The 72089-nt window shown below is 43.5% G+C and overlaps 1 protein-coding gene across 2 annotated transcripts; it reads left to right on the top strand.

Annotated features, from left to right (window-relative positions):
- The first annotated feature begins 32737 nt into the window (after positions 1 to 32737).
- LOC142109198 (acyl-coenzyme A thioesterase THEM4-like) lies at positions 32738 to 65563 on the top strand. 2 transcript variants are annotated; one of them, XM_075193290.1, is made up of 7 exons: positions 32738 to 32815; positions 44510 to 44620; positions 44720 to 44876; positions 52327 to 52480; positions 62957 to 63067; positions 63970 to 64094; positions 64910 to 65563. In XM_075193290.1, exons 2-7 carry the CDS (start codon positions 44516 to 44518, stop codon positions 64933 to 64935), a joined length of 678 nt encoding a protein of 225 aa, XP_075049391.1. In that variant the 5' UTR covers positions 32738 to 32815; positions 44510 to 44515; the 3' UTR covers positions 64936 to 65563. The 2 variants fall into 2 exon arrangements, with proteins under 2 accessions (XP_075049391.1, XP_075049392.1); XM_075193291.1 differs by lacking the exon at positions 52327 to 52480 and adding an exon at positions 50365 to 50518.
- The last annotated feature ends 6526 nt before the right edge of the window (positions 65564 to 72089 follow it).

Below are 72089 nucleotides of genomic sequence, written 5' to 3'. Positions count from 1 at the left end.
ATGGAAGAGTATGCTATGCACTTTCCTAACAACCCAGATGGATTTATAGTACAACATACATTTTCATCAATTCTTTATTCATGTGCTTTTAATATATCCATGTACATGCATTTTGCGTTATATATATGGCGACTTGAAGTCCAAAACACACAAAGCCCCTCAGCAATGTGTCTTTTAGGTAAAAGTGTGTATTGCGCTAATGAATAGCAAACGAGAAACATCGTTCACAGTCTACCACAACATTATTAATTGAGAATGATTAATTAGTGAAGAGCTATCCCGTGAAAATAACCCACAGGCATTGTGTTGTGTTATGTGTAAACAAACTGGTTGGGCCTCCCACATTGGGCGTGACGTATACATTTCTTAGCTTCACGTCAATTGCTTGAGATCAGTCGCTTGTGCTTCTACCTTGTTTAAAGATCCGCAGGTGGGTGTGTTTTTTGAGTTTGCGATTCTTATTTCCATCACTTAAGTGTAGAAGACCGCAAGTTTATCCCTTGGGAGCCTTAGGGGTCTCCCATTTAATCCCAGGTTCCTTTTCGGCTGCTCAACATATGTGGCGGAAGCGCATCCTATTCCCCACTTTTACTCTACTGGTTTATATAGTGTCTGTGATGTCAAATCTCCTGACAGAGAAAATAGCCAATAAGAAAAAGCCAGGAAAAAGGTGGCCATTTAAAAATCCCGCCAGTAAACGAAACCGCCGGGTTTAAAAGCAAAACCGCCATGTTTCTATCAAAACACCAGCGGGTTTGAGGCTTAAATACCACCATACATTGACGGCGGTTTCACATTTAACCTTAAAACCGCCGAATAGTAAATGCCGCTGTTTGCCCACCAAAACTGCTGAAATACGTGGAGAAGCACGGCGGTTCAAAACCGCCGCCAAACATGAGTCTTAGTAAGTCTAGCCCCTTGAATAGAAAAGCAAGGAGACAGGAGAGAATCCAGATAAGTCTCTCCTTTATAACATAATACTCCAATTCAGTCCCAGCTTTAAGAAAGATTTATAATAAACACTGGCACTTGTTATTAAAAGACGACACTTTATCTAAAATCCTCCCTAAACGTCCACAGATTGTCTTCAGGAGAGCTCCTAATCTCAGACAAAAACTGGTGCAGAGTCATTTACCTCGGAACCAGGTGGAAAATCAGAATTGGTTAACAAAAGCAACAAAAAGGAAATGTTATTACTGTAACAGCTGTCAACCATGTAGAACTGCTAAAATGACAAGCACAAGACCAATACATGATTTTACATCAAATGTAATGCAAGAGGTTTTCCAAATGAAAGCCAAAATGTCATGTGAATCAGTAGGGGTGATTTACTTGATTACTTGTCCGTGTGGCCTCCAGTATATTGGATGGACCACTAGGAAGTTAAGAGTCAGAGTGTCAGAACATATACGGAACATAAACCTAGGTGTGGAGACAGCCTGTCCAACCATTTCAAAGATGCGCATAAACAAGACCCTTCTGGCATCAGTTTCATGGCCATCAAGCAAGTAAAGAAAGACTGGAGAGGAGGAGATTTTAATAAAAAAACTGAATTGTGGAGAATCCAAATGGTTTTATAAAATTATATATATATATATATATATATATATATATATGACTTTAGCACCATTAGGGTTTAATATAGATTTTGAACTCATCTCCTTTCTGTAGAAGGCCGTGTGTCGTTAACATTATTGTTAAAAAAAATTGCATCTTAAAATCAATGACCATTTATCCCATATAATTCAGTTAATGAGAAAAATGACACTCACAAATATTGGAGGAAATAGCCTTGAATGGGCTTTAAAAAAATGTTGTCATATTTAATATTAACATATTTATGTTTTGGATATATGAGTACAATAGGTTCTTCTATATCTCACCTGAGTGTTTACAGCCCTTTATGTTATAAAATTTTGGATAGACCATTATAAATCAATCAAACCAATCATAAATTAAGCATGGTATAGAGCATAAGCGAATAAGGAACACTAAGAATAGACACACTTGTAAAAAAGTGTATGTCACGAACAGCACTCACCTGAGCCTGCGTGATGCGTGTGTGACACAGGGTTAACCAAAAAACAACCACCTGGACTGTCTAAAATGACTAAATCCTTCTCTATCTATGCCACACACTAGCTTTGTGATACTAACTATGCCACCATCAAGGTTTTTCCTTACAAAAGCTGACACTCTTATTTAGGAAGCCTTCGGTTCTCCCTAGCATTAATCTAACACAATTTACTTTAATCGGAGTTCACATAAACCACAATGTTCTCCCCATTTCAATTATGTGCGTCTTGACCAAACGCGTGAATTCGTAAGAACACAGAGACTTGAGCTTATTAAGTGTAGTTTAATATGGAAAATATATCCACAATGCTAAAGATAAAACAGTTAATAAAAAGGCACACAAATATAACGCAATTGTTTCTTGTAAAATAAAAAGGATAAAACACAGAGTTCATACCTTACTTATAATCAAGTTTCTGTTGCTGGGAGAAGCAGGAAAAAATGGAACCCTCTTCAGTCAAATTGACTCCCTCCAGGGGTGGGCTGGCAACATGCAGCCCGGGGGGCGAACAGGCGGCCGCATCACATGACACGCGATGCGGTCGCGTCACATGGGGGGCCCCGGCCCAAACAGGGGTTAGACTGATGCCCCTCTGCCCCCCGGCCCAGCCCGCCCCTGACTCCCTCAGAGTGAACACCCACTTACATTTTCACTACAGTTTTAAATCCAAGATGCAGGGCCCACAGTCCCCCTTCCTGTAATGTCAGAACCAACAGGACTGTAGAATGCAAATTAGGGTTTTATGATTCTGCTGTAGAGACAGGTTTTTGTCACTCTGTCCTAACTTTTAACCAGTATGACTTACAAACATGATTTTACCTCCACACAACAGGTCATAAGTTTCCCTTCATCTCCATACCACACATGCCTCTGGTAAGAATGATATTGGAGAAAATGATATGATATTTTCCTGTGACCCTATTCAGCTTGAATCTGTCATTAACATACAACCCTGTCTCTGCAGTCGGCCTGTCTGGGGCCTCCCAAACATGTGTTAGATTTCATTGTCTTGAAAGAGAGATTTTCAAAGGCTTTCACATTTGCGACCTGCCATAAATGGTACAAGGTGCTACCATTATCTACCAGCCACCTCTGGGTAGTTTAACATAAACAAAACCCATTGATCTAAACAGCTTCTCTGAGAGCCATGTCACACTATTTGTAGGAATTTATTCACAAACACATATTTGCAGATTTATGTCTAAAAATTAGCTTGCACATGACAGTGTATTTTATCACTTCTTAAGCACAGTTTTTAACAGTATGTGATCGATTTGATTTATTATTTATAATGTGTTACTGTCACATGTATGTATAATGTTAACTAAATGTTTGATGAGAATTTTGAATTTTTACGAAAAATGTAGATTTTAGCCTTCTAATCTTACTCTATGGAGAATAGTGTCTCTGTTTCAAAATGATTCAGCTGTATTTTGCAGCATTTCATTGGACCTTGCTAGTATTTAAATCACTTGTCCTATAACTGACGCACCCCCTGATGAAGTCATAATCTATGACGAAACGCGTTGGACAATAACAGCAAGGCACTGTCATTTGGCAACAAAAGATATCAAAGATACCTTTTAAGGACTCATCAGGTTTTTACAATGTGAGTGTGATTGTTTTTATGTTTAATCTAATCAATGTATTTAGCAGAATTTCACTATTTCTGCCTATCCCTTCTCTTTATATATCTGCAAGCACTGTGCTTAACGGAGGGAGTAAGGAAGATCACTATAGGATTGAGTATTGGCCTTCAATGGATTGTTTTTTACCAAGACAGAACAAACATCCTAAAGAAATTGTGACACTTAGGTACAAGAACTGTTATCCATTCTATGGACATCTGATTGTCATGTGATTGTGTTGGACACTTGCTATTACCACTTCCCTGCATTTCCCCTATTACATCTCTCTTGGGCCTAATCCTATTCCATTTTTTGGCTATTTGCATTTAGGGGGATTCAGGCTCCACCCCCCATTAGGATATATCTTGAATATACAAAAAAATGCTGCTTTCAGTATGTTTTGTTCACATCACGTTATGTATTCCTTACAAAATATGCAGCATATTACAAAATTCAGCTGTCTGTAGTATGTAACAGCACAAACAAATGTCTGATAACGTCCTTATCAGGTAATATATTCCACTTGCTGATCCTCATCATAACAAGCCACAACATAACTATCACTCTTCGCATTAAATTCATCAGGCATTGTCAGGTGGGATAATAACATGACATTCGGGAGTAGAAATAAAATAATTAATAAGCTGTCTATATCATTATGTTTCTTGTGTTCTACATCATTAATATCACTTGATGAATGGACAATATAAAGAAGAAAACACATACTAGTCCTCCAACACGTGTCCTTTTACGCAGTGCCGTAACTAGCCATTTTAGTGCCCTGGGCGAGATAGGGAAGCGGCGCCCCCATCTAAGTGGGAGTGTCAATTGTCGAGTGGGCGTGGTCAACCTACTGTGGGGGGGGGCGTAGCTAGCTCTTTACAAGTTCTAGACCGCACTGAAACCACCTCCCTCTCCATTCTTCTCGGTCTGGCTTTGTAAGGATCTTTATGTAATAAGCCTCCATAGATCAAAGTACTTTAAATGCAGCTATTACATGCTAGCTGTATAAAAAATGAATTGGTTATTGAAATAAAACTCACTGAAACAAATTAAAACAAATGTAACAGTACCATCTGTATCACACTGCCCCTTCATCACACTGTGCCCTCCATCACAGTTTCTTCTTTATTACACCGTGCCATGGAGCCATCTTTATCCCATCGTACCCCTTATCACCATCACACGAAATGAATATATATATATATATATATATATATATACACACATACACACATACAATATAAAAAGCCTCCTAGTGTCCGCCATACCTTACAGAGAGCATTCCTGTGACCACCATACAATACAGAGAGCATTCCTGTGACCGCCATGCTATACAGAGAGCATTCCTATGACCGCCATACTATACAGAGAGCATTCCTATGACCGCTATACTATACAGAGAGCATTCCTATGACCGCCATACAATACAGAGAGCATTCCTATGACCGCTATACTATACAGAGAGCATTCCTATGACAGCCATACAATACAGAGAGCATTCCTATGACCGCCATACTATACAGAGAGCATTCCTATGACCGCCATACTATACAGAGAGCATTCCTATGACTGCCATACTATACAGAGAGCATTCCTATGACCACCATACAATACAGAGGGCATTCTTGTGACTGCAAAACAGATAAATACCTCACCTGAAATTAATAGACCCTACCATTAAATTAAAAAGCCCCAACAATAAATTTAATTGACCCACCAGCACCCCACAAATAAAATAGTACCCATTAAATAATTAGCCCCCACCTAAACGTCACCATTAAATTAATAGCCTACCTCCCACCCATGTACTAAGACACCTAACCTCCCTACCCTCATATCACACATTAATACATCCCCCCCTTCCCTCACACATTATGGCAGCATCCCCCCTCCATAATAGCAAGATGCAGCACACATTCCTCCCCTCCATAATAGCAGCACACCCCCCCTCCCTAATAGCAGCTCACATCCCCCCTCCTTAATAGCAGCTCACATCCCCTCCCTCCATAATAACAGCTTACATGCCCCTCTCCCCTCCCCTCCCTCCATAATAGCAGCTTACATGCCCCCCTCCCTCCATAATAGCAACTCACATGCCCACCTCCCTCCATAATAGCAGCTCACATCCCCCCCTTCCCTCCCCTCCCTCCATAATAGCAGCTCACATCCCCCCCCTCCATAATAGCAGCTTACATACACCCCTCCCTCCATAATAGCAACACACATCCCCTTTCCCCTGCTTTGAAACTTACCTTTTTCCTCTTTCTTCCTGTCCAGCCGTCGCTGCCTGGCTCCTCTCTGGTTCTCTGCTCCTCTGCTGCCTAGCAACGTCATGACATCAGACGCTGAGGCAGAGGGCAGAGTTCAGAAGGGGGTGGAGCCGGGTGCCGGCCGCCATTTTGGATGCGCCGGGCGGCCGGCAGTCTGAATCTGAGGTCTGTTTAATTTTTATTTTTTTTCACTCCTCACACAGAGGCAGGTGCGGGCGGCCATTGCGCCCCCTTGGGACTGCGCCCGGGGCGGCGGCACCGCCCGCACCGGCCTCGTTACGGCTCTGCTTTTACTCTCCGGAGTGCAGCTTTGCGAGAAGCAAAGTCACAAGCACTATTTGAACTGTTCGCTAAACAAGTGAGCTTTCAGCAAGAACCTGCAGTTAGAGACGATACTTGACAGACAGACATTCTGTTGAAGATTTCCAGGGGCAGCATTCAAGAAGGGTCGTAGTCCTTAGAGCGGAGGTAAATTGGAAAAAAAAAAAGCATCAGCGTATGCAGAGGGTTGGAATGTACACGATTGTGATAATAGATATAACAAGTGGAAATGGATTGGACAGCAGTAAATACTTTTGTAGTAAAAACATAATTAAAATGGAAGACAAGATCATCATCATCACCATTTATTTATATAGCGCCACTGATTCCGCAGCGCTGTACATAGAACTAATTCACATCAGTCCCTGCCCCATTGGAGCTTACAATCTAAATCCCCTAACATACACACACACAGACTGAGAGAGACTATGGGCAATTTAATGACAGCCACCTAATCTACAAATATGTTTTTAAAGTGTGGGAGGAAACTGGAGCACCCGGAGGAAACCCACGGAAACACAGGGAGAGCAAACAAACTTCACGCAGATAGGGCTATGGTCGGGAATCAGTCATGACCCCAGTGCTGTGAGGCAGAAGTGCTAACCACTAAGCCACCGTGCTGCACACCCTACTGATTTCAGTAGGAGAATAGTAATTAATGATGGAGAGTAGAAAGGTTATTCCTGCAGCGGCTATTTGAATGGATTGCAGGGGACCAAGACATCATTGCAGAAGATGGAGGTTGCAGCAGTCTGGACAGTATGTAACAAAAATTGCTTTGTAGTACAAGAAAAACTGTTTTATTTCTGAAGGAGTAATCAGGAAAAGAAAACACAGATGAAATAATAGGATTTTTATACATCTGATAAATCCTTTTATCCTTTTATCTTAGTCCACACTGGGAAACATTGGGGAATAGTGTAGGGACCAGTCATGTGGGCACTTTAATACATCCTAGAAGTTCACCGCGCTCCACCCCCTCTACACCACTCTCCTGATATGCCTTCAATTTATGTTTCACCCTAAGAAGGAGTAGACGGGCTCAAACCTCAGAGATTGTGGGTAGGCAGAGCACCATCATGCCAATTTCTTATCAGCAGACTTGGCGAAACTGGGCAACTAGCAGATCAGGCTTGCAGTCCACGCTACAAACCACACCTGGGTGCAGACGGGAGAAACAAAAGGAGAGAAACCTGGGCACCTTAGCTTTTGGTACATTAACAAGAAGGAAAGCACTTTTTCCTCCTGTTGCCTAACTAATAATATTGTCTAGCTACGTCCCAAACAGGACAGCCACAGGAAGTGACTCAAGAGCCTCCAAGGACTAAAGCCAGGGAGTCCAACAAGTCAAAATCACAGAGGCAGATAACCATGCCCAATCAATCCATTGTCCAGGACCACCTCTCCCAGATACTCAGTAGCTCTCTGAATCTGCTCCACCAATAGGAGCAATTCAGATCACAGATTCCCAGCTAAAAAGCCCTCAGTAAGCTGTTCGGACCAACATTTTCACAACCTTGGTCACCCAAGCAGAGGCCAATGTGAACCTGCTGTTCCAAAAAAGGACTTAAGGGCACCCTGGACCCTATGGTTCACACCACACGTAAGCGTAACTACATTAGGACTTGGGATTACAGTTGTCTTGGACAACTGCGCTACAGATTTGCCCACCTTAGGAGGTGTTTTCTATTTACCAATATCCTCAGAGGGAAGATAACAGAACTGTAACCTATGGGGAAACCTGTAACTTCCGGTCCGGTCACCCAACAAATCATCCTGGTGAAGAAAAAGGAAAAAAAACTGTGCTTTTCAACCTCCACTTAAACAGAGAAGGCTTTGTAGTTTCAGGGACTGCTATCTCTGGGATGTCTAACACCTGGCGCATAACATGTATCCACCCCTTCACCCACTGACGGTAAGTGGTGACTTGCTGCCCAAAGCAGGAGTCCTCCATATCTAGCACTTTGCCCTCCTCCTGGGAAGAACAGTCAGAGTTTGACTCATTTTCAGGTTGGAGTGTCACCACCCTCCTGCACTTACACTTAGCAGATTCTAACATCCTCTCCAAAAAAGGGGGAAACCAAAGGACTCGCAGGACCTTGACACAGCAATACAGGCACCGAACAAGCCAGACTTTCTGAAGAGTCAAAGGGAACTGACTAGCTGAGCAATCTAAGCCAGAGAGTTGGGTAGTGACCTAGTCTAAATATTTAGAATTTGAGCTGGGACAGGAATTCTTCGTCATATAATATCACTTTTCTGCGCTGCGATTTCCTAAACACAACTAATAGAGTAAATCTTATAAATACAAGAAACAAAAAATAATACTTATATCGACTGGTAATATGATGTTTAAGTCCTTTAAAACGGTTATGAGAATTTTCTGATGACAATCAGTCCATGTAAAGAAAAAATAATATTAATAGTGTAATACTGTATAACTCAACTGTATATACTCCTAAAAAAATTAATTGTTTCTACAATTCCAGTAGTTATAACCATATAATCAATGCAACTAGATGAATATTCCACCATAAATAACAGATAGATTCCAAATTGTTAATTGGTATGTGGTGTGGGATCCCCCACAGTTCAATCTACTTACACCGTAGATTCTTCAAAGTAGACATAAACTTTCCGCTCCTCCCTTTTTTCTTCAAAACCTCTCGATAGATGTGAAAAAACAGAGAGGTATATCTTTTAGATAATAATAAAAACATTTATTAAATAAAAACATAGATGTTCCTACCGCGGAGTAAATGATAGTCAGTACATCACATGTGAGCCATTCCAAAGAATAAGTCGTACACAGATAGTTGTATTCAGAGAATCAGTTATGTCCTGATGTTTAGCTGATATGAGCAACACTCTCCATCCATGCATTTTAAAGATCATCATAAATGCAACATTAGTGATATAAGGAATTTCATCGGTATAGATCTAGTACAAGGAGATTGGAAGTGTAGAGACACGATTAGCCCCGCCCCCGCCATCTTCATCAACAGGGAGATGCCGGATCCGGGATTTTTTGCCTGCTCTCTCGGGAGTCCGGGAAAACTCCCAAAAATTCGGGAGTCTCCCGGATATTCCGGGAGAGTAGGCAACTATGATGTTGGTGAACTTCTAGAATGTCTTCAATTGCCCTTTCGCCTGGTCCCTACACTATCCTCCAATGGTTCCTGGTGTCCCACAATGAATCCCTGAAATATAACAACATTTGAAGTTATAAGTGAAGATAAGTGAGAAGGCTGAAGTATGCCATCTAAAACAAGGGCATAGAAAACTGGATATACTGTTATTTTTGTGATATAATTGAGATAAGCCTTTTATGTATGGTATTGTGACAAAAGGAATCTTACTCATGGCTTGTAATGATAATATCATCTCACTAAAATGTGACTAAATACAGTATTTTTAAAAAAGAAAACCACAACATCTATGGCAATAATGGTCTCTGTATTATTATCTCATTTGCTGGTAAGACTCTACTACTCTTTCAAATAAAATATGCCTCTTTTCATTTTAAAGTAAGAGAGGTGTCGGGATTGAGATGGCGGGGCATGTGAGGGAAAAGCTGGTGGGCAGCAGTGAAACACTATTGTGTGCAGGGGGCCTGTAAGGGAAAAGTTAATGAGCATGTGTCATGGGGAATATCAGAGAAAAGCTGGTGAGTGTTGTCAGGGTATTGTTGGTTGAGGAGGGGCCATGTGGGGAAGAGGCTTCTCCCTCACATGCTCCTCCCTCTGCCCACATGCTTTACTCACACATAACCCCCCTCTGCCCACATGCTTTACTCGCACATGCCCCTCTCTGCCCACCAGCTTTAATAACACATGTCCCCTTCTGCCCAGCAGCTTTAGTCACACATGCTCCCCCTCTGCCCACATTCTTTACTCACACATGCTCTCCCTCTGCCCAGCAGCTTTAAAAACACATGCCCTCAATCTGTCCAGAAGCTTTAAAAATGCATGCCCCCTCTCTGCCCAGCACCTATAGTCACATATGGGCCTTCTCTGCCCAACACCTTTAGTCACACATGCCCTATCTCTGCCCAGCACCTTTAGTCACACATGCCCCTTCTCTGCCCAGCACCTTTAGCCACACATGCTCCTGTGACTGGATCACTGATAAACTTAATTGTGTTTGGATCATGTGGAAATAATTTATTGTAGAAATGTATTTCAATCAGAGGTGCAGGCACCAATGTCTAATTTGAAATGCACTTATCGTGTTACATTTGGATGTGTTTTGTATGGAAGTGTCATTGTTTGGGTTTGTAAGGTAGCTAGAGGAAATCTCCACTGAGGCATATGTGGGGAGGGAGTCTGATAGCAGGAAATGCTAACTAAGGGCCCGATTCATCAAGGTACGGAAACGCAACCGTAAATGCGGTGCATACTTTGAGTGATGTAGACACTTACGCTAGTGAAATAAGTACCTTAAACTGCAAAAACACACCTGTGGTCCTCTACACTTAAGGGACGGAAATAAGCAGCGCAAACGCTATAAAACACACCCACCTGCAGATCTTTAAACATGGTACAAGCACAAGCAACGGATCTCAAGCGATTGACGGGAAGCTAAGCAATGTATACGTCACGGCCAATGTGGGAGGGCCGAATAGTTTGTTAACACGTAACAAAACATAATACATGTGGCTTATTTTCACGGGATAGCTCTGTGTTGATTAATCAGTGGCAAATAACAATGATGTGGTACACTCTGAACGAGGTTTCTTGTTTGCTATTAATTAGTGTAATACACACTTTTAACTAAAACACACATGGCCTTTCTGTGTTTTGGTTTTCAAATCGCTGTATAGTACGCAAAATGTATGGATATGGCTACATTAAAAGCACATACATAATGAGTTGCTACAAATGTATGTTGTACTATTAATACATCTGGGTTTTCAGGAAAATGCATAGCATACTCTTCCATAAAGGATACACACACACGCGTGTATTCAACCTCCACACAGATAAAGGGTCTCTGTCTGGATTAGAACTCATGAATGACTTTATGGAAAGTGGGACTGCTACCCACTAGCCCAACCTGAGATTTGAAAAACCATAAAGTACACCAACAATACAGCATGTGTGCTACACAGGCAACTGACACTTAATAGTACTCTTCATTATTCACACAAATTACTGACAAAATATCAATCTCTCAGTGGTTAGCACTTTGGACTCATAACACAGCAGCCATGTGTTCAAATACAAAGCATAACCACAACCTATTGTGTGGACTGGAATCATTATGCTAACAAGAAACACAGGAACTTGACACAATGGTTTCATTTTTTAATGTGGATTTGTTCTACAAGCTCAACCACATTGTAAAATATGCCCTCATATTTATCCTGCAAGAAAATCATTTTTTGGGGGTACTTTCGAAAAGCCTCAGGGCCTCCAAACTCTGCAATACATTGATCCTGCTCTTTTTGCAGGTCCTTGATTTTTTTTAATAAATGCTGACATTTCTGCCCTCATTTCAGACAATGTTGGTGGGGGGAGGGGGGGGGGGATGGGGGAGAACTGTCAGCTTCCTCTATGTGTGCTGAAAGAAACCAGAAAAAAAACAGTGACGCCGCTGGTCCAATGATATCTGAAATACTGTTACTGGCATTATTAGTACTATTAACTATACCTTTATCAATAACTACATCTGTAACATCTGCAATGCCTCCTGAGGAAGTACCGCTCAACAAGCTCCCTGGGGCTGCAAGGTCCAGGACCACACATGTATTAGCAGCCTTCTCGGACCTATCACCTACTAGCACACCGGGAGCTCCAGCAGTGACACCTTCATTCACCGGCACAGATTTCATTGAAAGGCCTGCCCCTATAGACATATCATCAGAAATTATATCAGACATTTTAAGCATTGGTGTCACGGGCACTAGGAGTCTTTACCCAGGGATCACCAGGTGGTAGGCTTACCAGAGCAATGTAGATGGTAATAGAGTACTCTGGTAGCAGGGTGATCACGGAACAGGCAATGGTAGATGATGAGATGCTCAGGAAAGTCTATGACTAGCAGCACTGGTAATATGGAGGTATTAATACCCGAGGAACTGTATGGACAAGGACACGTGAAGGTAGTCAGTGGTCTTCGATAGCAAGTTGTACCACTGCTATAGTGAGGAGGAATGTCCAACAGCAACGAGGAGGTGATGAGAGTCAGCGGTCTGCAGATAGCAAGTTGTACCGCTGTCAGAGTGAAGGAATGGAATCCAAGTGGAGGTATCCGGGTAGTCAGTGGTCTGCGATAGCAAGTTGTACCACTGCTATGTGAGAGGATACTGGAACAGGTGATACAGGGAACAGGGATCAGTGGTCTGCCTTCAGCAAGTTGTACCACTGAATATATATGTGAGGAGGTGTACGGGGAGAGACTGCAACACAGGATGTACACGGGCACCTTAAACACGATCCACAATAATATGCACAATATATATAAATGACTGAACAGGTCTGCAAATATAGAAAGTCTCTTGAAGTAATCCAGCACAAGATAACACAGTCAATGATGGCAATAGACTCAGCGGATAGCAGACTCCAGAGGAGAACCACACAGTCCAGCAAGGTATGCAATACACCAGCACAGTCAATGAGAAGTATGCATACCGTGGTTCAGAAGTAGGCAGTCAGATAGGAGTGCAGCGATACCTGAGCGGCAGGAGGCCGGCAGGATGAGAAGTCCCTGGATGGATGAGGAAGAGTCTAGTAGGTGCAGCGCACAGGTAAGTAGACCAACAGGGACACGAATCCACAGGAATCAGTAGAACGTGGAACTGGACTCATGGAGGACCCAGGAGAATGGAGATGATCTAGCAGAGGAGTAGCTGATGAGATACGAATCCAATGCTGACAGGAGGGTAGAGACCAGCGGGACCCAGGAAGGCGTGGAGAGCGGATCAGCAGCGGATGGACGATAGCGCTGACAGCAGCAGCAGGGCTCTGCGGACACACGGAGGTAACCAGTAGCAACCAACAGGTACCAATAGCGAAGGAACACGGGAGAGCAGAGTAGACCAGGAGCTGTTGATCACGAAGAGAAGCAGATGGTAATAATAGCAGCAGTCTCGAGGAAACACGAGAGAGATGAGATGAGGCTGAGGTGCACAGGAGCAGCGGATAGGAATCAGCTAACAGTCACGATGGTGAACACAGGCGAGTTGCAAGCTGGAGACTGTAGTGCACGGAAGCAGCGGATAGGAATCAGCTAACAGTCACGATGATGAACACAGACGAGTTGCAAGCTGGAGACTGTAGTGCACGGAGGCAGCGGATAGGAATCAGCTCACAGACTTGATGATGAACAGGTGAGTGGATGTGGAGAGAAGGCTGTAGTGCACGGAGGCAGCGGATAGCAATCAGCAAACATTCACAATGGAATATGATAGCGTTGAAGTGGTATAGAAGACTGTAGTGCACGGAGGCAGCGGATAGGAATCAGCAAACAGTCACAATGGAATATGATAGCGTTGAAGTGGTATAGAAGACTGTAGTGCACGGAGGCAGCGGATAGGAATCAGCCAACAGTCACGATGATACAGTTGATGGTAGAAGTGGTATGGGAACCACAGTAGTAGAAGTGGTTTGGAAACCACAGAGGTAGAAGTGGTTTGGAAACCACAGGAATCAGCAGCGCTGAATACACGAGGAAACATAGGAACACCTTCAGAGACTCATGGGGAATGAGACTCCAAGATCAGGCAACGTGGTGTTGACCACAGGTGCTTAATATAGGGAGTGTTGCCTGATCTGCCAATTGAGTTAAAGGGACATACACTGAAGTATAGGAAAGGGCTGCGCATGCGCAGACCCTCAGAATGGAGGACGGCCACGGTTCCTAAATGTCCGGGAAGAAGCACTCACAGTCCGGTGAGTGACAGTACCCCCCCTTTTAAAGGTGGGCACAGAACGCCTGGAACCGGGCTTGTCCGGATTTTTGGAATAAAACTTCTTCAAAAGGGCAGGAGCATTAAGATCTTCAGCTTTGATCCAAGAGCGCTCCTCAGGACCAAAGCCCTTCCAATGAACGAGGAAACGGAGGACTCCTCGCGAAATTTTTGCGTCTAGTACCTCAGTAATTTCGAAATCCTCCTCCTGATGAACTTGAACTGGCTGCGGAGCTGAGGGAGGATTTGAGAAACGGTTGATAATAAGAGGTTTGAGTAAAGACACATGGAAGGCATTAGAAATCCGAAGATTCTTAGGAAGAAGAAGTTTCACACATACTGGATTGATTACTTGAATGATCCTATATGGACCAATAAAACGAGGGGCGAATTTCATAGATGGAACCTTCAAACGAATGTTTTTAGTAGATAACCAGACACGATCTCCAATTTTTAGTGGTGGAATAGCCCGCCTCTTCTTATCTGCGAAAGATTTATATTTGATAGATGTCTTCTTTAAACAGGTTTTGACCTGAGACCAGATATTTTTAAAGGTCTGACAAGCAGTCTCCACCGCAGGGACTTGGGTGGGCGGGAGGGCAGGAAATTCCGGAAAAGACGGATGGTGACCGTAAACCACAAAAAATGGAGTTTTGGATGATGACTCATGGTACATGTTGTTATGGGCGAATTCAGCCCAAGGGAGCAACTCTACCCAGTTGTCTTGATTGGCTGAAGAGAACATCCTTATAAAAGTCTCAAGATCTTGATTGACACGTTCAGTTTGTCCGTTAGATTGCGGATGGTAAGACGATGAGAGTGCTAATCGTATGCCCAAGGTTTTACAAAGGGCTCGCCAGAATCTGGAAACGAATTGTACTCCTCTATCTGACACAATCTCAGACGGACATCCATGGATGCGGAAGATCTCTTTAATGAAATGTTCAGCCAGGATAGACGAAGAAGGCAAACCAGACAGAGGGACGAAATGAGCCATCTTCGAAAATCGGTCCACCACCACCCAAATAGTGTTATGATTCTTACTAGGTGGTAAATCAGTAACGAAATCCATACTAATATGGGTCCACGGTTTGGACGGAATGGGTAGTGGTCGCAGCAACCCTGCTGGAGTTCTGCGGGAGGATTTGAATTGGGAACATAATTCACAGGAAGCAATGAACTCTTTGACGTCTCTCCTCATTGAAGGCCACCAGTAACTTCGAGAGAGAATCTCAAAGGTCTTGTGTTCACCGGCGTGTCCAGAAAAGCGAGAGGCATGGAACCACGAAAGGATTTTCCTCCTTAGAGTAGGAGGCACGAGGGTCTTCCCAAATGGTAGCGTTTTGGTGGATGAAGCAGCCAGTGAGATACATTTGGGGTCTAGAATGGTATGGTTGGAAACCTCTTCTATATCAGAGGACGTCACAAAAGCTCTAGATAAAGCATCAGCTTTTTTGTTCTTGGCAGCTGGTTTGAAGGTTATTATTAATTCAAAACGGGAAAAGAAAAGAGACCATCTTGCTTGACGAGGGTTCAAGCATTGGGCAGACTGAAGATATGACAAGTTCTTATGATCCGTGAAGATCGTCACCGGATGGCGAGCTCCTTCCAATAAGTATCTCCATTCCTCTAATGCCGCTTTGATAGCCAGTAACTCCTTGTCCCCGATAGTATAATTATTCTCTGCGGGCAGAAGACCCCGAGAATAGAAGGCACAAGGATGGAATTTTTGCTGTTCAGAGCGTTGGGAGAGAATGGCTCCCAAGCCCACATTAGAGGCATCTACTTCTAGAAAGAAGGGGAGTGTCACATCAGGCTGTCGAAGGATTGGAGCCGAAGAGAAGGACTCTTTGAGTGTTTGAAAGGCTTGAAGAGCCTCAGGCGACCATTGCTTAGGATTAGCCCCTTTCCGAGTCAGGGCCACAATAGGAGATGCAATGGACGAAAAGTCTTGAATGAAGCGTCTATAGTAATTGGCAAAACCTAAAAAACGCTGGATAGCACGAAGAGTAGTTGGCTGGGGCCAATGTAGTACAGCATTCACCTTGTCTGGATCCATCTTCAGGCCAACTCCGGAAACTATATACCCCAAGAATGGAATCTGGGGCAATTCGAATGAACATTTTTCTAATTTACAGAACAATGAATTTTTTCGTAGCCTGGAGAGGACTTCTGCCACATGTTGGTGGTGAGAAGGCAGGTCCTGAGAAAAGATCAATATGTCGTCCAGATAGACGACGACACATACATATAATAAGTCCCGAAAGATCTCATTGATGAAGCCTTGAAAAACAGCGGGGGCATTACACAGCCCGAAAGGCATTACCAGATATTCGTAATGCCCGTCTCTGGTGTTAAACGCTGTCTTCCATTCGTCACCGGAACGGATTCTGATTAAATTGTAGGCACCACGAAGATCCAACTTAGTAAAAATACGGGCTCCCTTGATGCGATCGAATAGCTCAGTGATCAGCGGAATGGGATACCGATTCTTGATAGTAATGGCATTGAGTCCACGAAAATCTATGCAAGGGCGTAATGATCCATCCTTCTTTTTGACGAAGAAGAACCCAGCCCCAGCGGGAGAGGTGGAAGGTCGAATAAACCCACGCTGGAGGTTCTCCTGTATGTACTCAGATGTGGCTTGAGTTTCAGGTAACGAAAGTGGATAGACCCGGCCCCTGGGGGGAGTCTTGCCAGGTAGAAGGTCGATCGGACAATCCCAAGAACGATGAGGAGGAAGACGTTCAGACTGAGCTTTATCAAACACATCAGTAAATGAAGCATATTGAGGAGGGAGTCCCGGTGAGGTAGATGAGATGGAAGATTGCTGTACTTTGAGAGGAATAACTTGGGAAAGGCAACGATGGTGACATTCAGGCCCCCAAGACGTGACTTGAGGGGTGCGCCAGTCAATCTGGGGAGAGTGACACTGAAGCCATGGAAGGCCTAAGACAATCGGACTTGTAACAGGAAGGATTAAAAACGATATTTCTTCATGATGCAGGGCACCAATCTGAAGTGTTACTGGAGACGTACTCTGGGTGATGAGACCATTGATGAGACGTGATCCATCTATAGCCGTCACAGTAATGGGTGTTTTTAAGGTGATCACTGGTAGAGACCATTGATTTACTAACGATTTGGAAATAAAATTTCCTGCTGCTCCGGAATCAATCAATGCCTGTGACTCAAAGGTTTTGGTAGCACAGGAAATCGTAACATCAAAAGCGCAGACTTTAGATTTCATGGAAGATGGAGAGGACTCCAGGGACCCTAACTTCACCTCTCCAGAACTAGTTAGGGCCTGGCATTTCCCGATCTCTTAGGGCAAGAGCTGAGAATATGAGTGGAATCAGCACAATAGATACAGAGTCTATTCTTTACTCTTAGTTTTCTCTCCTCGGAAGATAATTTGGAACGTCCTATCTCCATGGGAATCACAGAGGGTGAAACTGGACGAAATTGAGGGTTAGAACGAAGAGGTGCTTTAGCAGAAGTTGTTTTCTCAGCCTCTCTTTCACGAAATCTCATATCAACACGATGGCATAGAGAGATCAAATCTTCAAGTGATGAAGGAAGCTCTTGAGTAGTCAGTGCATCCTTAATTTTATCGGAGAGCCCCTGCCAGAAGGCGGCAACTAGGGCTTCAGTGTTCCACTGAAGTTCAGAGGCTAAGATCCTAAATTGAATGACGTACTGGCCTACTGTATGAGATCCTTGTCGTAGGCGGAGGATGCTGGAAGCAGCGGAGGTCACACGACCTGGTTCATCGAACACACTTCGGAATGTAGAAATGAATTTGGCACTATCTTGTAATATTGGATCATTTCTTTCCCACAGAGGGGAGGCCCAAGCCAGGGCTTGTCCTGAAAACAAAGAGATAAGATAGGCCACTCTGGAACGATGGGTAGAAAAATTTTGAGGTTGGAGCTCAAAATGGACTGAACATTGGTTCAGGAAACCCCTACAAGTTTTGGGGTCTCCATCGTACTTTGACGGAGTAGGCAGGTGAAGCGTAGAAGCTGTAGACACCTGGGATGGCACTGGGGAAACGGAGGAAAGCACAGGAGCCTCGGGAGTAGCTGTCACAGTCTGTCCAGATGTTCCTTGGGAGGTTAATGACTGATAACACTGAAGTAACAGCTGTTGGCGGGCATCCTGTTGCTCCACACGGCTGACCAGATGCTGCAGCATCTCCTTGGCTGTAGGTTCCGTATCTGGGTCTGTCATGGCCTGATCTTACTGTCACGGGCACTAGGAGTCTTTACCCAGGGATCACCAGGTGGTAGGCTTACCAGAGCAATGTAGATGGTAATAGAGTACTCTGGTAGCAGGGTGATCACGGAACAGGCAATGGTAGATGATGAGATGCTCAGGAAAGTCTATGACTAGCAGCACTGGTAATATGGAGGTATTAATACCCGAGGAACTGTATGGACAAGGACACGTGAAGGTAGTCAGTGGTCTGCGATAGCAAGTTGTACCACTGCTATAGTGAGGAGGAATGTCCAACAGCAACGAGGAGGTGATGAGAGTCAGCGGTCTGCGGATAGCAAGTTGTACCGCTGTCAGAGTGAAGGAATGGAATCCAAGTGGAGGTATCCGGGTAGTCAGTGGTCTGCGATAGCAAGTTGTACCACTGCTATGTGAGAGGATACTGGAACAGGTGATACAGGGAACAGGGATCAGTGGTCTGCCTTCAGCAAGTTGTACCACTGAATATATATGTGAGGAGGTGTACGGGGAGAGACTGCAACACAGGATGTACACGGGCACCTTAAACACGATCCACAATAATATGCACAATATATATAAATGACTGAACAGGTCTGCAAATATAGAAAGTCTCTTGAAGTAATCCAGCACAAGATAACACAGTCAATGATGGCAATAGACTCAGCGGATAGCAGACTCCAGAGGCGAACCACACAGTCCAGCAAGGTATGCAATACACCAGCACAGTCAATGAGAAGTATGCATACCGTGGTTCAGAAGTAGGCAGTCAGATAGGAGTGCAGCGATACCTGAGCGGCAGGAGGCCGGCAGGATGAGAAGTCCCTGGATGGATGAGGAAGAGTCTAGTAGGTGCAGCGCACAGGTAAGTAGACCAACAGGGACACGAATCCACAGGAATCAGTAGAACGTGGAACTGGACTCATGGAGGACCCAGGAGAATGGAGATGATCTAGCAGAGGAGTAGCTGATGAGATACGAATCCAATGCTGACAGGAGGGTAGAGACCAGCGGGACCCAGGAAGGCGTGGAGAGCGGATCAGCAGCGGATGGACGATAGCGCTGACAGCAGCAGCAGGGCTCTGCGGACACACGGAGGTAACCAGTAGCAACCAACAGGTACCAATAGCGAAGGAACACGGGAGAGCAGAGTAGACCAGGAGCTGTTGATCACGAAGAGAAGCAGATGGTAATAATAGCAGCAGTCTCGAGGAAACACGAGAGAGATGAGATGAGGCTGAGGTGCACAGGAGCAGCGGATAGGAATCAGCTAACAGTCACGATGGTGAACACAGGCGAGTTGCAAGCTGGAGACTGTAGTGCACGGAAGCAGCGGATAGGAATCAGCTAACAGTCACGATGATGAACACAGACGAGTTGCAAGCTGGAGACTGTAGTGCACGGAGGCAGCGGATAGGAATCAGCTCACAGACTTGATGATGAACAGGTGAGTGGATCTGGAGAGAAGGCTGTAGTGCACGGAGGCAGCGGATAGCAATCAGCAAACATTCACAATGGAATATGATAGCGTTGAAGTGGTATAGAAGACTGTAGTGCACGGAGGCAGCGGATAGGAATCAGCAAACAGTCACAATGGAATATGATAGCGTTGAAGTGGTATAGAAGACTGTAGTGCACGGAGGCAGCGGATAGGAATCAGCCAACAGTCACGATGATACAGTTGATGGTAGAAGTGGTATGGGAACCACAGTAGTAGAAGTGGTTTGGAAACCACAGAGGTAGAAGTGGTTTGGAAACCACAGGAATCAGCAGCGCTGAATACACGAGGAAACATAGGAACACCTTCAGAGACTCATGGGGAATGAGACTCCAAGATCAGGCAACGTGGTGTTGACCACAGGTGCTTAATATAGGGAGTGTTGCCTGATCTGCCAATTGAGTTAAAGGGACATACACTGAAGTATAGGAAAGGGCTGCGCATGCGCAGACCCTCAGAATGGAGGACGGCCACGGTTCCTAAATATCCGGGAAGAAGCACTCACAGTCCGGTGAGTGACAATTGGGCCGTGAACAGCGGGTGTGCTGGCCGGGACCGCCGGGTCCGCCCGGCAGAGAGACTGCACCACAGAGGACGGCGCAGCTCCTGCCCTGTGGGCTAACACACTGGTAGCCTCAGGCTCAGCCCCAGTATCAGCCATAATATTACCAACATTAAGTCTTTCATTCACAATATTAATTTTAACATAATTCGACTTAGAGGATTCTTCCAGGCTTACCGGTTTCCGGGCCGACGCTCCACTTCCGGTGTCCACCGGAAATGCCGCAGATGACTGGGCGCATAGGCTAGCCACCACGACATCAGCCTGTACCTCGCACCCACCGGGAACACCTTCAGCTTCCGCCTGGCCCATCACTGACCGCTCGCCCTCCAGCACCCGGATTGAATTGTATAGGCAACCGGTCACGACCTCTTCCTCCGATTCGCCCGCCATATTGGGAGGCAGCGGCTCCGAAGACACCAGGTTCGTTATTTGCACAATTGTTTTTAACCTCGTTAGCAATTCCTGCTTCTCTTTTAGGACAGCATCTAGCTCCTCAATCTCGGCTGAGATAATTACCCGGTGACGGCTGTAGGCCTGGTTTCTCTTTTTCCTTTTCCTACTTATTTTTTTGTCTAGGGCCGTGATCTCGAGTTCCAGTGCCCCTATCTTCGACCCAATCTCTAGGTCCTCCTCCTCGCTCTCCTCCGTATCCGGGAGGCAGACTGATGCAGGATCCACTGCAAATCTGGGAACCTTCTCCGTTCGAACTTCAGCACCCGATACAGCCCCTAGTTCCTTCACTACGGCCGATGCTTGGTTCTCCTGAGGCCCCTCTGCTCCCGTATTAATCATTATACAGGGATCCTCACTCACAACCTGTTGTGGTAGCACAGGCTGCAGGGTTCCAATAACCACATGAGGCTGCCTGTTAAACTTCACAGGCAGCCTTACTTTGGCCCCCAGTTTCTTCACTGGGGCCTGGACAAAATCCTCCTTCTCGTGACCCCCTATATTGGACATCATGGACAGGGTGACACCGGCCCAGTAGTTTTAGAAGGCCCAGGGACTTCATCCAAGGAGGGTATATTCATAGACCCAGAAGGGACACACACTACTACGGGGTTCAGGTGCACCGCCAAACTGGTAACTGGCCGGTAGGAGACATTGCTGCTCATGCAGGACATAGTAGGCCCAAGAGCCTGGGGGCTCTCCTCCTCTCCTTCCCCAGGTCCCTCCATCACTGGCTTTGCTGCAGGTTTTTTTCCTTCCACAGGCTGCACCGAGCCAGGAGCTTTAAATTCAGCTTTATCCTGATCACGGTCTGTTTTTTCACCCGGAGATGTTGAAGCCGGGGCCTTTCCTGCATTTTCATTAGCAGTAGCATCACTCAACCTGGGAAGCTGATTAACATGGATCCTGGATGAAACTGGGCCTAGGCCTGGGCCAGGCCCGGTAGGCAGGGGACTCTCCTGGAATGCTGCCCCAGGAGGCTCCATCAAGGCTGGGCTAGGCAAAAAAACTCTACCCTGCAGGCTTCTGGAAGTCAGAGCTAAAACAAACACCTCCTCTCTCTGTCCTGCTGATTCCAGTGGTGCTTTGGCCAGTGTCTCTGCTGCTGAGTCCAGTGGTGCTGTCCTGTGCTCTGTCCTGCTCAGTCTAGTGGTGGTGTCCTGTGCTCTGTTCTGCTCAGTCCAGTGGTGGTGCTGCCATAATTCCAGTGGTGCTGTCCTGTGTCCAGTCCAGTGGTACTGCTATATAAGTTCACTGATCCTGCAGTATAAGTCCATTGGTACTGCTATATAACTAAGTTCACTGATCCTGCAGTATAAGTCCATTGGTACTGCTATATAACTAAGTTCACTGATCCTGCAGTATAAGTCCATTGGTACTGCTATATAACAAAGTTCATTGATCCTGCAGTATAAGTCCATTGGTACTGCTATATAACAAAGTTCATTGATCCTGCAGTATAAGTCCATTGGTACTGCTATATAACAAAGTTCACTGATCCTGCAGTATAAGTCCAGTGGTACTGCTATATAACAAAGTTCACTGATCCTGCAGTTTAAGTCCATTGGTACTGCTATATAACAAAGTTCACTGATCCTGCAGTATAAGTCCATTGGTACTGCCAGGGCCGGACTGGCCATCTGGCACTTCTGGCATTTGCCAGAAGGGCCGATGCCTAGATGGGCCGGTCCGACTCCCAGCTGTAACCGATCCGGCTTCTCCTTCTTCTTTATCCCAACGCCGGCGCTCGCTGTGCCCTTCAAGCCTACCTGCGCTCCCGATGTAACCTCATGACGCAGACGTCATGACGTCATGCGCAGAACGTAGGAGCGAGGTCTGGAATCTGGAGCCGCCGAGTGAATGCCGGCAGCGTAAGGGAATACAAGGTAGGCCAATAACTGCGGGGGGGGGGGAAGAATAAGTAAAAAATACTGCAGGCGAGGCAACAGCTGTAGGAGGGGGAGGGGGGTGCTAAGGAAATACCTGCAGTGGGGGAATTAGTAAAAATGACTTGGGGGAGGCAGTGGCTGTAGAAGGGGCGGTAAGTAAAAATGACTTAGGAGGGAGACAGTGGCTGTAGAAATGGGGGTAAGTAAAAATGACTTAGGGGGGAGGCAGTGGCTGTAGAAGGGGGTGGGGTAAGTAAAAATGACTTAGGGGGGAGGCAGTGGCTGTAGAAGGGGGTGGGATAAGTAAAAATGACTTAGGGGGAGACAGTGGCTGTAGAAGTGGGGGTAAGTAAAAATGACTTAGGGGGGAGACAGTGGCTGTAGAAGGGGGTAAGTAAAAATGACTTAGGGGGGAGGCAGTGGCTGTAGAAGTGGGGGTAAGTAAAAATGACTTACTGGGGAGACAGTGGCTGTAGAAGGGGGTAAGTAAAAATGACTTAGGGGGAGGCAGTGGCTGTAGAAGGGGGGATAAATAAAAATGACTTAGGGGGGAGACAGAGGCTGTAGAAGTGGGGTAAGTAAAAATGACTTAGGGAGCAGGCAGTGGCTGTAGAAGGGGGAGGTAAGTAAAATTGACTTAGGGGGGCGACAGTGGCTGTAGAAGGGGGGGTAAGTAGAAATGACTGAGGGGTGCCAATGGCTGTAGGAGGGGATGCTAAGGAAATACCTGCAGCGGAGGAGTTAGTAAAAATGACTGAGGGAGTTGCAATGGCTGTAGTAGGGGAGGTAAGAAAATACCTGCATGGGGGGACAATGACTGTTGAAGGGGGTATTGAAAATATCTGCAGGGGGGAGTAAGGGCAATGGCTGCAGGAGGTAATAAAAATGGCCGAAGGTGGGTAATGAAATGGATTTTTCTATTAATCAAGAATTTTTATATTATATATATATATATATATATATATATATGTACATAATTGAATATATATATATATATATATATATATATATATATATATATATTCAATTATGTACATCTCTATACACTTTACTGCCTACAGCGCTGTTCTTGTGTTTTGTGTTTAGATGTGTGGTTTTGTTAGAAGAAGAGCAATAGTCCCTTTTAACAGCTGCAGCGGGAAGTATTAACTTGTTTGGAAGTACACAATTTATTTCTGTGTATAGATGAGTTTATTAAATACATTTTTTATTACTTTTTTACGCTGGTTTACTCTTTTAATAGCACTGGAGATTATTTGTGCAGGGGTAATAAAATATCTTGGGGGTATTTAATAAATAGAGCAGCTTTAGGGGGCATGATCTCTTTATTGTGTGGTGGGTACATGAAAGCTCGCTGTGGTCTTAGCGATCACTAGAATACTAAATACTTCTGAGATGGGGCTGGTAGAGGTTAATATTTGACAGCAAATGTTCAGTTATTGCCTTTATATGCCTGTACAATGGGGTAGTTTTATTTGGCCATAATGGAGTGTTTTGTTTGAACTAAATGGCCTAATCATTCAGGGTTTATTAACATTTTGCATTATAATAAAACATGATACAATGTTCAATACAGGACTCCAACTTTCCAAAATCCATCAAAAAGACAACAAAGCTGCAAGAACAAGCAAGAGAGAAGAGCAAGAACAGGTAAGAGACAACGCGCGCAATCTGTCTAAACTTGAATGCTGGAGAATACATCTGAATATTCATATTCATGAGTATTTCTAATAGATTGGGGGGGGGGGCGCAACCAGTGTATTCTACTAGGGCAGGCAGAACACTTAATCACCCTTAACCCTTTTTTTTTGCCTTACTCTCCTTAATGACTCAAACCCTGTATGTTTAATTTTTGCAGAGAACCATTCCATTCACTTATTCTGCCTTAGTGAATTTAATAAAATTTAATTATTTGCACCAGTTTTTTGCAGCGCTGTATTTTTTAGTTTTTCTGTCTTGAGTTGGGACATATAGTAGGGTCCTCTATTACAGATGCAACTTAATTTTCCAACTGGTAAGAAGCAAGCTCAGCACCAGAATTTGCTCGTTGGTTATATTTTATAGACTCATAAACAAACAGTAAATGTAAAATGTAACTTTCATTAGGTATATTTAACATAGACGGAAATTACCTTAAAGCATTACAATGATCCAAAGTGATTTATTTGGAAATGGCTTAAACAATATGTAAAGGATGCAACATTTATATCACTCCTTGTCCACAATGGAGAGATTAGAATCAATAACTATACCGCTATATAATTCAGTATAATGTTGTATCCTTTAGATATTGCTTAAGCTTATTTATACCGTCTGATTTCCAAATTATTATTTTAATACTTGAAGGTAATTTCAGTATATATTTCAGTATATATTAAATATACCTAATAAAAGTTACAGCAAAGGTGACAGCAATCATAAATGGTGTGGGAAGTCCAGGGGCAGAGCCTCCTGTACCTGGTGGAAGGGGTCATGTTGTAGGGCCGCTGACTTATGGTTTGCTCTTAAATTTCAGTAATTAGGTCTTTTATTTCAATTCTATGCAATATTTATGTTTTACATGTTAATTTTAGTTGTTATATAAAATACTTGTTATTTTTGGTTTGATGCTGTGGCTTACTTATAGTATATTATGATTTAATAAATTGCTATTGCCATTGCATCTCAAAAAATTACTGTCTTATATGGTGCAGTGGGAAGTAGCATGGACACACTATACATTGTATTTTAACTATATATAATTTTTTTAAAAAACAAAAAAACCATTGTGGTTTTGTGCATTATCCCAGTGCTCCAGGTGCATTGCACAAAAAGGGAATTGATCAGGGTGGGCAGAAGACAATTCGTGATAAATACGTTTGTGCTGAGGCTTTATATTGCACTGCACCAGCAACACCACATCAGCACGCAGCAATATTGTGCATGGAGCCCACAGCAGGTGGGCCTGTGTACTTTAAATGCCAGGGCTGATTTTTAGTCCCAGTCCGGCCCTGGGTACTGCTATATAACAAAGTTCACTGATCCTGCAGTAGAAGTCCATTGGTACTGCTATATAACAAAGTTCACTGATCCTGAAGTATAAGTCCAGTGGTACTGCTGTATAACTCCAGTCCAGTGGTACTGTCCTGTGCCGCATATAATTTTTAAAGCCTTTGCCGGGTGTGTGTGGTTTAGGGGTACGCTCTCTTGTGCTGCATATAATGGAGTACAAAAATTTGGAGGATAAAGTAGGGAAAGATCAAGAACCACTTCCTCCTAATGCTGAAGCTGCTGCCACTAGTCATGACATACACAATGAAATGTCATCAACGTCGTCTGCCAAGGCCGATGCCCAATGTGATAGTAGAGGGCATGTAAAATCCAAAAAGCCAAAGTTCCCTAAAATGTTCAAAAAAAAGAAATTAAAATCATCTGAGGAGAAACGTAAACTTGCAAATATGCCATTTACGACACGGAGTGGCAAGGAACGGCTTAGGCCCTGGCCCGTGTTCATGACTAGTGGTTCAGCTTCACCCAACGATCTAAGCCCTCCTCCTCCCCCCCCTCTAAAAAATTTAAGAGAGTTAAGCTGTCATCAACAACACAGCAAACAACTCTGCCTTCTAAAGACATGGCATCACAAATCCCCAAGGCGAGTCCAAGGGTGTTGGTGGTTGCGAAGCCTGACCTTCCCATCACTGTACGGGAAGAGGTGGCTCCTTCCACCATTTGCAGCACGCCCTCTGCATATGCTGGAAGGATCACCCACAGTGCAGTTACAGATTTGGATAATGAAGGTGTCAATGTTGTACACCAGGAGGAGGATATTGATGTAGCTGGTGCTGAGGAGGAACTTGATGAGGAGGATGCTGATGTGGTTTTCTTAAATGAGGCACCAGGGGGGGAAACAGTTGTTGTCCATGGGATGAAAAAGCCCATCATCATGCCTGGCCATAAGACCAATAAATCCACCTCTTTGGTCTGGAATTATTTCTATCCCAATCCGGACAACAAATGTATTGCCATATGTACCTTATGTAAAGCTGCAATAAGCAGGGGTAAGGATCTTGGCCACCTAGGGACATCCTCCCTTATACATCACCTGAAGAACCTTCATAATTCAGTGTTTAGTTCAGGACCTGTGGCTAGGACCGTCAGCAGTCCAGGGACACCTAAATCCCTTGGTCCTGTTGTATCCACACCAGCAACAACCTCCTTGTCAATTTCCTCCTCGATCTGGATCGGAGATAGTCCTGCAGGCCATGTCACCGGCATGACTGAGTCCTCTTTAATCCGGGATTCTTCCGGACGATCCTGCAGCGCTATGCCTACTACTGCCGCTGCTGCTGTTGCTGCTGGGAGTCGGTCATCTTCCCAGAGGGGAAGTCTAAAGACCGCCAAGTCTTTCACTAAGCAATTGACCGTACAACAGTCGTTTGCCATGAGCACGAAGTACGACAGCACTCATCCTATAGCAAAGCGGATAACTGCAGCCTTGACAGCTATGTTGGTGTTAGACCTGCGTCTGGTGTCCGCCATCTGTGCAGTGGAATTTAGACAGTTGAAGGAGGTATTGTGGCCCGGTACCAAATTGGGTACCGGGGCCACTCCACTACGCAGTCCAGAAATCTTAGTATCAGATATTAAACTATGTTCACTGTTCCTGCTACATCAAAAAAGCATGAACATGCCCTGCCATCAACAAAAACAAGAGGTAGTGACGCGCTTGAACTCCACCCTCTATATGCTGCAGAGGATGGAGGAGCAGCCATCTGTGCAGTGGAATTTAGACAAGTTGAAGGAGGTATTGTGGCCCCGGTACCAAATTGGGTACCATGGCCACTCCACTACGCAGTCCAGAAATCTTAGTATCAGATATTAAATTACGTTCACTGTTTCTGCAGTGCATAAATATTAGTATCAGATATTCAATTACGTTCACTGTTCCTGCTACATCAAAAAAGCATGAACATGCCCTGCCATCAACAAAAACAAGAGGTGAACTCCACCCTCTATATGCTGCAGAGGATGGAGGAGCAGAAAAAGGCCATTCAAGCCTACACAGCCACCTACGATGGGCCACGTGTTTGTGCCGCCGACTTGTGCCGCTTTGCTTAGACATCCAGCTACCTCGGTGCAACCTTTTGGACTAAAAACAATATTGTGAGGTGTGAGGTATTCACAATAGACTGGAAATTAGTGGAAATGAATGTTATTGAGGTTAATAATAGTGTAGGAGTGAAACAAAAACCGAAATATGGATTTTAGCACTTTTTATGCTTTTTAAAAAAAAAATCAGAACCCAAAACCCAAAATCAGAACCAAAACCTTTCGTGGGGTGTTTTGGCAAAACAAATCAGAACCAAAAACCTCAAGCTAATCAGAACCCAAAACAAAAAAAACACCAAAAGTCCCCGGTGCACACCCTTACATACAATATGAAAGATGTGTATATACAAGACCCATTTAACTTTAAGTATAAATGACAGATTTAGTGGGTTAGGCAAAGGTTTCCAATACATATAATATGCTAGAACTGCATGTAAAAGTGAGAAAGGCCTTATTCAAGATACGAGAATGTTTTAGCACGTATCTTTGCCATCCATTCAGCCGGAATGGATGGGGAATGCAGTGTGAACTCCATTCCGGCAGTCGGAATGGATATGGAATGCAGTGTGCACTCCATCCCGGGAGTGAAATGCAGTGTGCACTCCATTCCGGCAGCCGGAATGGACAGGGAATGCAGTGTGCACTCTATTCTGGCTGCCGGAATGGATAAGGAATGCAGTGTGCACTCCATTCCGGGAGTGAAATGCAGTGTGCACTCCATTCCATCAGCCAGATTGGATAGGGAATGCAGTGTGCACTCCATTCCAGCAGCCGGAATGGATAGGGAATGCAGTGTGCACTCCATTCCAGCAGCCGGAATGGATAGGGAATGCAGTGTGCACTCCATTCCGGGGGTGAAATGCAGTGTGCACTCCATTCCGGGAGTGAAATGCAGTGTGCACTCCATTCCAGGAGTGAAATGCAGTGTGCACTCCATTCCGTCAGCCGGAATTGATAGAGAATGCAGTGTGCACTCCATTCCGGCAGCCAGAATGGATAGGGAATGCAGTGTGCACTCCATTCTGGCAGCCGGAATGCATAGGGAATGCAGTGTGCACTCCATTCCGGCTACCGGAATGGATAGGGAGTGATAGTAGTCCCTCCGGACTCCCGGGAGAGCAAGGCAACCTCCCAGTTCCTAATCACCACAATAGAAAAGTGTCGGGGGGAGTGGCTTAGGATGTGAATCGCGCGTCATTGTGGCCCCGCCCCCTGCTGTAATTTGCCGGAAACTGTGATTGATGCTTTGGGGGCGGGTACAAAAGCAGTGTTCCATCTGGAACCGCCCCCAACATGCCTACTTCCCCCTGATCTCCCGGAGGAGTCCTTGCCAATGTTGGCAAGTATGATTTAATTTGATGTAAATAGGGTCAAGCAAATCATTTGAAAGAGGAAACTATCTTACTAGGACATCAGGGGAGATGAATTAGAAGCTTTTTACAAAGAGTCACTCCATTCCAGGCTTCATTAGTAATAGGTTCTTACAAATAAAAATTAAATGTATGCACTAAAAAAACCTTGTACTTAATTATTCCAGATTTTCATTTTGTATTTTTAAATATGGGGTGTATCAAGGCCTCCAGTGGACAAGGAGGCTTGATAAATTAACCTGTCGCTTTATTGATGGGTGATCAATCCATGACTGGCCTGAAAGAGTTGCTCCTGAGCAGGAGGTGTTGGGTGTATTTGCTGTGTCTTGTATACTGACAGACATATTGTATAGTAATTACAGATGGTCACTGACCCCCGTGTTTTGGTTTTGTATTCGGTTTTGGATCTGGATTACCGTCGTGTTTTGGTTTTGGTTTTGCAAAACCGCCATTGCGTGTTTTGGTTTTGTTTGGTTTTGTTTTGCTATTTTGTTGGAAAATCAATGTTTTTGGGCCTAAAATAACCAAATTTAGTGCTCCACCTGTTTCTTGGATAAGTAATGTAATTGTAAAGCTAATAAATTATCCAAAAAACAGTTTAATTCCTGGCAGGTAGGCCTTCATTAATTCTACACACAAACCAGATTGACTTCCTCTCCATCTATGCATATTGGCAATGCAGCCATCGTCTTTGGGTGTATATTACACCATACACTTATAGTTAAATATGTAAAGAAATGGACAAAGGCAGTTTGGATTCTGTCTCTATAGGCCCCCCTCCACTTGTAGAAAATACAAAAAAAATCAGCCGTTATAGACTGAACAATATTATTTGAAATGGACAAAGGCAGTTTGGGGTCAGTCTGTGTATGACACCCTACCCATAATGAGAAATTGCCAAAACAGCAACCTTTCAAGATGGTACGTGATATGGAAATGCCCCAAGTCCCTTTCCTCTTTGGGGGTAGATTGCACCCTACACTTAAATAGAAAGTTTTAAAAAGATGTTATCGTCATCATCTGGAGCTTCATCCTCACCCTCATCAGTGTGTACGTCATCATCACAGACTATCAATTCATCGCTGCTTGAATCCGCCATTAGAGAACAGTCAGTGCTTGGATGTCTTGGATGGTAAAGGGCTTCCTCATGGAAGATGTAGTTCATTTTTATAAACATCATTTTCTCCACATTTTTGGGAAGTTACCTTCTATCACTGACTAAGTTCCCGGCTGTGCTGAACACTCGTTCAGAGTACACACTGGAGGGTGGGTAGCTTAGGTATTGCAAAGCAAGTTTGTACATGGGTTTCCAAATGGCCTGCTTTTCCTCCCAGTAAGGAAAGGGACGGTCTGACATTTCCATATCAATTACCTCTTGAAAATAATTCTCCACCATCCTTTGCATATTAATACTCGTATTGGATGGTGTTATGGGCAAGGTCACACATTTTTTTGAAAAATCTTTCAAACCAGCCCAGATGTTAAACTGTTGTGGTCTGCCCCCTGCGTCATCACTGCTTGTAATTGGAAAGTGCATATTGTTGCCAGAACCTCACCCGCCACTAGTGCCACACTGCTGCAGAACTTACACAATCAACCGCATACTCAGCAGCGCCCTCGTCGGATACCCAAATCTCCCCCACATCCTCTTCTAAAGACAAAGTGTCATCCTCACTTGGTGTATCACCGGCTACACTCGGGCTGTTCAGGCACACATCATCAGAAATGCTGAAAGGGCCCTTCTTTATGGGTACACTATCAGAATGGTCACGATTAGACCTACCACTGGTGAATATACTCTCCACAGGGATTGGTGTCATTTCTGATTCAGAGCAAATACTATCCTCTAATGCCTTACTGTTATCTTGCAGCTCGGCTTTGACGCGCAACAGTAGTTGTGCACCACTTGAAGGCTCAGTAAAATTTTTGGATCTGCCACTAATAGAGAAAGGCGAAGGCCTCATTCTCTCTTTGCCACTGCGTGTGTAGAATGGCATGTTGGCAATTTCTTTTTTAACCGCAGTTAACCTTTCCTCAGTTAAACTTCTTTTTCGCTTCAACACGGCAAAATTTTTTTGGGTGTCTGTTTTTTTGTCTGATTTCAAAAGATGGTGTAGTTTGACATCGCCTTTCCCAGATGACGTACTGGGAACACTACCATCAGGACTGGTAACAGAACCTGGTTGCTCATTTTGCTCATATGTGGACTGCTTTGAATCCATTCTGAGCCCAAAGCACTTGTAGTGCTACAAATTGTTTTGGACACTGCTGCAAAATAGGACTTTTTTCCCAGCCAGATAAATTTCTGCAAAAGAATGGGGGACACCCCAAAAGCAAATGGAAGTGCTAAATATATTGTTTTTACAGTGCTGCACAATAGTACTTTTTTCACAGCCAGATAAATTTCTGCAAAAGAATGGGGGACACCCCAAAAGCAAATAGGAGTGCTAAATATATTGTTTTTACAGTGCTGCAAAATAGTACTTTTTTCACAGCCAGATAAATTTCTGCAAAAGAATGGGGGACACCCTAATAGCACTTGGAGTGCCAGAAACTGAACAAAAAACCCTCCTCTCTTCTCCTCTTACTGCTGTAACAACTGGTATTAAAATGGTATTGAATACAAACAATAATGCGTCCAATTACTGCACTGTCCCTGCGCTGATATAGCCAGTGTGACCTAACCCTGCTTTCTCCCTCTGTCAAATGGCGATGGATTGCTGTGGAGGCTGGTATTTATGCTTTTTAAATCTCGCGAGATCCGAGCTCAGAAAAACGAATACGTCACAATGACGTTTTGCCTCGATTTAGAAACCGAATGGGCGGGAGAGTACCGATCCTGCTCGGCTCGATACTCGGATACCCTAAATTCGGTAGGATTCGGATCTCGGGGAACCGAGCCCGCCCATCTCTAATAGTAATGATCTGTTACAGAAGGAGTTTACTGATGTACCTAGGGTAAAGAAGTGGAAGTCCTGCACTCCAGCCTATACTAAATAGCCCCTTGACAGAAGATCCTGAAGTTATCCTGGAAGTACTCACCTACCCCTATTTACCAGTTTAATAATACACTGACACTCTCTGCTATGCACACAGTAGGCACATACAGTATGCTAAAAGTAATACATACCGTTCATCCTGATACCAACTCAAATTCTGCACATAACTGATCTTATAAATGTTCATCTGAGTAAAATTAGCCATTTTGCTGATCTAGGTGCAGTTCATATGTTGCTATATTTTTAATTTTAAATTCCACTTTACCAACTTAAACTTTGTTTTTTTAATGTTTACATAATAAAATGGTCATCCTGTAAATTCAGAGGTTATCACTATGACATTTGTTTGACCTAGTAAGTAAAGCTTTAAATAAATCTGCCCCTTCATCTGCCATTCATCATTTGTGTCTGACATTGTATGTTAAGAGATTTGTCAGAGTGCCAGGACAAATTAAATCAGTCCTACAAATCTTCAGCCAGCCACTACACAAGAGAGCAATAACCAGCGACAGGTGAGTGAATATTTTATCATTAATATGTTTCTGAATTTTCGTTCATTGTTTACAAATAAAGATGTTTTTTTTTAAATATTATCATCATCAGCATTTACTCATGGAACACTAATGTATATGTCTACCTTCTAAAGAATAAAATAATATTTTAAGCAAGATGCCTTAAAATGGATTGGCAATATAATTGGAATATAACTAAGACTATAACTAAATAAACTATAGTATAGAATTGAACCAAATGAATGAGTGCTGTTTTATGATTTGATATTCCAGTGTTATTTATACTTAAACCTACACTAGCCCCTATGGAAACGATTTTAATAATTTGCATCATCCTCTAGCCAAAGCCCCGAGGGCCTGCTATGTGCAGTCAATTTTCCTGGGGCTCTGTTGGATACATCATTCAGAACTGGCAAATCAATTTATTTCATCACTTTTAAAAGAGCTGTGGACGGGGGAAGTGTGAGCAGGAGGGCTAAACATAAGCCACAATCTCTAGCTTGCAGAATTCAACTTATTACAAGGCAAAATATGATTGGCATGGACACCATTATTATTATATTTTTATTTAAAACACTGTGTAATATTACGCAGCGCTGTACATTGAGGAATTATGACATGACTCATACAAACTACATACACTGACATTATACAGAAGGTAAAGATGGCCTTTCCCAAATAAGCTTACAATCTATTAGGTGCAGGGAACACATGATATATAAGGTAGAGATTCTCAGGCTCGTGTTCCTCTGAAACCGAACACACCCGAACTTAGGGGATTCGAGTATCGAGCCGAGTCAGCATGGTACTTTCACGCTTTTCGGATACCAAAACGAGGCAAAACGTCATTGTGACGTCGTCGGATCTCGCACGTTTTGGAGTCTATAAATACCGCCCTCCACAGCGATCTAGCGCCATTTGAGAGAGGGGTACAGAAGGGGTAGGATAGAGTGTAGAGCAGTTGGGCAGGCAAACTTACAGAAGGGAAAGAGGAGGGCGATAGAAGTGTTAAAGAAAGCTCCACTGCTAATTGTCATTGCTGAAATACAAATATACTAGTAATTGCAGGCTTTTTTTCTGAATTTGCACCAAAAAGTGTAGGGTGTTATATACACCCAAAGACAAGAGCTCCGTTGCTCAATTTGTCATTGCTGAAATACAAATATAATATACTAGTCCTTGCAGGCTTTTTATTTTCTGAATTTGCACCAAAAGGTTTAGGGTGTTATATATACCCAAAGAAAAGAGCTCCATTGCTCAATTTATCATTGCTGAAATACAAATATACAAGTCCTTGCGGGCTTTTGTTTCTGAATTTGCACCAAAAAGTGTAGCGTGTTATATACACCCAAAGACAAGAACTCCATTGCTCAATTTGTCATTGCTGAAATACAAATATAATATACTAGTCCTTGCAGGGTTTTTTTCTGAATTTGAACCAAAGGTGTAGGGTGTTATATACACCCAAAGACAAGAGCTCCATTACTCAATTACTCAAACTAAAAAATGACAGGGACGTGCAGGAGATGCTGCCTGTGGCCTGTAAAATATCTGGACATTTCCGGCATTCGGCAACAGTGTGTAGGAGATTGCAGCAGCTGCAAGAGCAATTTAATTTGCCTTGCCACCAACTGAAGCAAGGGGTGGTGGCAAGGTGGAATTTCACCCTGTATATGCTTCTGCATATGGGGGAACAGAGAAAAGCCATCCACGCTTACTCCACAAGCCATGACATTGGGAAACAAGGGGGGATGGATTTTAGTCAAGCACATGTCAGACGCCGTCCCCGCTGATTCCCTGTCAGACGGGGAACGGACGTCTGACTTCTCTGTCGGCTGCCGCGGGACTCACTTCCGGGTACTCGGGCGCATGCGCCCTGTCCTCAGTTATTTGCTAGGCAACGGGACGCCGATTCTCCTTCCTGTTACGCCTCCTCCTCTCCGCCAATCACTGCAATCAGCCCTCTATTTAAACCTGTCTCTGGCGCCATTAGGGTGCCAGAGTAACAGGTTCACCACCAGTGTTCCTGGCTTCCACACTACCTTGTTTTCCCTGAGTATCCTGCTTCCTGTTTTCTGTTGTGACCCCGGCTTGGCGACCATCCTCTTCCTCTGTTTGACCCATTCTGTACCGTGACTTCGGCTTGGCGACTACTCTACTGGATTTCCCTTTTGTACCTGATATCTCTGATTGCTGTGACCCGGAACCGTCTGACCTCTCTACGCTACACTGGTTACTGGCTAATAGGACCGCGACCTGCGTGCTTTCTGCTGCGAAGTCCAAACCTCCTTGCGGGGGTCCCTGGTGAACACCAGGGGCACGTTAGACTCCTGTTTGACCAGTTGCGCTAATACCGGTTAGTGTCTATTTCTCTTCAGCCTTCATAGGCCTACAGCGTGACAGCACAGTGGAGAATATTTTACGTGTTGTGCAAGGTGCTGAAACCATTTGAAGAAATCACCTGTAAAGTGAGTTCAGACACTGCGAACTTGAGTCAAGTTATTCCCTTAATTAGACTTTTGGAAAAGCAGCTTGAGAAACTGATGGAGGAGATTAAACAAAGCAATTCCGCTAAGTATGTCAGACTTGTAGATCAAGTACTTTATTTGCTTCGCCAGGATCCAAGAGTTATCAAAATCTTGAAATCGGATCACTACATTTTGGTGACTGTGTTTGATCCTCGGTTTAAGATCTATGTCTTCTCCTTGTTTCCAACTGACCCAGATCTGAAGAGATGCAAGGAGCTCCTGGTGAGCAAGATGACAGCGCAAGCGTTACGTGACAGGACGGCGTCTCCTCCTTCAGTTTCTCACTCAACTGCTGCTAGGAAAAAACTTAGCTTTCCCAAGAGACCCAGGGATGATGCAGATGACTCTGCACCAAATTTTGACATCTGGTCTGGTCTAAAAGAATTGACCAAAAAACATGACACCTCTGCTGTAACTCCACCTGATCTTACTATCAACATCCAATGGATGGTGGAGGATTATTTTCACAACAGCATATAAATAGACACATCAGACAGTCCCTTTACATACTGGGAGGAAAAAAAGGGAATTTGGAGACCCATGAACCAACTCGCTTTGCACTGCCTAAGCTGCCCACCCTCCAGTGTGTACTCGGAAAGAGTTTTTAGCATAGCCGGGAACCTTGTTAGTGATCGGCGTAGGAGGCTACTTCCCCAAAATGTGGAAAAGATGATGTTCATAAAAATGAACTGTAAGTTCCACGAGGAAGACCTTTCCTGCCAATTACTTCCAAATACTGAGACTTCTGTAACGGTGGATTCCCGCGGTGATATAGTAATAATGTGTGATTATGATGTACACACTGATGAGGGTGAGGCTGAGGCTGAGGAGGATGACAACAACATCTTTCCACAGTAGAGTTAATTAACAGCACTGTTACCTTAGGTGGCTTAAGGCCATTGTTACCTTGTTTTGTGGGGGCCCCAGCAAACCAAGCACTTCAGCCACAAGGAGTGGCACTTTTGTGGCTGAAGTGCTTGGTTTGTTAAAGTGTGCATGTCCTTTTTAAGACCCAACATAAGGGTGGGTGGGAGGGCCCAAGGACAATTCCATCTTGCACAACCTTTCCTTTCTGCCACTGCTGTGTGCCAATGTGTCCTAGATGTGGTAGGAACTGCCGGGTGTTTGAGTCATTGCTCTCTCGCTTACCATCCAGACAGATTGCTGCAGTATTTGTCCAAAAGTATATGAAAATAATATTGTGACCTGTGAGGTGCTCATAATTGACTGCAAATGACTTGAAATTAGTGTTATTGAGGTTTATAATAATGTAGGATAAAAAAAGCAAAATGACGTGATTTTAGCATATTTTAGCAATTTTTCCAAAAAAATACAGATCCAAAACCAAAACACACAAGGGTGGTTTTGCCAAAACAAAAACACTAAGCTAATCCAGATCCAAAACCAAAACCACTTCACGGGGGTCAGTGAGCATCCCTAATATAAAGTAGTGGAATAAAAATTGTATTTGCTGGTGGGGAAAGTGGATGGCTGTTGTTAGGCACCAGCATTATCAACATCCATTAATAAAGCAGTCATTGGCAACTGGCATTTCTATGCAGCCACAGGTGGTGTAATATGGTTAGAATGAGGAGAGACAGCAGGAGACGGAGACATGAAACATGATGAGCACCAGACTCCCCCAAGCGTGTATGTGTACACATAACCTGATAACTCACACCAGTGGGTTTGACTTGACTAGGGTTTTGTCATGTGATCTGATGTCATAACAACATGCATTGGTTGCATTTAAAACCACACAATGGCCCACTCTTCTTGTTCTATGCCTTTGCTTTTCTCAGCCTTGCTGCTGCCACTAACGCCTCACTGTAAAATACTAGGGATCATGTGTGGGTGCAATTGAAACTGTAAGCAATTTGCACATTCATTGACTTTAATGCAACATGTAAAACCCTGGAAACCTTAGTAACCAGATGGGACCAGTAACCTGTTAGTCTTATTGTCAATCAGTATAGGCTGCTTGAAGCTAGAACTGCACCCAGGCTTGTTATAGTAATAAGTAGAGATGGTCACTGACCCCCGTGTTTTGGATTTGCATTCGGTTTTTGATCTGGATTACCGTCGTGTTTTGGTTTTGGCTTTGCAAAACCGCCCTTGCGTGTTTTGGTTTTGGTTTTGTTTGGTTTTGTTTTGCTATTTTCGAAAAAAATACAATTTTTTTGGTCTAAAATAACCTAATTTAGTGCTCCACCAGTTTCTTAGATAAGTGAGGTAATTCTAAAGCTAATAAATTATGAAAAAAAACAGTTTAATCCCTGGTAGGTCGTCCTTAATTCAAACACTTGTCTGCAAATTATACAGACAAACCTGGTTGTCTACCTCCTCTATCTTTGATTATTGGCAATGTAGCCATCGTCTTTGGGTGTATATTACACCCTACACTTGTAGTTGAACATTAAAAAAGCAGCCTGCACAGACTGTGGAACTAGAAAGTAAAATTAAATGGATCACGGTAGTTTGGTGGCTATCTATGCCCCCCCCCCCCGCCCTCCACTTGTAGTTGAAGAAAAAAAAAGCAGCCTGCACAGACTGTGGAACTAGAAAGTAAAATTAAATGGACCACGGTAGTTTGGTGGCTATCTATGCCCACCCCGCCCTCCACTTGTATTTGAATATAAAAAAAGCAGCCTGCACAGACTGTGGAACTAGAAATTCGAATATACAAGGAAATAGACAAAGGCAGTTTGGTATCTGTCTGCATCATCAGACCCCCCCCCCATTCACTTGTAGTAAAATAGAAAAAAAAAGCAGCCTGCATAGACTGTAGAACTAGAAATTCGAATATACAAAGAAATGGAAAAAGGCAGTTTGGTATCTGTCTGTATCAGACCCCCCCCCCCATCCACTTGTAGTAAAATAGAAAAAAAGGCAGCCTGCATAGACTGTAGAACTAGAAATTCGAATATACAAAGAAATGGACAAAGGCAGTTTGGTATCTGTCTGCATCAGACCCCCCCCCCCCATCCACTTGTAGTAAAATAGAAAAAAAAGCAGCCTGCATAGACTGTAGAACTAGAAATTCGAATATACAAAGAAATGGACAAAGGCAGTTTGGTATCTGTCTGCATCAGATCCCCTCTCCACTAGGAGTAAAATAGAAAACTATTCAGCCGTTATATAATCTAGAATATAAATAGAAATGGAGAAAGGCAATTTGGTATCTGTCTGCATCATAATCATCAACATCCTCATTAGCGCCCTCGTCACCTCCACAAATCTCCCCCTCATCCCCTTCTATTTCCAAAGTGGCATCCTCAATTTGTGTATCATCGGCTACACTCGGGCTGTTCAGGTACACATCAGCAGAACTGCTGAAAGGGCCCTTCTTTATGGGTACACTAACATAATGCTCACGATTAGACATACCACTGTTGGATGGACTCTCCACAGGGATTGGTGTCATTTGTGAATCAGAGCAAACATTATCCTCTAATGCCTTACTGTTATCTTGCAGCTCGGCTTTGACGCGTAACAGTAGTTGTGCACCAATTGTAGGCTCGGTAACTTTTTGGGATCTGCCACTAATGGCCAAAGGTGAAGGCCTCATTCTCTCTTTGCCACTGCGTGTGTATAATGGCATGTTGGCAATTTTTTTTTTATCGGCACTTAACTTTTGCTCAGTAACACTTCTTTTTCGCTTCAACACAGTAAATTTTTTTTGTTTTTGTTTTTTGGACTGATTTCGAAACACTCTGTAGTTTGACATCGCATTGCCCACATGACGTACTGGGAAGACTAACATCAGGACTGGTGACAGAACCTGGTTGCTCATTCTGCTCATATGTGGACTGCTTTGAATCCATTCTCAGCCAAAGTACTTGTAGTGCTAAAAATTATTTGGTAAGATACTGCTGACAGATAGTAATTTTGACAGCCAGAAATATTTATGCACAATTAGGGGGGACACCCCAAAAGCACTGGGGAGTGCCACATATTGAAAAGAAAAAAAAAACCTCTATCCTCCTCTCTTCTCTAGCGATTTTTGTTACAACAATTGGAATAAGAATATTGGATTCTCTGTCCCTGCTCTAATCAGCCTGTGACTACACCCTGCTCTCTCCCTCTGTCAAATGGCGATGGATTGCTGTGAAGGCGTGTATTTATAATCTTGAAATATCGCGACAACCGAGCCCCGAGATCCGACGACGCCACGATGACGTCCGGCCTCGATTTGGATTCGGAGCGGGCAGGAGAGTACCGAGCTACTCAGCTCGGTACTCGGATATCCAAAGTTCGGGTGGGTTCGGTTCTCGGGGAACCGGACCCGCCCATCTCTAGTAATAAGTTCAAATAAGCAGCAGTGACAAAAAGAGAAGGGCTGGACTCAGAAGGGCTGCTAGGTATACGGAGTTAGGTTTTCTTTTGCCAAATTCCCACACATTTATTTTGCTTATAAATTTTTATAACATGAAAATACTAATAATAATGTAATTAGTAAAACATACTGTGTGTCAGTACTTTTTTTTATAAAAAATAATCAGCAATATGTTTCAGGGGATTTTAACCTTGGCCAACATTTTTCTTACAGCTCCTGTTTTTTTAAAGCAGGAGAGAAGTAGTAGTAGTAGCTTTCAGAGTTGTTCCAGACCCACACGATAATGTCACAAATTAAAATCAAGTTTAAACCTCAATGGTTCAGTTATTTGACCCCAAATTTAAGCAAATGCTACAACTAAAATAATTGGCTAATACTGACAAATTGAGATGAGCGAAAAATACAGTGTGCAAGGAGGCCCATCCTTTTTTATATGCCAAAAGCAATGCCTCTGTTGGCAAAAATGAAATACTTACAAAAACAGATCATCCTTATCGCCATCATTGTTCCCTTTTATCTCCTCTGCCACACCTTCAAAATAGCAAAAGAGCAAAGGCCATGCTCAAATACATACTGTCTCTACATCTTTCACAACTCACAATCCCTCCACCCCCAAAATTCAGTACAAACATTCTAAAAAGTGAACCAAGAAGGCAAATGAGGTTGTGGAAGGAATCAGTTACCAGGTTACTGAGAAGAACAACACATGATGGAGTGTGTAATTGTGAGTTTGGAGTGTGTGTTTAATTACAATCAGCCCAAAGAGTTCATAACATTTTAAATAGCTGGTGATATGTTGCAAAGTCAATAAAATTTTTCATAACAAACTACTCTAATTTGAGGGTTTGACTAAGCCATCAATGGTTCTATTAAGTGTAATCAGGCTGGCTTGTACTGAGAAGCCAAGTGCTAAAGTTATTATGTGCTTGGTATGGAAATGTATTGACTTCGGAGAGAGATATCATGTTTGGGTCTTGCAACTGCCTGGAGACAGCTAATCTTATGTTAATTAAGTTTTTTCATGTCAAGTGACCAACATGTCTGTCTAGCCTGAAAGAACAGGAGGGGGTCATTAGACTTGCTGATAGACTCCCTAGGTTTGTAAGACTTAAGCTGGGTACACACTACACTGTTTTCGTCCAATAATCGGCTCAAACAGCCGACATACGACCGCTCGTTCAAAAGTCGGGCCAGTGTGTGCAGTGACACGATGGTCGAAAGTCTGCCCAAATGGACGATTATCGCTTCATTTGGTTGGTCGTACCGTTTCATATTTTCGTTCCAATCTCGTTTCCACTGTGTAGTGTGTATAAACTTCCGACCGATCCACAACAGTGAATACGAAAGTCGCTAAAGGGACGTCCGCTCTTCCCTTTATCAACCTAAACAAGGCTAGTGTGTATGCAGTCCATGGACCAAGCGATCGGAAACATCGATCACATGTAAAATCGCTCGGCATAAAAAGTTGGTTGAAATTTCTGTAGTGTGTACCCAGCTTTAGAATGCAAATGATCACAGATGAATGTGAATTTTGCAAGTTAAATTGGGTTAAAAGCAAGATTATAGAGATGTTATATCATGATGGTAAACATTCAATAGAAAACCTCAGACGTAGTGGCACCGCTAGCAGCAATGGAAAAATGTGCTAAACCCCTCCAGGTTCATTTATGTGCAGGCTGCATGAAGCACATGGACTGGTTAGAGAGGCAGAAGGCTCTTTACCTCCTGCCACGGTATCTGTGTAAATCTGTATAAAAGTGGACTGTTTGACCATGTAATGTAGTATTATTCCATCTGTACCTTTCTGGATGCCACTAGTACATTCAGTTAGTGGATGTAACTGTCCTTTTCAGGAGTTCCTGAGCTAATAAACATCAGCTAGTGTCCTCTCACAGTGAAAACTGCCAGCTAGATATCCTTGGATGTAATCATATCCGTACAAGGATCAAATGTAAAAAAAAAGCTCCTCCTCACTCTCTCCGTGGCCCCCAATATATTTAAAATACATTAGTGTCTCCTTACAAGGTATCTTTTAGTGTCCTCCTGTCATGAATGGAAGCCCTTACTGCCGTGTGGAGTAATGTTCGTGCACGGATTGACAGCCGCACCTCAGTTGTGCGGTTAGGGAATCCTGTGATGTCAGAAGAGGTTGCTAGTTAACCGTTCTTGATTATAATTGGTACCAACGCGTTTCGTCATAGAACATGACTTCATCAGGGAGTGTGCCAAAGATCGGATACTGTGTTTAAGTAGTATCATTGTCCAATAGAATGTTAAAGGCATCAGCTTGGTTAATAATGCCCAGAGAACTTGGTCCTCTGGCGAAGATTCAAAGACAATATTATATTTGTATAGCGTTGAGATGAGGATTCCTTGACACAATTCATTCAAAGTATGAATAGGCAATAGCAATTTGGAGTTCACCACAGTCATTAGAAATGACCACGCCATATTCCTCGATCTGGAGATAACAATAAAAGATTATAAATTGGAGGCCAAATCTGTTCATTTATATTTTCATACTGGTTGTGAGTGCGTTGTGGGAGTGTTTAGGAGCTAGTGAATGTATGTGTGGCAGCCATCTTGTTTGTTTTGTTATTACTGTACTGTTGCCTTTGATTATTATCTTACCCATTGTCGCATTTATCTCATCCAGAATATCCCCATATTTAAATTTGCTTCTCCCATTTATTTCCCCCAAAGTAAACACCCAGTTGATAGTTTGCAACCACAGTGTGTGGTACACTATTATTAAGAGGGCTAGTAAGGTTGGGTACAAGGGGCTTCCCGAATCAACCCCAAGTGAATTCAGTCACAGTCCGCATCCCACCATACTGCGTAGAAGATTCTGGTGGAGGCACTGAAGAGAGAGATAACATTTCACCACTCTTTTCGGTGTGCTAGGGAAAGGGGAGTTATATAAGCATTTCCTGGAGAACCTGAATATTTCATAAAGATAATGACTGAGGTTCATAGCACTATAGCTAATGCAAACAACTTTTATGTGCATAATAGACATGCACCAAAGCATTTCAGCATCTAGAGGATACCAGACTTGTGCATAGCTCTTTTGTCCCCTCGGTGCTAGCTGGTCAGTGCTGTCCTGAAAACTGAGCCACAGTATTCACTCTTCTGTTAAAGCAGGGACCAAGACAATGTTCTCCTGCTTTTTACAGGTACACAAAGTGGCAAGGTCTATGGAGACTTCTACGAGCAGAGCTGCAGGTCGATTCTCTGTTCAGCCTAACAGGAGCTGTAACTCCTAGTCAACCCCTAATCCTGCACCAATGTTGGTGGATGTTTAAGCAGGGTAGCAATTCTGACAGAAGGGGTAGGCTGCACTAAGTACACCAATTGGGACTAGATTTGACTGGGTCAATGGGAAAAGGCTTTATGAGTGCACCCAGCTCATTTCTCCCATGGCTCTTCCAAGAGTACATAACTCTGTTCATGCCAACTGGAAAATTTACAATACAGTTATTACATTTTAATATATTTCAGCAGGTGGTAGTTCTAGCCATAGGGCAATGCACATCTCATATTTAGGATTCAACCACAATATGCAACAATCTAATAGCTGTTTCAACAGTTTCCTTAACACTGGAATATTTTCCATAGGAGATATCTGACATGCACACCAAGACAGACTCACAAAGAAGCCCTCACCTTTGGAATGTGCTGTGATACCACCCTGCCTATTACAGAATAAACGTTAAAACAATAACAGGTATATAAGCCTGCGAGCAGGTCCTTCTCACCTTGTTGTCTGTTTTACCCAGTTTGTTTATTAGTTTACTATATTTGTCCCCAATTGTAAAGCGCTACGGAATATGTTGGCGCTATATAAATAAATGATGATGATGATGGGATACAATGGGATGATAACCCCTCCCTGTTGGCCAATGCATACAGTTTGTGAAGATGACTCAATCCCCCCCTTTGCTGCCAACCTCAATAACATGTGAGTTGCTGCATACAGGCTCACTTAAAAATACAATACAGTCACTGTATTACAATATTATACCAGGAACACTGTACTAATAATAGGAATAATGTTATATCTGTAAACACACTTGACTACATTTAAAAACATGTACAACAGCAAACTTCAAAATAAATTCAACACAATTCATTGATACATGTAATTACTACCTTATTGCTGAAAAGGCAGTTTCAAGCTGGATTAATCTTTATTTACAAAATGCACTGCACCATGGTCTTTTCACATCCTCCAACTGGAAGTGGTCCACGGGTCATGTGGCTCTCTAATGTGTTTTTCTGGCTCCCGTCAGCTCTAAGAACCTTCAAAGTCTCTAAAGTAAAACATCATTCTAAAACAGTATTTGGTCTATGTGTACATAGTTCTAACATTTACAGTATACCTCTCATTTCCTGTAAATATTCTGACAGGATGATCTAGAGGTCCATGAAGGACAGCCTCTCATAGCAGAGAAAACAAACCAAATGCAGACCAGACTTAAATCTGGTTACCCCCTTCAGACAGCAGTAAAAGTTTCATGTAAACAAGAACTAATTCTGGTTGCTATCTAATAATAGCTGCTATCATTCTAGCTTTCACATGATCCAATGGGGACTCTAGTTATGCCACTGCATTCAGTATTACTTGTACTGACCCTCCAATTATTATTATTATAAATTAGTACACTTTGATACATACATTGATACAGAAAATTTTGCCTAAGCTGTTTATTGCATCAGTCAATGTAAAGCGCTACAGAATTTTCTGGCGCTATATAAATAAATGTTGATGATGATGTTGATGATGATATGTGTGTGATCTCTTTTAATTACTACTTTGTTTAATAACAGTGGATAATGACCATGCTGAGAAGTTGTGCCAGGCTGTTCCACAAGAGCATTGCTCTGTGTAACCTTCCCACTCATCACCACACTGTTACTTCCTTTCCCTGCCACTTCTCAGTGAGTATTTAGTGTATACTTTTCTGTAGAACACTGCTTGCAATAATTGCGCCCTTCATTTAGCAAGTAGATACCCACCAGATGTACATGTTCTTTCAGATCAGACACAGTACTGAAGCACTGCGAGATTTTGCATTGCCTAATGCTACTTGGACCCAGAATTTCCAGGATCTTTACAACAAATTCCTGGAACTCAGTAAAAATGGCAGCTGGAAAAGAATCCCTTCCCACAACACCACAGCTCATCACTTAAAAGGTAACACTCTGGAAAACTGTCCATTGTCACGGTTACATACAGGAATACAGCTAGGAGCAACAAATATGGTGAAAACACTCTGTGTTTATTTGCAGAAATGTACAAATAGCAGGTAATCAAGTTTGTAGTAAGTACCATGTGCAAAGCTGATGCAGGAAGCAAGAGGTACTATGAACAAATCCCAAGCAGCAAGTAACCAGAAGCATATCAGAAGGCAGGAACCAGTAATAACAGGATGTGACATCAGGATATGACAACAATAACCAGCCATGTGTGCTGGGAGTGACAGGTATATATGGAACACACCCAGGTGCATGGGATAATGAGTGAGGCAGTGTTAACTCCTAAGGAACTAGGAACAGGCACAATAGCAGCACCTCTGGTGATCAGAGGTACTGCTGCTAACACATAAAATGAACACAAATAGTAACGTCTGATAGTCCAGGTTAGGAGCTGCCAGGCAAAGCAGTATGCTGCAGGCAGATCGTGACAGTACCCCCTCCCTTAAGGGCGGATTCCAGACGCCCAATTACCAAAAATGTCTGAATTCATCGGAATCATAGTCCAGAATTGGGGGCCCGGCAGAAAAGTCCTCTTCTATGGGCAGAGAGGCAAAGGAGACCATGCCAGGTGGAAGTTGAAACACTGCAGAACCTCCTTTCTTTTTACGTCCTCCCCTTTTACGGGACTTCCTTAGAGTTGGGACCTGCGCCAACTGGGTAGAGCACAAAGTTATCTCTTGTCCAGGTGAGGTGGGTGGTACTGCTGATACTGCTGAGGCCCTGCAAGATGGCATAGCGGGAGGTGGTGGTGAAAACTTGCTGATCACTGCCTCAACAAATAGTTTTAAGTCAGATAGGATGGGGTGATCAGACTCAACAAAAGGGTTTGCCCATTCCATAGCCTCTCCTCTAAAATGTGTTAACAAAAACAAAACTTGCCTCTTTGGGTCACTGACAAGGCTAGGTACTGAGGGGAAATGAGAAGCACAAAACCTCAGTAGAGCACTAAATTGAGAAAGGTGCCCCTCAATGGTGGGCGACAGCTCAGACTTGGCACCCTCGGCAACGGATGGTTCGGACTTGACAGCAGACCCGGACTGGGCGGCAGACTTGGCAGCAGGCTTGACAGGAGACCCAGACTGGGCGGCCGACTTGGCAGCAGGTTTGACAGGAGACCCGGACTGGGCGGCAGGTTTGACAGCAGGCTTGACAGGAGGCCCGGACTGGGCGGCAGGCTTGGCAGGGACAGCACTTTCAGAAGCCTGAGGGCAGACAGCACCAAGTGGCAACTCGGGCTGGACCGCATGGGCTGGGGACGCGGCACCGGGGGCAGCGGCTGGGGACGCGCCACCGGAGGCAGCGGCTGGGGACGCGCCACCGGAGGCAGCGGCTGGGGATGCGCCACCGGAGGCAGCGGCTGGGGACTCGGAATCGGAGGCAGCGGCTGGGGACTCGGAATCGGAGGCAGCGGCTGAAGACTCCAAGCTGGAGGCAGAGGCTGGCACCTCGGAACAGGAGACAGAGGCTGGCACCTCGGAACAGGAGACAGAGGCTGCTGGCACCACGGAACAGGAGACAGAGGCTGCTGGCACCTCGGAACAGGAGACAGAGGCTGCTGGCACCTCGGAACAGGAGACAGAGGCTGCTGGCGACTCGGAACAGGAGACAGAGGCTGCTGGCGCCTCGGAACAGGAGACAGAGGCTGCTGGCACCTCGGAACAGGAGACAGAGGCTGCTGGCGCCTCGGAACAGGAGACAGAGGCTGCTGGCGCCTCGGAACAGGAGACAGAGGCTGCTGGCGCCTCGGAACAGGAGACAGAGGCTGCTGGCGCCTCGGAACAGGAGACAGAGGCTGCTGGCGCCTCGGAACAGGAGACAGAGGCTGCTGGCGCCTCGGAACAGGAGACAGAGGCTGCTGGCGCCTCGGAACAGGAGACAGAGGCTGCTGGCGCCTCAGAACAGGAGACAGAGGCTGCTGGCGCCTCGGAACAGGAGACAGAGGCTGCTGGCGCCTCGGAACAGGAGACAGAGGCTGTTGGTGCCTCGGAACAGGAGACAGAGGCTGTTGGTGCCTCAGGACAGGCGACTGGAGCTGGCGCCTCAGGACAGGCGGCTGGAGCTGGCGCCTCAAGACAGGCGGCTGGAGCTGGCAGATTGGGTCTCTTCCCAGAGAACAGAAATGGTGGAGCATAAACAAATTTGGAATGCCGATTAGAAACAATAGGGGATGGTTCAGTAAGCTGACGTGGTCTACGGATAGGACAGTCCTGCAAGAAATGTGCATTGCACAGTAGAGACACAACTTGTTTGGTGTTCGGCGTTGTCACTCCTCTTCGGTCAGATGGGGGCGTGGACCACCTGTGAACCGGCAATTAGCCAACCCATAGTTCTTACTAAACAGCAAATTTGTAGAAGCACAATTAAGAGGTGCTGTTTGCACAGGTTCAGCAGTAGTAAAGGTGGATTGAGATAGACCAGCAGCTTCTGTATTAGAAGAGACATAATTAGACAGTCTCCTGAGAGGGTCCACAAGTAAAGAGGAAAATCTAGCAAGCTGAGAACGTAGCAAGATAATGTCCATCTGTAAAGTTTGTAGCAGTGGCAATTCCAAGATTGGCGAAACAGACATGTTGCAAAAAACAAATGAAAAATTGATTGCAGAAAAAAGGTCCCAGAAATAAAACAAAACTTTCACCTGACTCCTAAGCTATTTTGTGGGCTGGTTATACTGTCACGGTTACATACAGGAATACAGCTAGGAGCCACAAATATGGTGAAAATACTCTGTGTTTATTTGCAGAAATGTACAAATAGCAGGTAATCAAGTTTGTAGTAAGTACCATGTGCAAAGCTGATGCAGGAAGCAAGAGGTAATATGAACAAATCCCAAGCAGCAAGTAACCAGAAGCATATCAGAAGGCAGGAACCAGTAATAACAGGATGTGACATCAGGATATGACAACAATAACCAGCCATGTGTGCTGGGAGTGACAGGTATATATGGAACACACCCAGGTGCATGGGATAATGAGTGAGGCAGTGTTAACTCCTAAGGAACTAGGAACAGGCACAATAGCAGCACCTCTAGTGATCAGAGGTACTGCTGCTAACACATAAAATGAACACAAATAGTAAAGTCTGATAGTCCAGGTTAGGAGCTGCCAGGCAAAGCAGTATGCTGCAGGCAGATCGTGACATCCATAAATGAACATAATTCCAGTAAATTACTATTCTTAAAGGGGATGTATACTCCCCCCTGTGTCCTTTTATAAACATAAATTGCGATTTTACAGTAATTGACCTTAGAGAAGTTTGAAAGGGGGCATTAGTTGATAGCTGGAGAATGTGGAACTTGATTGGTGGCTACAGCTCACAATCAATTATATGCTGCCTGGAATGCTACCCTCACACCCTGTCTCTTTCAAATTTGTGTTGTGCTGATGGCTGTTGGAAGTAGTGATTGGCTGTTTAAGCAAAGGGAAATATAAAACTCTTTTTATAACAATGAATGTTTTATAACATTCTTCTTTTCGATAAATTACAAATAAGTATTCTACCACTTGCATTTCCAACCTTTGAAACAGAAAATCAGGTCATGTAAACTTTCTCTTGGATGCCAGATGTTTAAAAGCAGCTTTGGAAATCTACTGTCACTAATCCTGTTAATACACATTGGAACAGAATGTGTTACTTAAAATAGTATGATTTGGAGCACAAAGGCTAGGTAATATGTGTTGGATTGCAACTAACCGACGATACTCACAGACACTGATTAGGTGTGTGGCAAGGTAGGTACGTCAGACTGGAGGAAACATTTATTGACCATAAAATGTCATGATCATTGCTAGCTTTCTTTTGTCAGTGTATGATATGTGTATAAGTAAGAGTGGGCAGCACAGTGGCCTAGTAGTTAGCACTTCTGCCTCATAGCACTGGGGTCATGAGTTTGATTCCCGACCATGTCCTTATCTGTGTGGAGTTTGTATGTCCTCCAGGGACAGGACTGGGAGGGAACTGATGTGAGGGAGTTCTCTGTACAGCGCTGCGTAATTAGTGGCGCTATATAAATTGATGATGAGTAGAGAAAGATAACTTGATCCTGATATGAGGAAGTGATCAGTGCTGGCATCATTCCCTGACCAATCACTGCTCTCTTTCCTCAGTCAATGCCTGGCTGTTTTGTATTACTTCTAGGGACAGCATGAAGGATTTAAAAATAACAAACCAAAAAACATTACTGTAGGGTTAGAAGGCAGCATACAAGAGCAGCCACAGCTGGATGGGCAAGATATTATCTTGCACTTAAATATACAGTGAATATATGGAACAAAGTATATGACATGTTCTAGATCATTCCTCTGTTATTAACAAAGCCAGCTTCATAGTTATAGATTTTTAGTGGTAAAAACAAGTTTTCTACTGGTAAAATTGGGACACCTGGATGCCTCCCTTGTAAACTCTTCAATATAGCTAATATTTATACTCTCAAACTGACCCATTTTTCATGGGGCTGTAATACTTTCTGTTGCAAAGAGGTATGACCTAAAAACTGGGAAGTATGACTAAGCAGATTTATGGAATGACCAGGACACATCATGGTGAGTACTGAAACTGAAATTGGGAATGATGAGAGATATGAATATCTCGTTTTATATCTGGCAGGCAAACAGTATTACAGCCATTTAATATAATATACCTACTTATAAATTGAGTCTATTTTCCTATAGATTTTCATAGAAAGATTGTTAGAAGGTAAGTTGTTAGTGGTGGTTAATATATTACAGACAAGTTATTATTCCTATTAGGACTCTCTGTTGGTCTCTGCCTATGTCCTGTTCCTGGATGCAGTACCTGCTATTTTCCTATGGACATTTTCTACTCACTGGTAGGAGTTATTCTCTGCTCCTCATTATTGCACACCAGTGTCACTCATTTCTTATACCAGCTTCTCCCAGGTTCATGTGCTGGTCATTGATGTTCCTGAGACTGCTAATGTTTGTTTGTCCCTGGATTACCTGCTTTGTTATTTGCTGCTTCTGTGGATAGCCTTGTTTTAGCCCCCTTCTGCTACTCACCTGTAACTTATCTCCTGGAAACCTACCTGATGTCTGTCTCATGCCTGAACACACTACTAACTATTAGTTCCTGAAAACTCCTGGCTAATGCTGTGATCTGGCTTCAGTTAAGGTACCTGCTGTATTTTCATTATCATTTACCTGCTGTTTTGCTATACCTGGAAGTCCATTGATTTATCAAGCCTGAACTGGTTTCTCTTTATTTTGCTTCACCTGGACTATGTTTTCACTGTAATAAACAGTTTAATGTGTGTATCACATTTTTGGCTCCGTGGCTATAATTATAAGGAATTAGGTTTTGAACAGAATCATAACAATTCCAGCACATTGTAAATTGGAATAGTCTCCAATGCATTACTGAGTACCAAAAATACTTACCTAGCTTCTACTCAAGTTTTCATTGATTTGCAGGTGACTCTTTGGAGACAGGAATAGACAAACGCCTGTTCCTCAGAAACCTAGATAGTGATGGTGTTGGGTTCGAGTACAGCATGTTTTATAACAAGGCAGAGAGAAGGATGATCTGTATTTTCCAACCTGGCCCCTACCTTGAGGGACTTCCTGGGTAAGCTATTATGTTTCTATACATATTTTTCTTCTAAAAGTAGTAAAAAAGAACCTAGAGAGTGGTGCATTTAAATATCTACTGAACATAAGTAATTAATGCCAAGTAAGCACCATGTTATTTTGTTGCAAAAACACTACAGAAATAACATAAGGAGCAGGTCATTATGTCAGTGTCAGAAATGAAATAGTTCAACTATTCTAATCCTTCTTTCAGCGATGCAACTATTTTCATACCAACAAATTAGTTGCAAAGGATCCATTATGAAACTTTAACTTAAATGAAATATGAATACAAAAAGAGGATTTTTTATTTTTGTCCCCCCCGTTCCTAAGATTATAAATAGAGCTTGTGCCTCTGTAATACTCATTAGAGTTGCATTGCTTGTACACTGTACAAGCAAAGTTCCTATTGTTTGTTTACTGGGTTTATATGTTTTGGGCATGCAATCAGGTGGCAAAGTGGGCACAGATAGCATTTTTAGCATTTTGAATAAGTAGCTGCAGTTTTTCAAGGGCTAAATGCCGTTGGGCCAGCAATTTGACAGTGGGAATCAAGACAGGGTGGTCAGTTACATATAAAACATCTGTCTTTTGCCTGGCCCAACGCTGTTTTGGGCATGCAATCAGGTGGCAAAGTGGGCACAGATAGCACTATGAGCATTTTGAATAAGTAGCTGCAGTTTTTCAAGGGTTAAATGCCGTTGGGCCAGCAATTTGACAGTGGGAATCAAGACAGGGTGGTCAGTTACATATAAAACATCTGTCTTTTGCCTGGCCCAATGCTGTTTTGGGCATGCAATCAGGTGGCAAAGTGGGCACAGATAGCATTATGAGCATTTTGAATAAGTAGCTGCAGTTTTTCAAGGTTTAAATGCCGTTGGAAAATTTTGTGTACTGCTGGTGCAGAGATGATCCTGAGGCCCAAAGTGCAGAGAACTAGGGAAAAGGTTAGGGTTAGGCAGGCTGAACCCTTTGTTCAAAAGGGGGTGGGTGCTGAGGTTGGAACAGGTGGTGTAGCAGGGGGTGAGAATTGTGGGGAGATCAATATTGTGGGTGTAATATTTCCTCGCAAGTCTGTAATTCAAGTAGGTGGGGAGCCTACAAAGGTTTCTGAGGATACTGACACCATGTTTGAGGTAGTTCGTAGTTCAAGTGGAGGGAATCGGGGGGATAGGGAGCAGGATAAGAGGGAGGTGGGTGGGATGGAACCAGGGGGGAGGGGGAGGAAATATATCCAGAAAGGGAGGACCCAGGGGGGACAATTCCTGGGATTGACGGTGTGGTTGGGTCAGAAGTGTCTCTGGCCAGAAGTGATGGTATGCAGAATCCGGGTATAGGGTCAAAGGCCTTATAGGTGTTAGGTAATATAATGCTGAGAGGTAATGAAGGTAATGCCCATGCCTATAATCTTTAATGATGACTCCCCAACCCATGCAGTTTGCCACCGTTAATGTGGCATCTGTGCGTTCCGATCAAGCTCGTTATTTGGCCTTTGATTTTTTTCAATATGCTTGAGGTCGATTTTTTGTTTTTGCAATAGACTAGGGTTGGGCGCCTCGCAGATCTCCACAAATGCAAACGGGAGTGGAGGCGAGGTCCCTCCTATTGGTCTCTCCGGTTTTCACTGTAATAAACAGTTTAATGTTTGTATCACATTTTTGGCTCCGTGGCTATAATTATAAGGAATTAGGTTTTGAACAGAATCATAACAATTCCAGCACATTGTAAATTGGAATAGTCTCCAATGCATTACTGAGTACCAAAAATACTTACCTAGCTTCTACTCAAGTCTTCATTGATTTGCAGGTGACTCTTTGGAGACAGGAATAGACAAACGCCTGTTCCTTAGAAACCTAGATAGTGATGGTGTTGGGTTCGAGTACAGCATGTTTTATAACAAGGCAGAGAGAAGGATGATCTGTATTTTCCAACCTGGCCCCTACCTTGAGGGACTTCCTGGGTAAGCTATTATGTTTCTATACATATTTTTCTTCTAAAAGTAGTAAAAAAGAACCTAGAGAGTGGTGCATTTAAATATCTACTGAACATAAGTAATTAATCAAGACAGGGTGGTCAGTTACATATAAAACATCTGTCTTTTGCCTGGCCCAATGCTGTTTTGGGCATGCAATCAGGTGGCAAAGTGGGCACAGATAGCATTATGAGCATTTTGAATAAGTAGCTGCAGTTTTTCAAGGTTTAAATGCCGTTGGAAAATTTTGTGTACTGCTGGTGCAGAGATGATCCTGAGGCCCAAAGTGCAGAGAACTAGGGAAAAGGTTAGGGTTAGGCAGGCTGAACCCTTTGTTCAAAAGGGGGTGGGTGCTGAGGTTGGAACACCGTTAATGTGGCATCTGTGCGTTCCGATCAAGCTCGTTATTTGGCCTTTGATTTTTTTCAACACGCTTGAGGTCGATTTTTTGTTTTTGCAATAGACTAGGGTTGGGCGCCTCGCAGATCTCCACAAATGCAAACGGGAGTGGAGGCGAGGTCCCTCCTATTGGTCTCTTGCGGCCGAGCCGCACGGTGGAGTGGCAGTCCTTTTTTCTGGCATGGTAACCATTCAGCGGATTATAGAAATAAGCATGGGCAGATGTATGGTTATGGATGTTTCCCTGAGAGGGCAGGTCCTGAGGTTGATAAATATTTATGGTCCACAGACCCAACGGGGCAGGAAATGCCTTTTCAGGGAAATTAAACCTTACCTTTTTACGTGCCGACAGATTGTCTTCGGGGGTGATTTTAACAACACTGTTAGGTCAGAGGATGGGAAGGCTCGTGGACATCGCTGGGCTATGATGCAGGTTTTTTAGTTAATATGGTAAGTCAGGCTGGACTGGTAGATGTGCATATTCGTCACTCTCCAGACCTCACAGGGTTCACCTTTTCTAGAGGTAGAAGTAGGTCAAGAATAGATAGGTTTTTTGTTAAAGGGAGCTCTGTCACATCAACTCCAAAGTTGATGGCGGTAGAGTTCTCGGATCATGTTTGTCTTTGCGTGTCTTTGAACACTTCAGACACCCCTCAGAAAGGCAGAGGCCTGTGGCGTCTGAACTCCAGCCTTCTGGAAGATGAGGAGGTTAGACAATCCTTTAGGGACTTCCTTGAAACCCAAGAAACACTTTTAGACACAGGTTGGGCTAGGCCAGAGTGGTGGGAGGAATTCAAAGGACGAACTCGGAGGTTCTTTAGGGAACTTGTAGTTCAGAGGAATTGGATAAAAAAGAACGTCTGCCATGCCTTGAGACGGAAACTCGATTTCCTGATTTCTGAGGGTGGAGATAGTGGGTAAAATCCCAGATAAAAGAGTGCCAGTATGACCGTTATGCCTCTTTGGTTTTGGAAAGGGACTACGGTAAGTACCACTCTCCGGATCCCTACCTTTACTGTAAGAGTTCGGTTAAAACGAAGGAGGTGAGGGAACTGCGCGATGACAGAGGGGTCCTCCGGAAAGACCAAGGGGGTATCTTGTCAGTCGTGCACTCCTTCTACTCTGGCCTTTTGTCTGGGAAGGTACTTATCAGAGAGAAGATGGAACGGTTTCTGAGGGGCGTGTCTGGGCTTCGTGACCATCAGGCTTCTCTTGATCCCTTGGATTCTGAGATAACGGTGGACGAGGTCAGGAGGGCGATTGATAGTTTATCAAATAAGAAATCCCCAGGCCCGGATGGTTTAACTTCCGAGTTTTATAAAGCCTTTGTGGACCTCCTGGCCCCACACCTAGTGGCGGTTTTTAATTAAAGCTTGGGTAGAGGGTTACTCCCTCCCTCCATGAGGCAGTCCGCCCTTATTTTGCTATCCAATAGGAAAGATCCATCCAGGATTGAGAATTGGCGCCCCATCGCTCTTCTCAATTCAGATAGAAAGATTCTGGCAAAGGTCATTTTTAACAGGATTATGGAAGTATCAGGCCTGTTGCTTTCCACTTCTCAGCACTGTACGGTGAAGGGTCGAAGCATCTTTAATGCTGTCCATGGCGTCCGGGAGGCCGTGGAGTGGTGCAGGGCTGAGAAGTGGGGTAAGTACCTTCTGGCGCTGGATCAATCTAAGGCGTTTGATCGTGTCAATCATGAATATCTGTGGGCACTTTTTGAGAGGTATGGTCTGCCAGTGAGGGTGGTTGATTGGCTGCGTACCATTTATAGGCAGGCCGAGAGCTTCCCTCTTGTAAATGGTTGGGTGGGTCCTACTTTTGCGGTGTCATCTGGAGTCAGACAAGGTTGTCCCTTGAGCCCTCTCCTCTATGTATTTGCGATTGATCCTTTTATCAGGAGGATTGAGAACGGTGCAGTGAGGGGAGTGCAGCTGGCTGTGGATGTTCCCTTGAAGGTAGCGGCCTACGCTGAAGATGTCACAGTAGTCTTGTCAGACATGGCCGAGGCGCGTGGCATTGAAAATCTAATCTGCGAATATTCTGAGGCTTCGGGCTCAGAGATAAACCAAGAAAAGAGTGAAGTTCTCTGGTTAGGGAAGGTAGGACGGCAGTTTGTTCTTTCGGATGCGCTCCCTCAGGCCAGTCAAGAGGTTAAAATCTTAGGCATTCTATTTGGTTCGGGTGATTATGCCCAGCGAAATTGGGAATTGAAACTGGCAGATGCCGCCTCTAAGGTGGATAACTGGAAGTAGTGGAAGCTGCCCTACAGAGAACGGATTGATTTGATCAAGACTTACTTGATCCCAATTTTTTTGTACGTCAGTTACATATGTCTGTTGCCAGAATCATTAAGGATCAAGGTCAGTTCCTTGTTCTTTCAGTTGTTATGGGGGAACAAGTTGAACCTCATCAAGAGGAATGTGACCTACTAACCGAAGGATGAAGGTGGCCTGGGAATGGTAAACCCAGTGCTGTTCTTTAGTACTGCCTTTTTGAAGCTTCATCTCGGGAGTCTCTTTTTGAAGTCTTGCCCTCGGTGGGTAGCTGGCTTTTGTGTTTGGGTGCACCCCTTTCTCAACGCATGGTTGGATGGGGGGTCCTGTAAAAAGTCTTCGAGTTAAGCATGGATACCTCCCGGCCTATGTGGTTCAGGGTTTAAAGGTGACAAGGAAATGGCAGATTGAGGTGGGTGAGGCAAAAAACTCCTCTAGAAGGGTGTTGGAGAGGAGGATTTTGCATACTCACTTTGATGTGCCCCTGTTACTAAAGGATTGCCCAGGTGATATGAGCTTGAAGGGTCTGTCTTTGGTGAATTCCAAGTGGATTCCTCCGAAGTTTAGAGATCTCACTTGGCTTGCATTTCACGGGAGGCTCTTTGTTAAGGGGAATCTGAAGCATAGGGGTGTCGATGATTGTGATTGTCCACGGGAGGAATGTCATGGGGAGCTGAAGACAATGGACCACTTCTTGCTTCAGTGTCCTTTTAATATAGAGGTTTACAAGGGAGTGTCCCACGCCAAAAGGTGTGGAGATTTTGATTTAAGCACTCGTTTTTTAGTTAGCGTAGTAGTTAGGTTTTACACATGGAGCGCACGGTGTTTAGTGTCCATTAAGGGCAAAATCCTTCCCTGCAGTGAGGTGGTGGATAGTATTCTGCACGAGGTTTGGAAAATAAGGGAAATGGAGAGGGGTCGGATGGATGCTGCGAGCTGGGGTAGACTTTGGCGGGGGCTGAGACCTCCCTAAGCAGTAGCGAACACCTGGCAGTCTCTCCATTCTTGGCTATCTATCCTGTTTCATCACTATTAGATTTTGTGGAAACCTTTTTTTTTGGTAAGGTTTACATACATTTAAAGTTTGCTTTCATTACCTGACAGTAAAGGATGTGAGGGTGGTATTATAGATTGGTGGCGGGGTTGTGGTAATGAAAAATATTGTGCTAAGGGTTGGCATGTTTCTCTCGTGGAAAGTTTTTGATTTGTTTTGTGCTTTTTTTTTATATTTGTGAAGTGGTGTATTAGTAGTTTTGTGATGGGATTGTAGTAGAATTGGGTATGTGAAGTTTTTGTTGATATTGGTCCTTTTTACTCTTTGGATAATGTATATAGTCTATTTTATCTTGGACAAAGTGATACTGGATTTATTTTTGTTGCAATTTTTAATAAAAACATCAACCCTTGAAAAACTGCAGCTACTTATTCAAAATGATAAAATATGGTGACTTTGCCCTCTTTGCCCCCTGATTTCATGCCCATAACATTGTTGGGTGAGGCAAAATGATAATGCATTTTGTATAAGGGACCCCCTGTAGTGTTAATTTGATGTGAAATCAGTGATTCAAATTGAATTAATACTTTAAAAATAAGCTTTTTTAAATAAGAAGCTGGAGCATGAATTAGAAACGAATAAGAAGCTGGCCGAATAAGAAGCTAACTTCAGCCTCGTTTGAGAAAAAATGTTTTTGACATCATATTGTTCTCCGTATTGTGAAGATCATTTTGAGCCACTGATAGTGTAATGAATATAAGTTCTAAGTCTGTGACTGTGGTCTGTCCCCAATAAAAAACACTTGTCTGCGAACTTACAGGTTAGGGGATAAAAAGTCCGTTTTTGCATCCACAGCAAGAGCTCTAGCTGCGATGTCCTGTGCACAGGAACTCCGTTTGCGCATGCGTGTCCTGTCTTCCTTGGTCCGACAGGGAACCTGTACTTAGATTTTTTGTTCCGCTTTGACGCTGAGTGATATCTGTTCCTAGCTGGGCATCGCCAGCAAATCCTTCAGACAGTAGCCACCCGACAGTACAATAGTACAAAAGTGTATATGTCCAAAGTATAAAATAACCAACGCGTTTCCCCTCATAAACTGAGGCTTCCTCAGGGATAATTGTGTTGAAAAGTTCAGTGTAGTTCTCATGTATTTATACTCCTCCTTCCAACTTCCTATTGGTTCCGCTATTAACCCCATGTGGGGTGAATGTGTTTTTTCCTACTGGACGTTAACTGTATATAATCTATCCGTATTATGCAATAGAGCAGAATCTCCAGCGCTTAACTTTCCAGTAATTATTATATATTCTGTTGGTAGCATGAGGATATATATATATATATATATATATATATATGTATACACACACATACATATATATATATGTATACACACATGTACTTTCCTATAAAGATGGATATAAAGGTTTGAACTGAAAAATGGTAAAAACTAAAAAATGGTAAACGTTGTATATTGCATACCCATGAGTATCCACATATCAGTAAATTTAACAATTGGAAACTTCTTCAGTTTGTATATAAAAATGATGTTTTTACAAGTCAGGGGTAAACAGATCATTTATTTAGAAAGCTTCCTAGATCAAAATCTAGATTCAGACCGTTTGGTGCTAAAGATCCCAGGTCATAGATCCATTTTGCTTCTTCTCTGGAGATTTTGGTCACATAGTCTCCACCCCTCCAGTTTTGTTTCACCTTTTTGATGCCCAGGAATCTAAGGGCTGTCATGTCGCTGTTGTGGTGTTGCAGAAAATGTGCAGACATACTATGATTTTCCACTTTATTTTTTATGTTTCTGCAATGTTCTGCAAGTCTCACTTTCAAGCTCCTTGTGGTTCTACCCACATATTGCTTATTACAAGGACACTGTAGGAGATAAATAACGCCCACAGTGTCACATGTAATTTTTTCTTTAATGCAGAATTTTTTCTGATTATGATTAGATGTAAATTCATCTATAGGTCTGGAAGTGCAGATGTTGGTTTTCCTGCACGTGGAGCATTTATTGCAGAAATAAAATCCTCCCTGATTTTCATTCAACCAGGTGTTTTTTATCTCCTGTTTCGGTATAGGCAGGGCGCTCCTAACTAGACTATTCTGCAAGTTGGGTGACCTTTTAAAGGTAATTTGAGGCTTGTTAGGAATTAGGCCAATCAATTTCTCATCTTTTAAAAGTATTGGCCAGTATTTCTTAATCATGTTGCTGATCTTGTTAGCATGACTACTAAAAATTTCGGAACTCCGAAATACTCAATGGAAAGATCAAAAATGTATAAGCATCAATTTGAGAAAGGTAGTAAGCAAGCTGAAAAGGAGACCTGAGGCAAAAAACACCAATTATTAGATCAAATAAATTTGAACTTAACTAATAAGGCACAAAAAGAAATAGACCTTCCCGATCCAGATCTATGTATGGACCATTTTTTGGAGTTAGTGGGGCACAAAGAACGGTCCCCCTCGTTGATAGGAGAAATAGGAACCACTCCGAATCGAAAAAGGAAATTAGAGAGAAGAATATGATGTCAAAAACATTTTTTTTTCAACCTATGCTTATTTGAGTTTTTATCTATAGGAAAATTGGAACCTATTCATTGATGTTCAATTTTACTTTGGCCAGAGATAATACATGTTTATGCATTTTAAAAATAAATACAATATAAAAGAGTATAATTCAAGAGTGACAGATTATTTTTAGAGTGGTGGAGCGCCAGGGAAACCATCTATTGCGCTATTTATCTGTTTTTAAACTTTTGACAGCCGCTGGGACCTGCGGTTTTATAGCCCTGCAGTGTAACAGTGATGTGTTTACTAATCTCGCAGCTAGGAAGCAGTGTTTTGTATCTAGCGATTTGTACAGCAAACTCGGTAGAGTTTGCTTAATCTCAGCTTCATACATTTGGAGACTTGTATAGCTAGAGTGGCAGACAGTCGGGGCTTCGATCTGTAGCGATTTTGAAAATGGTGATTTTGACAGAAATATCTCTGGCGATTTTTACATCAAATCTGAGGTTAATATTTCAGCGAGTTTCAACTCTCCCGAGAAAATCGCTGGATTTTCAAAATCGGAGCTTGATACATTTAACCCCAAGGAGTAAATGTATCAAGCTGAGAGTTTTCCGGCGGGTTTGAAAAACCAATCAGATTCTAGCTATCATTTATTTAGTACATTCTACAAAATGATAGCTAGAATCTGATTGGTTGCTATAGGCAACATCTCCACTTTTCAAACCCGTCAGAAAACTCTCAGCTTGATACATTTACCCCCAAGAGTTGAGACGATGGAGGGAAACAAACAGTCTGCTTCTTCTGCCTCTTAAAAAGGGAAAAGCCATAAGAATCCATAACTTCGGGTTCTATAAACCCCACGGTTTGTCTAACCCCCAAGATTAAGTTCTTCACACTGGGCCAGAGTGATAATGCATAAAAAAGGAGTAGTTTTGCACCTGGACAAAACCATGTTGCATTGGATTTATAGTCGGGGTAGGGCATATCCTAGATCAACTTTAAATTTCAGTGTAATAGTAAAGCTAGCAAGTATTTGTATGCTACATGGAAAAACAGCCAGTATTTATCTTATGTGTAAAATAATAAACTAATTTGCACCCCTTGCATCGTAACATAGTTTGTCAAGAAGCAAACTTACTTAATGACGCAGGTTCTTTGTGATTTTGAAGTGTGCTCAGCACTATAAGCATTCCCTCCCTCAGATTCCTGAATAAACTCCCCATCTTCATCCAAGGAAAGATCAGATTGAATTGTCTCAGGAACCTGACATTTGCACGGTGATCTACAGTGGGCACTAAGAAGGCGTTCCGGTGAGGAAGCGGCATTTGCCAGAACCTGCGCGGACAGGGCTAGTGTCAACGCCAAACCAGCCTCAGCCTGGGAAGCCCCACCAGTGGATGGTACGGGCTGTGAAGGCGGAATATGTGGTGTCTCTAGAGAATGAGAAGAGTCACCCAGGGTTGGACTGGTCCGCCGGGGAGTCGGGATATCCCCCAGAAGGCCCCGACCCTGATCGCTCCCCTCTTCGTTGGTGGGGTAGCAAGTACTTTAAAAAAATAAATAAATATATATATATATATATATATATATATATATATATATATATATATATATATATATATACTGCCCGACGTTCAGTGAGGAGCAGCGCAGAGAGGAGTCGGCCAGAAGAAGAAAAGAGAAGAAAGAAGCCAATAGAAAAGGTAAGTGAAAGAACGAAAGCAAGGGGGAGCAAAGGCAGCATGCCAGAGAGTGAAGGGGGGGCAAAGGCAGCATGGCGGAAAGTGAAGGGGGAGCAAAGGCAGCATGGCACAGCGTGAAGGGGGAGCAAAGGCAGCATGGCATAGTGTGAAGGGGGCAAAGGCAAAGTATGAAAGGGGGGCCAAAGCAGCATGGCAGAGTGTAATAAACGGGGGCTAGGAGAAGGGGGGAGCAAAAACAGCATGACGGGCGCAGTTTAATCATAAGGGGGCACAGCATGATGATGAAGGGACACTGTAATGTGTGTGTGTGTGTATGTGATTGCACAGTGGGCTTGTGGCAATGCAAAGTGTATGTGTGTGTGTGTGGTAGGTGGTGGCTAACTAATGGGTGCTATTTTGTTTGTGGGGTGATGGTGGGGCAATTTAATTTTATAGTGGGGACTATTTAAGATAGGGTGGTTTGGGGGTTATTAATTGAATGTGGGGCTGAGTTTGAGAAGCATGAGGTCTATTTATTAAATGTGAATTATTTAATGGCAGTGACGGTTGTGGGAAATAGGTATATTTATTTGTCGTAAATGCTATTAATTTATTGCTGGGGCTGTTTGGAGGGAGAGAAATAGGTTTATGTATTAAATAGGAATACTATTACTTTAATGTTGGGGCTGGAGGAACACCTAAGTATTAATCGTGATTTAACGCTGGGGCTGGTTGAAATTTTCTAAATGTACCCATTTTTCTTTCCAAATAGGGCCCCCAACATTCCAAGATCCAGACAAGCTGCAACTAAAGAAACCAGCAGCCACAGTTGATGAAAGTGACAAGAACAGGTAGGAAAGTCTGTCAAATGTTCTGATACTAATGGGACAATCCCAATTTTTTGTAACTGTTCTGCCCAATCGAAGGGGCAGGTCAAGACTGTGTACTCTTTATATACACACTCCATTCTTTATATATTACACTATGATGCTAGTTGTCCTTCGTGGGCTGACCACTCCCCCTCTAGTGTCTGGTCTCACCTCTATGATGGCTGGCCACAGCCCCTCTGATGGGCAGTCCCCCGATGGGCCCTTCATGCCCCAGTCCGACGCTGGAGTCACCTACCTCTTTGGACTGAGACATTACCAGAGTGAGTTTGGCTATGGATGACTGCAGTGACTTAGCCCAAGCCGGTTCCTCTAAGGCTGCCAGTGTAGTCGTGGGCGAACGCTATTCATGAAACTCTGCCTCACACCGGGCATCCGGTCAGACTGTCCACATGATAATTTGGCATTATATTTGGCAGAAGTATAGTGTTGCACAAACTTTCCAGCAGACCTTTTACTCTTAGGCCCTATTTCACACATGGTGACAGAAAATATAAATACATATCAGAGAATAGTGTAAGAAAATGAGACCTCACGTTTTTTAACTCTAGTAAGGTATAATAAGGTGTTAACTATAGGTCATAAACACAACATACTAAATTGCTAACCCAGATACTGCTGAAAAGACAGTGAAAGGGGCACATCAAAGGAGAATGTCAGAGGGACTATAATGTAATAGAAATAAATATTTATAGCCCACTTGGTAACACAAAAATGGCACAAGAGGAGGAGGATAACAGTATGCTACTGCACGGCTGAAAAATGGTGGTCACCACTGTGGAGAACCATCAATGTGAATAGGCCACGCCCCCACTAGGCTGAGGACATCAGGTCACCAGTGTCCCCTTGAGAAACACCACCCTCCTCCACCCCATTACCTGACATCCACCGAGACTGTACTCTACAGATGGAGACCTGTGTTGTCTGCAACACCCAAGGCTGTTGTGCTGCCTGTCTGTGTCAGCTTCAGCACAGCCACTGAAGCTGTATTCTCCTCTAAGGAGATCTGCTTTGGCAGATGGCCCCGCTGAGAAACTGTGATCATTGGTAGGGGAAGCATTGACAGCCACAGGAGGTCCGTCGGAGCAGTGCGACTGCTAGAAATTAGCATGCACTGCTCAATGAGAAAAACAGCTACAGGCTGTCGGGGAGATGAAAGCATAAAGGCTATTCTCCCCCGATCAGTGACCCAGTGTGAAGGTGGCTGACAAGCACTTCAACTCCTTGGCGGCATCCCCAATAAGGCACCTGTTTTTAGAAAAAAAAGAAAAGTAAAAATAACATAAAAAAACCACAGGACAAGTACCTATAGTAAATAACACCCTACTCCAGAGGACACTTTACTAAACTGAAGACGGCTCCCATTGGAGGACATAGTAGGGGAATAGCTAGCCACTAAAAATATTTGGGTGTTAAAGTGCCTTTACTCCAGATCCACCTACTATACCCCAATATCACAGTGTCCCCTGATAAAAGGAAAGAGAAAATTGAATTCTACTTATATTTTCTTACATTGTTCAGTTTTTAAAGATTTAGGGCCTGATGTAGAGACACAGATGTAAATTGCGTAAAAAAAAAAGAGGCACATTTTGCACAGTATGCTGTGTCCGATGCATCTGAAGATGCGGTCATGTCTGCATCAAAAGCATATGTCCAAGCTTTTGGACATTTTATTCCTCTAATACTAACCTGATATTTCCTCACAGATATGCCCATGGAGGATGCATCGCTACTATTATTGACAGCACAGCTGGAGCAGGAGCTGTATACACATACGGAAGTGTCATGACAGCCAATCTCAACATCAACTACCTCAAGTAAATGCTACACCTTAATAATGCGTTATATGAAGGCCAGAGATCTAGCAATCAATAGCAATATTTTGGGGTGGGTCAACAATGCTGGTCCATCTGCTATGGAGGCCGCTGCACTACTCTTCTGAGCATGAGTGGGGGCTAGTGCATGTACAGTGAACGGAAATCCAAATTGGGGCTTCACCACACATGTATCTCCAGAGAAGATGGACCAGCATCACTGGGCCCCATATGGTGCTCTGGTGGTAAGTCTGACACTGGTGTCATATCTACTATTCATTGAGATGGATTTCAAGCAGAGCTTCTCAAGTTTGACCCTCCTGTTACAAATAAGTTAATAATAACTAACTCCCCTTCTATAATGCCTTTGTATGTCATTCACCAGTATTCATTGAGGGGGAAGTCATGAGGAGTTGTGACCAGGGTAGTCCTATATTTCCTGGATATCCTGGTGGGACAGTCTGACACTGTATTTCAGGCCTCCATTATCCCGTAGGAGAATAAAAACCAAAAGTAAAGTAATTAGCTTGTTGGGGGGATACATTCTATTACATTTAAACAGTGCAAGGTATAGTACATAATTTAGCATTACGATAAGATTAAATTTGTTCTTTAAGGGGTGGTATGAATAAAGTACTTTTTTACTTTTAATGTAAAATGTAATAGAATTGTGGTGTTTAGTCTAGAACTGTAGACTATAAGGCGTTAAAAAATGTGTTAAACATTTTCTAAAATGTTTTAAGTGAGAAATATTAGTATTCTTTTGCTAATCAGTGCTACAGTATAAGTAAAAGCAGTGATACAGCCCTTAAAGAAGAGAAGGACAGGTTTTAGCTGAAATAAACGAAACTTTACAATTCAAAACCTGAGCATACACTTTAACCTTGTAACACTTCTCCTGACAGACCTGTACCCCTAGGATGCACCTTGTTGGTGGACAGTCATGTTGAAAAACTAGATGGTCGGAAGGTGTATTCAAGTTGTCAAATCCGGAGCCATGACGATGTAACCCTTCACACAGAAGCGACTGGTAAGGAGCAAACAGTGAATACACAATCAGTTTTTTACCTTGTCCTCAATCAAGAGTCTTGTGCCATTGGGTCCTTTTTTTTTTTTTTTTTTAAAGTGTTACCCCTTTAGAGATGTACATTATGGAGTAGTGTATTGTGTTGAGATTTAAACAGTAGTCTGACTCTAAAAGAAGAGGGTAACTCTGTATCTCCTACACACCCTTCACTGCATTGACCTTTGTGACACAGTTCTTTCCTGGTTCACTTCCTACATATAGAACCGCTCCTTTAGTGTTTCATCCTCCACTCCACTCCCACTATCTGTTGGGGTCTCACAAGGCTCTGTTCTTGGCCCTTTAGTTTTTTCACTGTACACCTCTTCTTTTGGGAAACTAATTCGCTCTTTTGGCTCCCAGTGCTCCTTTTACTCCCGCCCCTTAGATCTACCTCTGACCTGTGCTTTGCCTCATCTCTAGCAACCACCTCTCACTCCCACCTACAAAACTTCAGGCTTTCCCAGAGCCTTCAAATCTTTAGACACTCTCTGAAAACCTCATCTTTTTTTACAGCTTACCTTATCCCCGATGATACTATTCAAACTACTGCACTCTCACAACTGTCCCAATCTCCACTATGAGCCCCACTCACTCCTCTTTCATTTGTGCCCTCTTCCAGTTAGATTGTAAGCTCTCTAATGAGCAGAGTCCTCCATACCCTTTGTTTTCATGTCTGCATTTATTTTGTCTATCTTGTGTGGCCCTGTTTTATGTATGTACTGTTTTCCCTACTGTACTCCCCTGCAGAGCACTGGACTTCTTTCTGCTTTACTTTTTAGCTCTGTTTATCAAGGCGAATCCTTAATAAAGACCTGTCCCAACAATCCAAACACAAAGACAAGGGCAATCCATGGTATCAGCAAGCTGTCTTGTAAGTTTTTCTACATGTGCAGGATTTACAACAAGCTCTTAACCTACCTCAGACTTCATGATAACCAAGGAATACTAATGAATGTTAAGTGAAGAATATAACACAGTCTACATTTCTGTTTTTTATGTTACCAGCAGATGGAGGCTTGTATCCTTGTATATAGTCACAGAACACCTCATATATCCTTACTGTTATTAGTGTAAGCATTGCCTGAAATGCTCACACTTTGGATACGCTTATTGCATTAAATGTGCTCAGCTTATAACAATCACCCCATAATTGACTGTTGGGAAAAAAAGATGCAAAATAGGTATCAAATGTATTTTTCACACTTACTAATTAATATGCCAGGAGTAGGGATGATCAAAATTTTCAAATGGAATATGCACCTCATTCCACATTTGGCTGCTTCACCATCAGAATTTTGCCTTAAGTGTTACATGTTATTCCCCAACCACAACAAACTACAGAATCAATTGCTTGTTATTGTCCCAGCTTTATTCATACACTATATAATATAAAATTGTTATTGATGGTCAACATTATCTAATAAAACAGAACTAACCAGACTGCCATCGGTGTCAAACCTGTTTTCTATCAAATCAAAAGTGAAAATGATATAAAAATGAAACACATCTCATTCAGTGATTTAGAAATAAACAATGCTAATAAATAGGAAAATTTGTTTTATTTAGTTTACCAGCTATGCATTTAGTTTATAGATCAACCAAATTATAAACATGAGAAATTATGAAACTATTATTATATTGCCTAATTACAAAACCGTTTCTTTATTTTGTTCACTAATGATGACATTGGAGGCATGAACGGTAATCCATGTACATTCAGAATTCTCTGTTCATTCATGTTATGTGTATGAGAGTATAAAATGATTCACATGCAGAGAATTTTGCAATTTGGCACCTGATTTTTCTTCATATAGTCTAAAAATGTCAAGTTAGAAACATATCTATGGAGGTTGTAGGAACCCTTTTTGGGGGGTTTACCTTGGACGTCTGCGCTTCTTCTTGGTGTTTTGGTAGTTGTTGCTGCTGTTACAGGTGTCACGGTCGTCCCGATTTCCGTGGGTGGAGTCTTGTGTTTTGTTGTTTTTGCCGTGGAGCAGCTTGGTGGTCCTGGGGGTGGAGAAAAGAGGGTATATAGGAGGGGGAGAGAGATAGGAGGTGGGTGGAAAAACAAAGTATAGTAGCGGTACAGACAATATACTGGCGTGCTATGTTTTTGCAGCCGAATGATTATAGCTTTTGCAGATTTTTAATGTTATAGCTCTTTTGCTAAAACATCTATAGCTCTATTGCGGTGTATATTGACTGTAATGTATAGAGGCTATTTAGTTCTGTTAGCACCCTGAGGAAGTCTCCGGACGAAACGCGTTGGTTAAAGACGCAGCAATTACCCTACAGGACCAAAGAGAAACCCCACACCATCATCAGACCTCCACAACTAACATCCACCCTCGCACCAAAGACCGAACGAGGGGACAACCAAAGAAAAAGCCAACGGTGAGAACACACAGAAGTGGAACGCACAGGCGTCTGTGCGCTCCACCCGCTACCCGAAAGTTCGGCTTTTGGAGCGCACAGTGCGTTCCAAATGCCGTTTTAAGGAAGCCGCTCGGCCAAGCTACATTAACGCCGCAAGACCTGAAAAAGGAAGCGCCACACAAAAGAGAAGGAAGAAAAGCCCATCTCCCCATTAACTAACTGCTCTCATAAGAGCAACTTTCATCAAGAGCAAGCCAATTACCATAAAATACAGCACATACAAACACATTCATACAAATCCCACCCACCGAACAGACCCAACCAGTTCTATATTAATAGAACAAATACACCTAATACACCCATAATCCACAACCCTCCCTCCACTTAGACACATCACAGACCTACCAGAGCTATAAATGTTTCATAACCCACAGTCAGACCACAGCTATAAACATTAGCTCTCACTAACAACAAAAACAACTACCAAGAGCTATATTTCCAAGAGTTATAAACTCCGCTATAAACACCTGATATTTCTCTTTAAGAGAAAAAACAGAGAACTAACAGAACTAAATAGCCCCTATACATTACAGTCAATATACACTGCAATAGAGCTATAGACGTTTTAGCAAAAGAGCTATGACATTAAAAATCTGCAAAAGCTATAATCATCCGGCTGCAAAAACATAGCACGCCAGTATATTGTCTGTACCGCTTCTATACTTTGTTTTTTCACCCACCTCCTATCTCTCTCCCCTTCCTACACCCTCTTTTCTCCACCCCCAGGACCACCAAGTTGCGCCACAGCAGAACCAAAGAAACATATCTATAACTTATCAATACATTTTCCTTGATGTATTCAAAATTTAAGTGAAGTTTATGGACATTTTTGGGTCTCAAAATCATCTAAATAGAACATTTTATAAACGCAATGCGCAATAATTCTCTTTACACCTGCACTATATGTAAGATTTCCAGACACAAGTTTATCAACTATATAAATAGTACAAGTTAAGTCTGGGGCCTTACTTGCAAAGGTCAATCCAGCCAGGGGTACATCTGCTTTAAAGGGAAACTATAATGAGGAACTTCCTGAATCAAAGGAATCAATAATACATTATATGGACAAAAGTATTCGGACACTTGACCATTACACCAATAGGAACTGCAATGACATTATATTCAAATATTATTATTATTATTAATAATATTTATTTATAAGGCGCTACAAGGCATCCGCAGCGCCGTACAGAGACAAACAAAATCACAATACAATGGGAGACAGCACAGTACAGTAAACACAGCAACTCAGTATGCTCAATGCACAATACATATACTTTATTGTGGAGTTGGTCCCACTTTTGCAGCAATAACAGCTTCCACTCTTCTTGAAAGGCTTTCCACAAGATGTTGGAGTGTTTCTGTGAAAATGCGTTCCCATTCATTCTGTAGAGCATTTATGAGATCAGGCACTGATGTTGGACGAGAAGGCCTAGCTCGGAATCTCCATTCCAGTTCATCCCAAACGTGTTCAATGGGGTTGTGGTCAAGGCTCTATGCGGGTTTGTCAAATTCTTCCACACCGAACTCATCAAACAATGTCATTGTAGTCCTTGCTTTGTGCACTGGGGCACAGTCATGTTGGAATAGAAAAGGGCCTTCCCCAAACTGTTGGCACAAAGTTGGAAGCATAGCATTGTCCAAAATGACTTGGTATGTGTTATGGCCACCAGTGCGGCATAAACTCATAGAACAGGTAAAAGAGGTCTTCACCTTTAGCAGCCGCCTTTCCCGTAGAGACTGGTTATGCTCACAGGTACTCTGATGCCCCCAGGTCTTATGCTCAGACTAGTATGAGTTTATGCTAACACGGCAGCGCACAGGTACAGGAGGTAGCACATGGTGTGGCGGCAGGCCAGAGATCAGCAGACTGGACAGAGCACCAGAGAGGATGTCGGGTACTGGCAAAAAGGTCAAGGCCACAGGCAGTGGTTCAGAGTCTGGGTACAGGCAAAAGATCGGGGTCACAGGCAGTGGTTCAGAATCCGGGTACAAGCAAAAGGTCGGGGTCACAGGCAGTGGTTCAGAGTCCGGGTACAGGCAAAAGGTCATACACAGGTAATCAATCCAAGGTTTCAACACCAAACACTAAACAAGAACAGGAGCAGGCAGCAGTACTGGAACAGAACGCTATAACCGGCAGTGAGGCTCAGACCTCAATGTCTTAAAAAGTACTAAGAGCCAATCAGGACAGAGGAGGATAGGGCTGACAATCAGCCTCAGGAGGCTGCTAATTAATTACTAGCTAGAACTGGCATAGGTAATAACATAAACCAGGAAGCATGTATAAAAATAAAAATGAACCAGTTTAAATCATATGAGAGCTCTTTCTGGAGTTGGATGATGTCCCTACACTCTCCCACATCTATGCCAAAAGGATAATAACAGAGCATAGAAAATAAAGCACGCGCCCAGCTGCTAGTTCACGCCAGAATGCAGCGTACCGCCGCCGCTTGTGACAGTATGCTGATGCATTAAGATTGCCCTTCACTGTAGATAAGGGGCCTAGCCAAAACCCTGAAAAACAACCCCATACCATTATCCCTCCTCTACCAGACTTTACAGTTGGCATATTGCAGTCAGGCAGGTAATGTTTTCCCGGCATCTGCCAAACCCAGACTCGCCCTTCTGACTGCCAGAGAATGTGCATGATCACTCCACAGAACACATTTCCACTGCTCCACAGTTCAGTGTCTGTGTGCTTTACACCACTCCATCCGACGCTTGGCATTGGTCTTAGCGATGTGAGGCTTGCATGTAGCTGCTCGATCATGGAGACCCATTCCATTAAGCTCCTACTGCACAGTTTTTGTGCTTAAATTAATGCCAGTGGAAGTTCGAAACTCCTCAGCTATGGAATAGGCAGTGCGTTGGTGACTTTTTACGCTCCATGCGCCTTAGCAGTCATTGACCCCACTATGTGATTTTTACATGGTCTTCCGCTTCCTGGCTGAGTTGCTGTTGTTCCTGAACGCTTCCACTTTCTAATAATATCACTTACAGATGACCGTGGAATATCCAGCAGGGATGAAATTTCACAAACCATCTTATTGCAAAGGTGGCATCCTATCACAGTACCACGCTTGAAGTCACTGAGCTCTTCAAAACGACCCATTCTGTATCACAAATGTTTGTAAATGGAGACTGCATCATCATCAACATTTATTTCTATAGCGCCAACAAATTTCATAGCGTTTTACAATTGGGAACAAACATTAATAAAACAATACTGGGTAAGACATACAGACAGAGAGGTAAGAGGGCCCTGCTCGTAAGCTTACAATCTGTGGGACAGTAGAAGTTTGAAACACAGGGGCACGTGCTACATCATACTGCACATTGGAACAGCTAGAATGCAAAGGTAAAAAGTATTGAGTGGGCTGTGTGATCAGTCACAGAGCAATGTTGGTCAGAGGGTTGTTGTCTTGTGTTAGCTGTGTAGAGGGTGGTAATAGGGTAACCTAGGGAGAATAAGATGCTGGTTGAGGAATATCATAAGCTTGTCTGAAGAGGTGGGTTTTCAGAGAATGCTTGAAGGTTTGAAGACATGAGGAAAGTCTTACTGTGCGAGGGAGGAAATTCCACAAAGTGGATGCAGCCCAAAAAATTCATGTAACCCGGAATGGGAGGATGTGATGAGAGTGGAAGAGAGACGCAGGCCTTGTGCAGAACGAAGGTGTCGAGATGGTGTTAGGAACCCCTCCAGCCGGCACGACACAACCCGGAATCTACTCTGCCAGTCAGGTGTTCACTGGAGCCCCTGATGGTGGGGACAGACTGGGCTGCAGACTGACAAGAGGGTCGTGAAGTGTGTACCGGCTGGGGAGAACCCAAGCAAGCGGAGTGGAATCCAAGCAGAGGTCAGGGGCCGGCAGCGGACAACAGTACCAGTATACAAGCTGAGGTCAAAGGGTCACGAGCAGACAGGGAGGTCGGTATTCAAGCCAGAGGTCAGGGTCACGAGATACACAAGCAAAGTCAAAATCCAAGCCAAGGGTCATACACGGGTAAACAACAGCAAGTCCACTAGACAGTAACAAGGCAGAGAGCAGGTACAGCAGACTGGATACAGAGACTATAACCGGCAATGAGGCAGCAGACCTCATTGCCTTAAATACAACCCACAACCAATCAGAACCTGCCCCTAGACATAGCCACACTTGCAGGCTAATTGCCAGCACCTAGCAAGACCAATCAGGGCTTAGCCCTGAAATCCACACTTGCAGGCTAATGCCTGCTAATTCAGCCACAGGCTGAATCTGACTGATTGTCCCTAGGGCGCATGCGCGCCTGGCTGCCGGGACGCGGCGCTGAGGAGGCGTCCGACCGTTGCCTTGGCAACGGTCGGGAGTTGGAGGGAAGTGACGTCCCGGTTGTCATGGTGACGGCCAGGACGTTGGGACCGACAGGAAGCGAGCCGCGGCGGCTGTGAGTATCGCCGCGGCTCGTGACAGTTGGGAGATATTTTGAGACAAGTGAGGAGATGTATGTCGGTGCAATTTTGTTGATGGCCGTGTATGTTAGTAGAAGAATTTTCTATTGGATTTGTTGAAAAACAGGCAACAAATTTAGAGACTGACAGAGTGGCTCAGCAGAGGAAGAACGGTTTGCAAGGTAAATCAATCTAGCCGCTGTGTGCAAAATAGATTGTAGGGGTTCAAGTCTGATTTTGGGAACACGAGTAAGGAGGGAATTGCAATAGTTGATGCGGGAAATGATGAGTGCATGAATTAAGGTTTTTGCAGTGTCTTGTGTGAGATATGTGCGTATTCTGGAAAAGTTTTTTTAGATGTATGTAACATGATTTAGATATAGAGTCGATGTGGGTAACAAAGGATAGTTGTGAGTCAAGGATCACACCTAGGCAGCGAACTTGCAGGGTGGGATTTATGGTCATGTTATTAACAGAAATAGAACTGTCAGGCAGGAAGCTTCTGTTTGTGGGTGGGAATATTATTAATTCAGTTTTTGAAAGATTGAGTTTGAGTTGGCGAGAAGCTAAGATGAAATGGCAGAAAGTCAGTAACGCAAGACAACACAGATGGTGAGAGATCAGGAGAGGATAGATATATTTGTGTATCATCTGCATAGAGATAATACTGAAATCCAAAGGAGCTTATTAGTTTTCCATGAGAGGTGGTGTAGATAGAGAATAGCAGAGGACATAGGACTGAGCCTTGTGGTACTCCAACTGATAAGTGAAGCGGAGCGGAGGTGGATCCATAGAAATTAACACTGAAAACGCGGTTCGATAGGTAGGATGGGAACCAGGATAGGACAGTGCCTTCAAGACCTAGGGATTGTAGCATTTGTATGAGGAGACAGTGGTCAACAGTGTCAAATGCAGCAGAGAGATCTAGGAGAATTAGAAGAGAGTAATGGCCTTCAGTTTTTGCTGTGATCAAATCATTGACAACCTTGGTCAGCGCAGTCTCTGTGGAGTGTTGAGAGCGAAAGCCTGACTGAAGAGAATCCAGTAGGTTGTTTGCTGTAAGAAAGTGTGTAAGGCGAGTGTAGGAAATT

The sequence above is a fragment of the Mixophyes fleayi genome, chromosome 12 (assembly GCF_038048845.1).
Source record: "Mixophyes fleayi isolate aMixFle1 chromosome 12, aMixFle1.hap1, whole genome shotgun sequence".
NCBI classification, from domain to species: domain Eukaryota; kingdom Metazoa; phylum Chordata; class Amphibia; order Anura; family Limnodynastidae; genus Mixophyes; species Mixophyes fleayi.
The sequence above is the reverse complement of the archived record's forward strand: the minus strand, read 5'-3'. Positions and strand labels throughout refer to the sequence as shown.

Coding starts and splice junctions, on each gene's coding strand:
- LOC142109198 (XM_075193290.1), top strand. CDS start 44,516: ATGACCATGCTGAGAAGTTGTGCCAGGCTGTTCCACAAGAGCATTGCT. Junction 63,068..63,969: donor CTCAACATCAACTACCTCAA/GTAAATGCTACA, acceptor TTCTCCTGACAG/ACCTGTACCCCTAGGATGCA. Junction 64,095..64,909: donor CCTTCACACAGAAGCGACTG/GTAAGGAGCAAA, acceptor TTTACTTTTTAG/CTCTGTTTATCAAGGCGAAT.